At 32.7% G+C, this 72,089-nt stretch overlaps 1 protein-coding gene and 1 long non-coding RNA gene across 2 annotated transcripts; both read left to right on the top strand.

Annotated features, from left to right (window-relative positions):
- The first annotated feature begins 40,928 nt into the window (after window positions 1-40,928).
- On the top strand, window positions 40,929-48,923 carry LOC133029239 (uncharacterized). Its single transcript, XR_009683388.1, has 2 exons — window positions 40,929-41,129; window positions 48,629-48,923. It is a non-coding gene; the product is annotated as an uncharacterized LOC133029239 (long non-coding RNA).
- Window positions 48,924-67,825: 18,902 nt separating this feature from the next.
- LOC115697879 (protein kinase PINOID) lies at window positions 67,826-70,464 on the top strand. Its single transcript, XM_030625045.2, has 2 exons — window positions 67,826-68,976; window positions 69,327-70,464. The coding sequence occupies exons 1-2, from the start codon at window positions 68,339-68,341 to the stop codon at window positions 70,180-70,182; spliced, it is 1,494 nt and encodes a 497-aa protein (XP_030480905.1). The 5' UTR covers window positions 67,826-68,338; the 3' UTR covers window positions 70,183-70,464.
- The last annotated feature ends 1,625 nt before the right edge of the window (window positions 70,465-72,089 follow it).

A 72,089-nucleotide genomic window follows, 5' to 3' on the forward strand; every position in this document is an offset into this window, starting at 1 on the left:
TTTATATAAAGTCTCAATTATTCATTATTTTATTTTATTATAATTTGATGCATTTACGTATTATATACACACATTCATAAAATAATACTAGTTTTTTAATATAACTCATTACCATATTAGTAGCACAAATAATTTGAACAAATTTAAAAAAGTTTATTTTACATTATTTATTTAACTAAGAAAGTTTTATTTTTAAATTATATGATATTTGATACAATACTTTAATTTTTTAGTTTTCAAATAATTATAAAAAATTTAAAAACTTATTTTTTTAAAAAAAATGAAGTTCGGTTTGGTCGGTTACTGTGGATTAAAACGATCGACTTTTTTATATTTTTATAATGGTCGGTCAGTTTTCGGATTAGAACCATAAAAACCGAAAACCGAATTTTGGATTTTTTTTTGTGTAAAAAACCGACCAAACCAACCGTTGCCCACCCTTACCTGGGAGCTTCTTCATTAATAGACCCTTTATCAATAATAGAACCCTCATCATCTTCAATATCAGGAGCAATGCATTCATCAACGTAATGGGAGCATTACCAACTGGAATAGGATTAAGACTACTATTATCATCTCTTGAAAATGACAGCGGAATTAAAATTCCTTTAGATGACTCCCTCATTTCAAGAGATGTTGAAGGAATATTTTCAGCAACATCAAATTCAAAAAATTTAGCAGTATGAGATTCAACAATTTGCGTACCACGAGTAGGACAGTAAAAACGATAACCTTTTGAGTGCATTGGATAACCAATGAAATAACAACAATTTGTTCTCGGATCTAACTTTTTCAAATTAGGATCATAAATCTTTACTTCAGCCGGAAAACCCCATACACGAAGATGATTCAAACTAGGCTTCCTCCCAGTCCACAACTCAAAATGGGTTTTGGGAACAAATTTAATAGGAACACGATTTAAAATATAAGTTCCAATCATAAGTGCTTCAACCCATAAAAACTCTGGAAGATTTGATCTACTCATCATGCTTCTAACCATATCCATGAAAGTGCGATTTCTCCTTTCAACAATGTCATTTTGCTCAGGTGAACTAGGCATAGTGTATTGAGCAACTATACCATTTTCTTGTAAGTACTCGGCAAAAGGCCCCATGTGTTGTCCATATTTTGTATAACCACAATAGGTTGAACAATAGGAAAACATTTGTGGCCACTTTAAAAATGATAGTTATCTGATAGCATCTCAACCTACCGGTCCAATTTAACCTTTGATAATGAACTATGACAATCATATTGTTTTTAACTCAACAAAAGACATTCATAAACAATTGATAATGAAACATTGATAATCAATTTCAAATCAAAAACAATAAATCAAAAACCACAAAATATAAGACTCCCACTGATCTTCATATAAATACACTGGTCAAACTTGTTCTTTACGAAACTAAAAGATGTCACAACCTTATCAAACTTCAAGTACCACTGGCGAGATGCCTGTTTGAGACCATAAATGAATCGTTTTAACTTGCAAACTAAATTTTCTTTTCCATTCTTCTTGTAGCCTTCAAGTTGAGACATATAGACTTCTTCATTCAATTCTCCATTTAGAAAAGCAATTTTAACATCCATTTGATGCAACTCTAAATCAAAATGCGCAACTAAGGCCATAATAATTCTGAATGAATCTTTAGTGGAAACAGGTGAGAAAGTTTTAGTGTAATCAATACCTACTCTTCGAGTAAAGCCTTTAGCCACTAAACGTGCTTTAAACCTTTCAATCTATCCTTTTTTCTCCCTTTTAGTTTTTAAAATCTACTTACAACCTATTGGTTTAAAACCATCAGGTAATAAAACTAGCTCCCATTCACCATTTTTTTTTCATGGAGTCGATCTCATCATTCGTAGCTGCTAACCATTTTGAAGATTGTGGACTATTAAGTGCTTCACTAAAAGTGACATGATCCACAAAATGATCAATATCATATTCTCCTTCTCCAAGATAAATAAAATTATCATGACACTTTGTTGACTTCTTTTGTCTGTGAGATCTTCTTGGAGGAGGTACTTCTGGAATAGCTTCTATTTGTTGACCATTATTTTGAATAACATCTTCCACAACTGGAATTTCTTCAATAACAGGATCCTCATTAATAATAGGAGCTTTTTCATTAATAGGCCCTTCATCAATAATAGGACCCTCATCATCTTCGATATCGGGAGCAATGTATTCATCAACAATGAAAGCATTACCAACTGGAGTAGAATTAAGACTACTATTATCATCTCTTGAAAATGACATAGGAATTAAAATTCATTTAGATGATTTAGTGAAAATAAGTGAGAACGACTCATGGGCTACATTAATTTTAATACATATATATTATATATCAAAATAATTTTGTTTGAAAACGACTCATGGGTTGAACAACAGGAAAATATTTGTGGCCACTTTAAAAATGATAGTTCTCTGATAGCATCTCAACATTACCTTGTTGATCTTAGTGTGATTTGGAATCCTTGCCAATACCTTGTAATCAAGTCAGAAATAATGAAGATCGAGCCAACCATGTGAGGAACATCTTAACAGAGATGTAACTCATTTTTTGGTGAACCACGGAAAAAAATTTCAGATGCTTTCTTTCTTTTTCTTTATGCTTTTGTGTTTTTAGGTTTAGATCGATCTAGATCTAAATTGGTGTGCGTGTTTATGTGAAAATACTAATGGTTTGAGCTGGTTTAGCTCTGCTAAGGTTTTGAGAGGAAGAAGAAGATTAGAGATCTGATTGATCTCGAGAATCTTTGAAAGATTTTGTTGTGGCAAATTAAAATGGTATAGTTTTGATTTTGTTACCATTGGTTTTGACCGAAGTCAACTTGGGTTTAGGAACAATCTTAAATGACCTTAGTTTAAATACTGATTGAATTATTTTATTGGTGTAGGTTTTATGTTTCAAGTAATTTTTTACAGTAGTATCAGAGCTTGGTTTAGCAAGAAAGTCAACAAAGATTCAACTCAGGAAGGAAGGAGATACAACAAGATCAAGAAGTCATAGAACACACAAGAAGACTGGAAGATAATCCAGTAGAACCTGGGAACATCATGAAGAACTTGTGGATATTCCACTAACTAATTAACCAAAAAGCCTAACTCTATCTCTGTTTTAGATTCTGTAATATGAGTAACATTAAAGTTAATATATATTGATAAGTTTGATGGATCAGATGATTACATGATTTTGTGACAGTCAGTAGTCCCGTGATCCGTAAGGGGAAACACCGGGTAAGCTGTGCAATCCCACACCGCCTGGGGAAGGTCAAGTAGGATGATTCTGAGACCACACTGTGTGGGTATGGGACTACACAGTTAAAGAGAGCTTAAATGAATTGATTGGTACTACCTATATCAACAAGGTGCATCTTGTTTTTCGGTAGCCCATCTCGAAAGAACTCCACAGTTAAGCGTGCTTGGCTTGGGAGCAATTTCAAGGATGGGTGACCTCCTGGGAAGTTTGTCCAGGAAGCGTGTGAGTGAGGACAAAGCACGCTGGAAACACTCGTGTTGGTCTGTAGGGTCAGTCATCAATCCATGAAGCAGCCAGAGTGACGTACTCGTGTATAAGAGCCATTCATTCCGTGGGTGTAAGGGCCCAATGGAGGCTTGAAGCGGGGACGTTACAAATGGTATCAGAGCCTTGACCCAGCCGGAAGTGTGGTCGACGAGGACGTCGGACCCCGTAAGGGGGGGTGATTGTGACAGTCAGTAGTCCCGTGATCCGTAAGGGGAAACACCGGGTAAGCTGTGCAATCCCACACCGCCTGGGGAAGGTCAAGTAGGATGATTCTGAGACCACACTGTGTGGGTATGGGACTACACAGTTAAAGAGAGCTTAAATGAATTGATTGGTACTACCTATATCAACAAGGTGCATCTTGTTTTTCGGTAGCCCATCTCGAAAGAACTCCACAGTTAAGCGTGCTTGGCTTGGGAGCAATTTCAAGGATGGGTGACCTCCTGGGAAGTTTGTCCAGGAAGCGTGTGAGTGAGGACAAAGCACGCTGGAAACACTCGTGTTGGTCTGTAGGGTCAGTCATCAATCCATGAAGCAGCCAGAGTGACGTACTCGTGTATAAGAGCCATTCATTCCGTGGGTGTAAGGGCCCAATGGAGGCTTGAAGCGGGGACGTTACAGATTTAGAGGAGAAATATTAGATCATTACTGGCCCAACAGAAACTTCTCAGAATTTCGGAAGATCCAATAGATTGGCGAGAAGGAGCTACAAAAATCCAACAAGAAGAGTTCATAAAGATAGCTACTGGGATCATTTTATCTTCAACTATTCTGATTCAAGCATAAGGCTTATTGATAAAGAAGAAACTACAACAAAAATTTGGAAGAAATTAGATGAGTAATTTCAACAAAAGTCCTTGACTAATAAGATCTTTTAAAAGAAAAGGATCTTTGTGTTCAAGATGAGTCACTGTAAGACTCTTGAATAGAATCTGGATAAATTCTTGAGGATGCACCCTCAGGGAAGAATGATGCTCTCAGTGATGAGAACCAGACTATCATAATCTTAAATTCACTTCTTAAAATTTATAGGGAAGTGAAAACAATTATTAAATATGGTAGAACATCAATCACTTTAGAGGAAGTGATCTAAAGTCCAAAGTTTTAGTAATGAAGACTGAGAAAGGAGGGAGTTCAGATAGACAATTCAATTGAGTAGAGGCAGATCTACTCAAAAGAAACCTTGGCAAAATAGGGGAAGGAGTAACAACAGGGGATCATACAGAGGCAATAGTAACAACCACAACAATAAAGGAAGATCAAACTCAAGAGATAGGGAATCATCAGAAATAATTGTTTGTTACAATTATGAAAAACTTGATCATTTCAAAAGAGATCACAACTTCTTGAAAAGAAATAAATAATAGACCAATTACATAGGGACTATCTCATAACCCTAACTCTTATTCATCTAACAAGAAACCTGATTTTGAAAATGTAAATCTAAGTGATGGCTATGAAAGTGGATAATTCACGTTATTTTCATATCCATCTAAGTATAATTTATAAATATTACATTAAAATTTATATTTAGAATTTTTCATTCTAAATTGGAAATTTTAATTAAATAAATATATATTTAAAATAAATGGATTAAAATAAATATTAGAAGAAAATACGCCCTTCATTAAATAATGAGCTTTATTATTAGGATATTCGATCTCCATTGTTGGTTTTACATAGCTATTGTTTTAGTGAGTAATCCTCCCTAATGGAGGAACGTTCATTAGCAAGTTAGCACCGTTTAATCTCGAAAGATAAGTAATCTTGTAAGTTCTTTATATAGTTTATGACCACCCTAATGGTGGCGACTGTATAAGACTTGCAAGAATATGAAACAATGGTGGAAGCTCATAAGATAGAATAGCCTTGACTCTCGCCTAAACGGGACAACGCGGATTCACATCTTGATCGAATAAAAGGTTGCTGGAATGTTTGACATTTTAGATGAGCTGACAACTCTATTCAATGAATGGTAGCTTTGACTCTCGCCTAAACGGGACACTGATATCAGTTTGTTGAAAACCTTGGAAATTATTTAGGATTGTATGTTTTAGTATTTTCACTTGTCATTCCTACTTGCTATGTGCTTCATAATTTCTGAATTGTGTATGAATTTGTATTGAACCATGTTATTTTCTGTTATTAAATTGTAGTTTAATTTCGAATCTTCATTGTTGGTCTAACTTGATTTGTTTTTCTAATGAAATGAATCCCTAATGGATTTTCACCATTAGACTAACATAGTAGTGTTAGATCTCGAAAGATAAATATTGTATATGCAACATCTAGCTGTTCATCAATTGATGACACCTTAGACTAGTGTTTTACAATATGAAACAAGAAGATTGTATAAATAAGATTACTTTGACTCTCGCTAATCGGAGCATCGTTGGATTCTTATTTAAAACGAAATTATCCTAATTCCTCTTAGCTTATTCATTTCGAATTAGCTGAATGACTTATCATTGGATGAATGGTCTATAAATCATATAAAGTCTTATTTTCTCTTAAGAAATTAGATGACGCATATGATTATATTCCCGAAATTCTATCCCTAAATGATATAAATCCTCAATCTTAGATATCTCCTACTTGTATAGGCAAATCATAGAGTTAGATTAGTAGTGGTGGTCCAAGAGAGAATTACTAATTATACAGTTACACTTTCACAAGTGTTTCATAACCATTTTCTTTCAATGGATTTAAACTGTATGAGTTTAGTATTCTGTGACCAGAATCCACTTGCACTATTCTAAGAACTCTTTGATGTAACTTAAGTCATCAAAAGATACAACCACATATTTTATAAATCTAAGGCATTTGTATCTTGTTCATAGTGGTTTTGACAAGATCATTCTCTGCAAAGAGTTAATATGCCTATATCCACTGAAAGTAATTTCATCTCATTCGCAGATGGATGTACATTCAGGGGTGGATATGAGTTTTCGTTGTATTCTTAAAACGATCACTCTAGATTTTACCTTATGCAAAAAAAATTTGAAATGTTTGAAAAATTTCATGAATTTCTAGCAATGGTGAAGGTAAGTGGTTAAAGATCTTTCGAACTGATAGGGGTGGAGAAAAAGTTAGTAGATATGCAGTTCAAAGATCATTAATTTGATTTTGAATTATATCCAAACTTACCTTCCCAGAAATTCGAGTTGCATATTGATGATTAGTTACTAGTCGTTGCCTAAATCCTTATATGGTAATTTCAGAATGATGTAATGGTTGTATACTTAATGTAAATCATTACTAGATTCATGGATGACCTAATCGAAATCTCAAGAAAAGCTAGAACTGCTAACCCTGGTTTGCATGTTTGTTAGCTATTCTAAGTGATTAGGGGTGGAGCATCCCATAGTCATTAGATAAGAAAGTGTTTGTTTAAACAAATACTACTTTTCTAAGAAAATGACTAAGTCTGAAAATAAAGTAGCAAATAAAGGAGATATTTTTTTTCTTGATTCCAAAAGTGTTCTATCATCTTATTTTACAAGATGATCCCACTGCCTCTGTTGTCTTAACACAACTGAAGAGGTCTATACCATTTAGTTTTCTTTGACATAGTTCACGGTACCTTGTTGTAGTGGGAGAGTTTCTAGGAACTCACCTTCTTATAACTTGGAAGACACTAGTGATTAAAATCCATTGTGAGTTTAAACAAGTAATGGATTGTCAAGATAAGAAACTAAGAAGAAAGCCAAGAGAAATATGGTTTGATCCATTCACATGGAGTAACCTAAAGTTTTCTATTACAAGGACATGAAAGGAAATTTTCGTTAATAAGTCTATTCAATGGACTTAACAAAACTTCCTATTCCTAGTATTATAGGTTTGAGTTTATCTAAACCTATGGCTTGTGGTATACCTGGTAATTACTTACTCTAATGCAAGCATGAGATGCTGATGCATTTTCTTTCCAATGGAAATCTATAGAAGCTTCACAACTTCTTAGATATAGATTTTATTTATCTAAGGAAGAGTCTCAACTATTCCAGAGAAGATAAAGCCATGAAAGAATTTCTTAAATCAACAGTGAGAGGTCTCAGATATGCTTTAGTATGCCTTAGACCAGACACCTGCTGTTGAGTGGGAGTAATGAGTAAGTATCAGATTAATCCAGGAGAGGAACATTGGAAGACAATCAAGTAAATTTTAAGATTAAGAAGAGGAACTATATGTTAGTCAATAAGGGTGGTTTTGAAACTCTTAGACTACACCAGATTTCAAGACTTGCCTTTGTGCTAGAAAGTCTGCTGATGAGATGGTGATTACTTTGGGGGTGGAGTAGTGATTTTGGAGAAGTGTAAAAACCTATCTGAAATCTCTTGGTCTACCAGAAAGAGACTGAATGTTAAAAGTTGCAGGAAAGATACTTTTTCAGTCTAAGGAAAGTTCTATACATTTGTGGCAGTGTTCCAACTTGCCTTAACTACTAGGGTTACTTCCTGTATAACAAAAGAGTAGTTTCCCAAAAGTATAGAATCCAGTATCCCAAAAGAGTAGACATATAGAGAGGAATTTCACATTATCAAAGATTTTGTGATTAAGGAAGAGTAATGGTGGAGAAGAGGTTGTGTTTAATTCAACCTGTCAGATCCCATTACGAGGAGTATACTACTATTACACTTGATTGGTATATCAAGGTGTTAATGATTATTTGAAATGCACTTTTTGTTTTATATTAGTGCAAGTGGGAGTTTGTTGGGTTTTATGCCCTAAATAAAACTCATTTCATATAATCAGATTTACTTATTAATAAAGATCAGAAATAACATTTTTATGTTGCATGGTTCACATGATTTATTTCATGATTATATGTATATAATGTATGAATTCTTTTTAAGTCCAGAACATATGAGTTGGTTAAAGATTATAGTGTTGTCAGCACAGTGGAATATAATCTTTATTATATGTTCAAAAGTAGATTCCCTGATTTGTCAGAACACTGGATTTAGACTGACATGGTATAATCAGCGATAGGTATTCTTACACCTTGGAAAAGTGTTATGTCCTTTCCAGGACATTGGAAAAGTTTACCAGTATCGGATGCATGGAGTATGCATTGGAATGGACCGATATTGAACTTTGAATTAGATTTTGAAACTTACCGTAAATATCTATTCAATTCAATATCACCTGTTGATCCTAGATCACATGATCGAAATCCTGATATGGTTAGGCTCAATTTCAAGAGTATTACTCGTGTTCTTTGATTTGTTAGTTAAGCCCAGTTTTGTATCAGGGTAATACGTACATTTTGGGAACACGGTAATACAATTGAGTGGGGGAGCGCTAACATAAATAGGGAATCTATAGCTTCTATTTGGCAAATAGAAGTAAAGGATGATTTCCTTCGAGCTTAACCAAACGAAGATAAATGGTGGAGATCTCATTTCACTTAGGTGAAATATCATTTATACAGGGTTAAGTGTTTTAAGGATAAAATACATTGTAGGGTGTTACGGTAATTTAATCCCTGTACAGTGTAAATCATCTATATAGAGGATCATTGATCACATTAGGGTTATAACAATGGATAACTGATGACGTGTCTATATCGTGGAACATATAGAGCGTTTCTATATGACTGAGAGTGCAATTCCAAGTTCTAAGTGTGGATTCAATGAGGAATTAATAAGTTAGGGAATTTACTTGGTAAATTAGGTTCGACTTATTGGAAGCTCGGTTATATAGACCCATGGTCCCCATACTAGTTGAGGCCATACTGCTTGTAAGGCTCAGTTAATTGATTTTAATTAATCAATTATAATTCTAAAAGTTAGACTATGTCTACTTTATGAATTTTCACTAAGCAAGGGTAAAACAGTAAATAGAGAGTTTAAAGGGTATATTTATTAATTGGGAAACTTTGATTAGTTTTTATTAATAAATAAAATAAATGACAATATATTATTTAATAATTAATTATAGTTATTAAATAATTAGATTTGACATTTATGAAGTTGAAAGAGAGAATTGGCAATTTTGAGAAAATGGGAAACTAGAAATGATGAAATAGGAAAGTTTGAAAAGTGGAAGGATTTGTTTCCCTCAATGAATGGCCGGCCACTTAATGCTCCTATTTCTCATTTTATTTTTTATTTTTTAAATGCCAAATAATTCAACTTTAACCCTATATGGTATTCTATAAATAGAAGGTAAAGGCTTCAGTTTTGAGATAGACATTTTACAGTTTATTCTCTCAAACACTATGAAACCGCCACTCTCTCTCTTTCTTTCTTCCTTCTCTGTTTTTTGAATTCCCTTGAGTGATGAGTAGTGCCCACACACATCAAGTGGTATCTCAATCATAGTATGGAAGACTATGGAATTTCTGCATCAAAGAAGGAGAAAAGAAGATCCAGGTTCAGATCTTGGTGATGCTCTGCTACAGAAAGGAATCAAGGGCTAGAGATCTGAACGGAAGGAGTCATATTATTCTGCTGCACCCACTGTAAGGTTTTCTAACTTTATGTGTTTATTTTCATTGTTTTAGAATTCATATTAGGTTGTTAATCCAACATACTTGTTAGTAAATCTAGATCCTGGTAAAATAATTTCCAACAACAACACTGTTGAAAACCCCCAGAAGATACAAATGCAGTGTTGTGGCATAGAAGTCTTGGAACATAGTGAGAGAGGACTCAAAATCATGAGTGGACAGGAGTTACTTGGGAAGCATCACAAACTCAAGTTCAAAATAGGTACCCACATGTCCAAATCCACATTAGAATATGTTAATTCAGACTTGTAATAAGGACCTAAGAAAACCCCAACACATGAAAATAATGTTAATTTTTTGTCTATTATTGATGATTATTCTAGAAAGGTATGGTTATACTTACTAAAATATAAAAATAAGGCATTTACTAAATTTAAACACTGGAAGACTCTCATGGAAAATCTTACAAACAAAAAAGTCAAAACTTTGAGAACTAACAATGGCTTAGAATTTTACAATAACGTGTTTGACCTATTTTGTAAGAAAATAGAAATCTAAAGACATAGAACAGCAAGAAAAACACTACATATCAAAATAGTGTATGCTAACAGAATTCGGTATAAATCATGGATTTTAGGGGGAAGCAATGATGATATTTGCTTATCTTGTAAACAGATGCCCTTCAAGGGATATATAATTTAAAACACCAACGGAGAGATGGACATGTAAGCCATTGAACCTAGAAACTGTTAGGGAATTTTTTTCTAGGTTACACTAAAGGAGTGAAAAGGTTATAGAATATGGTTAAGGGAATAGGAGGTTTTAAAACTATTATTAGTAGGGATGTTATTTTTAAGAAGTTTTTTTTTTCCTTGTATTACTAACACTAGCTCTCCAGGAACAAAGAGAACTAATCCTACAAGAATCCTAGTACTAAACCTATGAACACTTAATCAGATAAAGGAAGATGAACCTGATATAAATCAGGTGAAACTAGCCCAACCATATCAAGTTCAGGTGAAGCAAGAACCAGGGGAACCAGTTTAAGTGGAACCAGATGGTGAAGAAGGACAAGGAAGTACACCAACAGAAGGATATCTCATAGAATACCACCAGGGACAGAGAAAAAATAATTCCAAAACCTAATCCTAAATACAACTTCAACATATGGAATGATGATCTAGCCTATGCCTTTTTGTGCAACTTAGAAGCTAAAAAGTTTAGGAACCCCAAAGCTATGAGGAGGCAATTACTGGTACGGATTTAGAGAAGCAAAACTAGGTTATGAATAAAGAAATGCACTCTCTTAGAAAGAACAAAACCTAGATAATGGTGCACAAGCCTAAAAGGAAGAGTATATTGCACAAGGAAGGGAGGTTCAAAGGAGATCTAGTGAATTTTAAAGCAAGGTTAGTTGCTAAAGGGTTTACACTAAAGGAAGGGATAGATTATACTAAAATTTTCTCTCCAGTGGTGAAGTACAAAATTATCAGAATAATGCTATCCTTAGCTACTAAATTTAACATGGAAGTGGACTAGATGGATGTGACAATTGCATTCTTACATGGAGAACTAGAAGAAGACATATACATGGAACAACCTAAAGGGTTTTTGATTAAAGGGCACGAGGATAGAGTTTGCAAACTGATTAAGTCTGTCTATGGACTTAAACAGTCTCATAGACAGTGGAATAAAAAGTTCGATGCTTGCATGATCAAACATGGATTTACTAGAAGTTATCATGATACTTGTTTATATTTTAAGGGTACTAAGGTTGAGGAAGTCATCTACTTACTATTGTATGTAGATGACATGCTAATAATTAACAAAGAAAGGCACAATGTAAACTTCGTAAAAGAAATAATTATTACAACAGAATTTCATATGAAGGATTTGGGAACAACTATAAAAATCCTAGACATTGATATAAAAAGGGACAGAAGTAATGGAAAATTGGTCCTAACAAATGAAGACTAAATTCATAAAATAATTAAGGAACTCTCAATGGAAGGTTCTAAGCTAGCAACTCAGCCTATCACAAGTCCGTACCCATTATCTAAGGCTCAATGCCCTAAGACACAAGCTGAGAAAGAAGAAATGAGTAAAGTACCTTACTCAAATGCAATATGATCAGTGATGTACTTAATGGTAAGTACAAGACCTAAGTTGGCCTATGCTATAAGTATCCTAAGCAAGTATATGGAAAATCCTGATAAAATATATTGGCTAGCTATGAAGTGGATGTTCAGGTATCTAATAGGTACTAGTAAGTATTGGGTTTTATGCCCTAAATAAAATTCCATTTCAATGTAATCTATTTTATTCAACATCAATAAAGAAACAGAAGTATTTTTCATTCATTTGTGTATGTTTTGGTTCACTTTATCAATTGCTTGTCTATTTGATTTATAAATTCATCTTAAACCCTTTTCACATACTTGATCATGTTTATTGTGTTGTCATCACATTGGAAAGTAAACATGACTATGTGAATAAAGTTTCCTAGATTTATCAGACACAGGGTTTTAATGATATGATAATCCACAACAAGAGTTTACTTGCATTTGGAGAAATGCTATGTTCTTTCCAGAACATTGGTTAAAGTAAAGCTCAGGTTGGATGCATGGAGTACGCATCGGAAGGGACCGATATTGAACTTTGACTTAGATTTAATTAAACTTACCGTAAAATCTATTCAAGTCAATATCACCTAGTTGATCCTAGATCAAATGTTCTTAATCCTGTTATCATTAGGCTCAATCTTGAAAGGCTATTCGTGTTCTTTGATTTGTTAGTTAAGCCTACTTTTAGGTCAGGGTGATACGTACATTTTGGGAACACGGTAGTACAATTGAGTGGGAGCGCTAACATAAACAAGGAATCTATAGCTTTTATCTGGCGAATAGTAAGCAAAGGATGATCTCCTTCGAGCTTGACCAAACGAACATAAATGGTGGAGTACTCATTTCACATAAGCTGAAATATCATTTATACGGGGTTAAGTGTTTTAAGGAAAAAATACATAGTATGGTGTAACGGTAATCTAATCCCTTTACAGTGTAGATCATTCATATAGAGGATCATTGATCAAATTAGGATTATAACAATGGATAACTAATGATGTGTCTATATGGTGGAACATATAGAGCATTCTATATACTGAGAGTGCAATTCTAAGTTCTATGCGTGGATTCAACGAAGAATTAATAAGTTAGTGAATTTTAGTGCTAAATTCTTGATCTACTTATTGGAAGCTCGGTTATATAGACCCATGGTCCCCGCACTACTTGAGATAATATTGTTTGTAAGACTCATGTAATTGGTTTTGATTAATCAATTATAATTCTCAAATTAGACTATGTCTATTTGTGAAATTTTCACTAAGTAAGGGCGAAATTGTAAAGAAAGAGTTGTTAGGGGCATATTTGTTAATTATGATACTTTGTATGGTTCAATTAATAAATATGATAAATGACAATATTATTTAATAATTATTTATAGTTATTAAATAGTTAGAATTGACATTTAAATGGTTGAATTTGAAAATTAACGTTTTTGAGAAAATCAGACACAAAAGTGTTAAAACTGAAAAATTGCAAAAAGCAAGGCCCAAACCCAATAAGCCATGGCTGGCCACTTTTGTAGGTAATTTAAACTGATATTTTCATTATTTTAATGCCAAATAATTCAAACCTAATCCTAGTGGAATGCTATAAAAAGGTAGTGAAGGCTTCAGGAAAATTACACTTCTGATTCAGAAAACCTGAGCCTCTCTCTCTACCTTGGCCGCCACCCTCTCTCTCTCTTCTTCCTTGATAATTTCGAAACCCCTTAGTGATTAGAGTAGTGCCCACACACAGCAAGCAATACCTCAATCATAGTGAGGAAGATCGTGAAGAAAGATCATCAGCAAAGGAGTTTCAGCATCAAAGATTCAGAGAAAGAGATCCAGGTTCAGATCTTGATAATACTCTGCTACAAAAAGGATACAAGGGTTAGAGATCTGAATGGAAGGAGTCATTTAATTCCGCTGCACCCAATGTAAGGTTTCCTAAACTTTATATGTGTTTATTTCATCGTTTTAGAAAGTTCATATTTAGGGTGTTAATCAACATACTTGTGAGTAGATCTAAGATCCTGGTAAAATAATTTCCAGCAGTTTGAAGGGTCTAGTGTATAAACAATAGAAGCAATGCACTGACATAGATGGCTACATTGATGCTGGATCAAGATATATAGTAGAGAATCTACATCTGTTGTGTAAGTTGGAAAGTTCAATTACAACCTATTGTTGCTTTATATCAAAAATAGAATTAAAGTATATTGCAACTACAAAAGCTTTCAAAGAAGGAATTTGGTTGAAAGGCTTGGTAGAGGAATTAAAGCTACTAAAGGAAACTCCAACCATATACTCTGATAGCTAGAGTTATGTGCACTTATGCAAGAACCCTATGTTCCATGGCAGAACTAAACACATTAAATACCACTTTATTAGAGTATGCAAGAACCATAGATGTATTCACGAGACCGTTAATTGATGAACTGAAACAGTTGTGGGAGACGGGTGTTGAAACCCGAGATGCCTACAACGGAACTGTGTTTTCAATGTGTGTGGCAGTGTTGTGGACAATAAATGATTTTCCTGCTTATGCTCTAATGTCTGGTTGGAGCACAAAAGGGTATATGGCGTGTCCCACTTGCAATGAACATACTCCTTCCATTGGCCTAAATATTAAGATTGGATATGTTGGCCACAGACGTTTTCTCGAAATGAGTGATCCGAGAAGGAGAAGCAAAAAGTACAATGGTAAGACTGAGAAGAGAGCACCACCTCCTGTATTGACGGGGGATGATATTTTAACTCAATTAGACCGAATTCCATTGACTTTGCCTGGAAAACACAAACAGTTCGGGGGTGTGAAACGGAAGCGTTCTAGTGAAGAGCTCAATTGGTCTAAAAAAAGTATTTTTTTAGCTTGAGTACTGGAAGTCAAAGTCATTACGACATAATCTTGATGTAATGCACATTGAGAAAAATGTGTGTGACAGCTTAGTAGGTACTCTTCTAAGTATCGACGGGAAGTCAAAGGATACCGACAAGGCGAGAATGGATTTGCAAGACTTGCAAATACGACGAGAGTTGTGGTTGTATGAAGACTGGAATGGGAAGTGGAAAAAGCCTCCAGCTAGTTACACACTTAGTGTTCAAGAACGGATTGAATTTGCAGACATCATAAAGTCTGTACGATTTCCGGACGGTTTTGCAGCAAACTTAGACAAAAATGTAAATTTGGATACGAGCAAGATTTCCTGGCTCAAATCACATGATTGTCATGTGTTGTTACAACGTTTACTACCGGCAGGTATCCGTAAGTTCTTGAAAAAAGAAATCCGGGACACAATCATTAAGCTCTGTGTGTATTTCAAACAATTATGCTCAAGAACACTTAATGTTTTGGATTTAGAAAAAATGCAAACAAATATTCTAACTATTTTGTGCAAGTTAGAAACAATTTTTCCACTTTCTTCAACATAATGGTTCACGTAGCTATACATCTTCCTAAAGAAGCTATACTAGGTGGACCAGTGCAGTACAGGTGGATGTATCCCATTGAGCGGTCAATGTCTGTGTACAAGCAATATGCCAGGAATCGTGCCCGTCCAGAAGGCTCTATTGCTGGATCTTTTGTGGTTGATGAGGCATTAACCTTTTGCTCAATGTACTTTCGAGAAGTCGAAACTCGATTCAACCGTCCTGACCGGAACAATGACATTGTCCAAAACATGCCAACTCGACAGTTTTCTGTATTCAAGCATGTTGGCCGACCCCTCAGTATGAGGACAGTCGACACCTTACCCATGCAAAGCAAGCGTAAGGCGGAGTGGTACATTCTGAACAATTGCACAGAGGTTGAGCCGTATATCAAGTAAGTATAAATTCCAAAAACACAAACACACAATAGTCGACTTCATCTAAAAAATTCTTAACTTACTAAGTGCATTATATTATATAGTGAGCACAAGGAGTTGCTTCAAGCAAGGGGTGTAGGCAATATTGAAAAAGTGCAAGAGACTGAGTTCCCTGAATGGTTCAAAACTCGAGTAAGTCTTGTTGCCTCTCAATACTCTTAATCTTGTTCTCAATAACTGTTCAACTTTTCTTAATTTAATATTTTTCCTGATATGTAGATTAATGAACTACGGTTGAGCAACCAGGGTGCAGTGTCAGATGAGTTGTATGCTATCGCTAACCCAGCGAATGCAGCAATTTATTTTTATCCAGGGTGCATAGTGAACGGTATTAAATTTTTGGTCAAGGAAAGGGATGATAACCGCAAAACACAAAATAGCGGTGTTATGGTCCCCGGTGAAGATGGACAAAATTTTTACGGCACACTTGAAAAAATTATGGAGTTCACTTATTTAAAAGACTGCAGTGTTCTCTTATTTTTGTGTAAGTGGTTTGACACTAACGGGAGTAGAATGGATAGTGACGGTGTTATTACTAGCATTTGCGTCAACCGACAGTGGTACCAAAATGAACCGTTCATACTTGCATCGCAAGCAAAATTGATCTACTACATTCCTGATTTGAAGAACGGTAAAGACTGGCTGATTGTAAATGAGTACATACCGCGAAATGTTTGGGACTTCCCGGACACGGATGGGGAGACACCCTTTGTACAGGAAAACAATTCAGCTGAAACCGAGTTCGTTGTTCAACTTCCACAGTTGGATGATGTTGACTATGTTTGCCATGATGTCGACCCAACTGAAGTTGCAAACATCCATCGTGTGAATTCACAGCCTCAACAATTAGATGATTTCATTGTGGATGATGACAACGAGGGTCTAAATACCGAAGAAGACAACTCCTTAGAATTAGAGAGTGACAGTGATGATAATGATGTATATGTAACTGATGATGAGGATGATGAATTGTAATTGAAATAGTGTTTTAAATAAAATAAAATTACAACCCTTTTTCTTTAATATGTTTGCAATATGTTAGTTTATTTTATTTAAAAAATATGTGTTGTATATGTAGTATGTCTACACCAGGTGGCAGCAGTTCGAAAAAGAAAGGGGTCAGAGGTAAATACAAGGGCAAGAATATTGAGGAGGAGCTCTCCAAAACACAATCTGCCAAGTTACAGATTGAGGTGCACGCAGAGACTGGCACCCCCGTCGGCAAAAACGAAAAAAAAATTCAACAATATGGCGAAATGGATGACTCGGATGTCTATCCCCATTAATAAATTCAAATGGGAAGATGTCAGTAGAGCTGACATCAATGCACTCTGGGATAGACTTGAGGTATGTCTTAATAATTTTTTTAATTTCTAAATTACTATACTCTTACTAAATTGTAATTAATGTATTAATTTGTAACTTTTTGCAGACCAAGTTTGTCCTCCCACGAGATAACCCTACATTCGTAGACTACGGTGAGTACGAGATGTCAAAGGGTTTATGTGACTGGAGGGCAGACTGCAAGAAAAAGTGGATACAAAACATTGAGGAGCTTGGACAGGAGAGGGCCGACATGTCACCTCCTGAGGGAGTAACTCAAGAGGTGTGGAGTGACTGCATCGCTTATTGGAGCACAGACAAACAAAAGGTACATTTTTTAAAATTTCTAATTTTAGTAATGTTTAATTTATATAGTCAATAATAAATAATTAATTATTAGAAAAATTATTAATTTCAGGCGAGAGCAGCGAAAAATAAAGAAAGTCGGGGTAGGATGAAATTTCTAGGAGGCTGGGGCTCCAAGCCTATTGTTTCACATGTTGTCGAGGGGGTAAGTTTATATTTAACTATCATTCATTTAAATTTTTCTAGCAAAATAACAATACTAATTTATTTTCTCTTGAAAATAGGCTAACCCCGACACAGGAGAACTGCCAACTGCGGTGGAAACTTTTCAAAAGTTTCACCATAAATGCAACAATTGGCGCAACGAGTTCGCGCAACAAGCTTACGTAAGTTTACGTTTTAATTCAATTTTTATTTATTTCTTTCAATTTATTTTGTATTAAAATTAACCATTTAACTTATTTGTTTGTTTTAGGAGCAAATGGTTGAAATAGCGGCAACTCAACCAGCGCCCACTGAAGATGAGCCCGAAGAGCCTGCAGTCGATCCTACACAGTACCCCCGAGACTTACCTCTTATGACGCAAGTACTCGGGGAACGATCTCAGCATCTTAGAGGCTTTGGCCATCTCCCCAGACTGAAGGGAGTTGGGGCCAAAAGAGCACCTGCCACGCATCCTTCAGCCCCACCGACTGTTACAATGGAACAGTACGAGGCTTTACAGAAAAAAGTGGAGGAAGCGGAGCAGACAACTCAACATACGAGGCAGCAGTATGAGACACAACAACTCTACCTCAGACGATTCCAAGATCAGTTTGAGTATCTTTCTCGAGCTGTGCCGGGTTTCAACTTGCCTCCCATGGATCTTCCACCATTGCCCACTCCTGGTGCTGGATCGTCGGTTGCTCCTGGTGCTGGATCGTCATCGCAGCCTCCTGAGACTGAGAGAAACAACGATGACGACATTACCCGCCTATAGAACTGTACTTTTTTTATTATCCGGTTCGAACATTTAACATTTTGTTTATAACTGATTTTAGTAGAACATAATATAATTAATGTTGGTTTATCTTCTAATGTAAATTATGTTGATTTTTTTTGTTAATATAATATTATAATTATTTAAAAAATTTAATTAATTAATATTAAATATAATTGATTAATTATAATTAATATTAATTAATCAATTATATTATGTTAATTGATTAATTATATTATAATATAATTAATTAAATATTAATATTAATTATATTTAATTAATTAATCAATTAAATATAATTAATTATATTATAATTGATTAATTGATTAATTATATTTAATTATATTTAATTAAATATAATTGATTAATTTTTTTAAAAATAAAAATTAATACTTTTGCCGGCGCAATAGTGCGCTGGTAAAAAGTGGCTAAAACTATTGGCGCCAACCGTCAAATTGGCGCCAATAGTTTTGCCGGCGCATGTATTGCGCCGGTAAAAGCTTATCAAAGCAGGTTCAAAGCGGATAAGGGCATTTTTTAACACCGGCGCTTATTTTTTACTGGTGTGATTTCTCGCCGATAAAAGGAAGTTTTACCAGCGCAGTTAGTCTACGCGCCGGTAAAAAGTCCTTTACCGACCAAGATTCCCAGATAAGCTTTGCCGGCGCAACAATGCGCCGGCGAAAGTGGGTTTTTATTAAAGACTAAGTGTTAGTCTAAGTTACTCGTTTTGTATCTTACTGCAAGTCTTATACTGAAGGTTGTTACTGTATGTTCAATTACCTCTTTTACTCATTTTTCTTGTTTGTAATCTGTTACTAACAGATAGGAAAGTTAGTTGCTTTTGTTTAGGTAAGTTAGTTAATACTGTTAAGTTGGACAGTTTGTTAAGTCCTGTAAGTCGGTTCTCTCTAGGCTATATATACTTGCCTTCTTTCTTTGTAATTAATTCAATCAATCAATAAAGCTCAATTCATTTTTCTTCATTCCGCAATATGGTATCAGAGCGGGAAAGGAATGCTTTCCCTTGATCCAATCTCTCTCCGTGCTTCTTCTCCGGCGACGCTACACCAAGAACTCTGTTCTGTTCTGCTCTTTCTTCTACCTTCTCAGTTTCTGTTCGAAAGTTATTACTGCTGAAGTTACTGCGAATCTTGAATGGCAACTGATGATCAAAGCTCAAATCAAGGTATCGACAATGATGGAACGCCTGCCATGGTTGGAGATACCTCCAATTCGACTTTTCAAGCTCACCTGAATCAACAAATGATTCAACAGAGAAGCCACCTTGAAGATCCTTCACATCCGTACTATTTGCACCATGGTGACAATCCTGGTAATGTGCTGGTGTCTCAACTTCTTACTGGTCAAGACAATTACATGTCTTGGAGTAGAGCCATGATCTTGGCTATTTCAGTCAAAAATAAACTTGGCTTCTTGGACGGTACCATCCCTAAACCCTCTCCTTCTGAAACTGTTATGTACAATGCTTGGTTTAGGAATAATAACATTGTAATTTCTTGGATATTAAATTCTGTGTCTAAAGAAATTTCATCTAGCATTTTATATGATGAATCCGCTGCTGCTATATGGTCTGATCTTAAGGTCCGATTTCATCAAAGAAATGGTCCTCACATATACAATTTAAGAAAAAGTTTGATGAACTTGAAACAAGAAAATCAAACTGTGAGTATGTACTATACTAAATTGAAGACCATTTGGGAACAATTGTCCAACTATAGACCAGCCTGTGTTTGCAATGGATGTACTTGTGGTGGTGTCAAGAAACTTCAAGAACACCATCACATGGAACACATAATGGCTTTTCTCATGGGACTTTCTGATTCCTTCTCCCAAGTTCGTGGAAGTATATTGATTATGGATCCCCTTCCAGAAATCAATAGGGTCTTTCACCTTGTTACTCAAGAGGAAAACCAGAAGGGAAATCTTAGCACACATTCTGAACCTAATCCTGGAGTTGCTTTTGCCTTTCAAGGAGATAAATCCAACTCAAACAGATCCGATCCTCAAGGAAATAAATCTCATCCTCCCAAGAAAAATAGGCCATTTTGCACTCATTGCAACATCCTCGGCCACACCATTGAGAGGTGTTACAAGATCCACGGGTATCCCCCTGGATACAACAAAAACAAACCAAAAGACGCTGCTGCTAATCAATTGCAGACCAACCAAGAAATCAGCAGCAAACCAGTGGAAAACCAGACCTTGCTGCTATAATTAACAGCTGTGCAATATCAACAGCTCCTCAATTTGTTGGCTGGACAGCAAGCTAATATTCCCAATCCTGAAACTAACAATGGTACAGGTAACCAAGGTATTGTGATGTCTAACATAATTGATTTTCAAGTTAATGATTCATGGATCTTAGACTCGGGGGCAACTAGACATGTTTGCTCTAATATAAAATTGTTCCAATGTGTATATAATGTCACACCTACAAGATTACTTCTTCCTAATGGGAATTTTATTTTTGTCCATCAAAGTGGATCTGTTGCTATCACAGATAAGATTACATTGCAAAATGTTCTCTTTGTGCCAGATTTCAAGTACAATATAATATCTGTAAGTTGCTTGATAAATGATAATCATGTGAAGGTTAAATTTACCATTAATGAGTTCATATTGCAGGACCTTGCCAACAAGAAGAGGATTGGCAGAGGTAATTGTGCAGATGGTTTATACATCCTGGACCAAAAAGCTGCTAGTTACCCTATTTTCAATGTAACAGCTGAAACTTGGCATGCTAGGCTGGGACATCTATCCAATAAATACTTGAAATTGTTAGAAAATAATCTCAAATGTAATACTTCTTTGTTGCATAAAGATTCACCATGTTACATTTGTCCAAAAGCTAAGCAAAAGAAACTCCCATTTCAAAATAGTGGTAAATTTGCTTGCAAAATTTTTGATCTTGTGCATTGTGATATTTGGGGTCCTTATCATGTACCTTCTCATTCCAATTTTAGATTCTTTCTCACTCTTGTGGATGACCACTCTCGATTTACTTGGATTTATCTTTTGAAACATAAGTCTGATGCTTTAAATGTTATTCCTCAATTCTTAGCTTATGTTCAAACTCAATTTGGTTGCATGATTAAAACCTTTAGATCTGACAATGCTCCCGAGCTAAGTTTTAAAGATCTTTTCTTAAAAAATGGAATTTTACATGATTTTACTTGTGTTGAGACTCCTGAACAGAACGCCATTGCTGAAAGGAAACACCAACACTTACTCAATGTTGCCCGAGCCTTATATTTTCAGGCTCATATGCCCATAAAATTTTGGGGAGAATGCATCTTGACAGCTGCCTTTTTGATCAATCGCACTCCATCTCCAAATTTGCAAAACAGAACTCCCTATGAATTATTGTTCAAAAGACAACCTGATTATCAACATTTAAAAGTATTTGGTTGTCTGGTTTTTGCCTCTACACTTACTGCTCATAGGACCAAATTTGATCCTAGAGCAAGAACTTGTGTCTTTCTTGGATATCCTCAAGGAGTGAAAGGTTATAGACTTTATGACATTAATAATCACCAAGTTTTCATCTCAAGAAATGTTGTATTTCATGAGCACATATTCCCTTTTCTTAAATTAAATATTGATGAAACTAATGTTGATCCTTTCACTACCACGGTTGTCCCCTCTAATAATGTTTCAAAAACTATTGTTGAGGATTACCAACACATTGCTACTGATATACCTGAGTCTAGTTCATATGCAGAAAAGGAAAACAATACGCCTACTGGTGCAGATAGTACACCAGCAGACACTGCAGAAACACAAAGAAACGCCTGTGACAATCGCAATGATACAGTAGTGAATGTCCCTCGCAGAAGCACAAGAACCACTCGACCTCCTTCCTACCTTAGAGACTTTGAATGCCATTCTGCAATACAGGATAATTCATCTACTCCTCATGCTTTAAATAAATACCTTTCTTATGCTAGACTAACCGAATCATATAAAGCTTTTATACTTGCAGTCACATCTTTGAAGGAGCCACAAACATATAAACAAGCAATTCATTTTAAACAATGGCTTGATGCTATGGATGCTGAGCTCACTGCCCTCAGAAACAACAAGACTTGGAGTGTTGTACCTTTCCCACCAAATAGAAGAGTTATTGGTTGTCGTTGGGTTTACAAGATTAAACTCAATAGTGATGGTTCCGTTGAAAGATTCAAGGCTAGACTTGTTGCTCAAGGGTATACGCAACAAGAAGGCCTTAATTTCTTTGATACTTTTTCACCTGTGGCCAAAATGGTCACCTTTAAACTCCTCCTTGCTATATCCACTATTAAACAATGGCATACTTTACAAATTGACATAAACAATGCGTTTTTGAATGGAGACCTCAACGAAGAGGTTTATATGGCCTTACCACCTGGTCTAACCGTATCTAATGATGTCCCTACAGGTACTAATCTCGTTTGTAAACTTCACAAATCCATCTATGGATTACGACAATCGTCTCGACAATGGTACAAGAAACTCACATCAGCTCTTTTACAAGAAGGTTTCACACAATCAAAGGCTGACTATACTCTCTTCACAAGAGGCAAAGATGACAAATTCATTGCTCTACTTGTTTATGTGGATGACATTGTCATCACAGGCCCCAACATTGAAGCCTTACATCAACTTCAAAACACTTTACACCAGCAGTTTAAACTCAAGGCTCTCGGTCAGCTGAAGTATTTCCTTGGCTTCGAAATTGCTCGTGCTTCTCATGGTCTTTTCATCTCTCAACGGCAGTATACTTTACAACTCCTTGAAGACAATGGATACATTGGTTGCAAACCTGCCAAGGCCCCCATGGATCCAAGAACTCGACTTGATGACCAACAAGGAGAACTTTTGACAAACCCTTCAACCTATAGGCAATTAATTGGGAAATTACTCTACCTCACACTTTCAAGACCCGACATTACCTATGCCGTCAACACATTGAGTCAATTCATGGCCAATCCTAGAACTCCTCATATGCAAGCCGTTTCTCATCTCCTTAGGTACCTTAAAGGGAGTCCTGGACAAGGGCTGCTATACCCCAGAAATTCCTCCCTTCATTTAAGAGGATTTTCAGATTCGGATTGGGCATCTTGTCCAATTACACGAAGGTCTACAACTGGATTTTGTGTGTTCATAGGAGATTGCTTAATCTCTTGGAAAACTAAGAAGCAACCGACTATTTCTAAAAGCTCTGCTGAAGCAGAATATAGAGCTCTCGCTGCCACGACAAGTGAACTTACATGGCTTCAATACTTACTGCAAGATTTCCAAATTCAACAAGATACTCCTGCCTTTATTTATTGTGACAACCAATCAGCTATACATATCGCCAACAACCCCACTTTCCACGAACGCACCAAACACATCGAGTTAGATTGTCACTTCATTCGAGACAAAATCAACAATGCAACTATCCGTCTAATTCCTGTCTCCAACAACTTGCAATTGGCTGATGCTTTCACCAAACCACTACCTTCCACAACCGTCGCAACACACATCAACAAGATGTCTGTATATAATCTATACAGTCCATCTTGAGGGGGGGATATTAAAGACTAAGTGTTAGTCTAAGTTACTCGTTTTGTATCTTACTGCAAGTCTTATACTGAAGGTTGTTACTGTATGTTCAATTACCTCTTTTACTCATTTTTCTTGTTTGTAATCTGTTACTAACAGATAGGAAAGTTAGTTGCTTTTGTTTAGGTAAGTTAGTTAATACTGTTAAGTTGGACAGTTTGTTAAGTCCTGTAAGTCGGTTCTCTCTAGGCTATATATACTTGCCTTCTTTCTTTGTAATTAATTCAATCAATCAATAAAGCTCAATTCATTTTTCTTCATTCCGCAATAGTTTTCTTGTAGTGATCATTGACAAAGTACCTACAGATGAGAATCTAGAAAACATGGGAAAAAGTGATTACTCTTAGTAAGTTTAAGCATTGCTTAAACTTACTAAGAATTGATACTAGCTAGCTATAATAGTATCGAGCTAATACCCTTATATGGAATCTCAAGAAGATTAATAGTCCAAGTGAGGATTTAGGTGAAAATTGTTTAGTAAATATCCACTTAAACTATTAATCTAGGCTTAAGTATTACAACGAAAAGGGCTCTGGCCCATTTGTCTACAATATAAGTATTACATCAACCTAATTAGTTACAAGTAATTGGGAAAAGAAAATAACAGAATAAAGTTAAATAACTCATAACTATCACAACAAGAAAAAAAGACCTACAATGCCTATTTATACATGATTTCTCCAAGCTCTTGGTTTAAGCTGCAGATTACTCCAAGGAAACTCTTAGATATAGAGAGAGAAACAGATAGAGAGTTAGAAAGAGAGGAATATTGTAATACAAGAAAGAAAGTGATCAAAGGGAGACAGAGAGAAAATCATAAGAATTACCTTGTCAATCTTAGTGTGACTTGGACTCTTTGCCAATACTTTGTAATCAAGTCAGAACTAGTGGAGATCAAGGCAACCATCTGAGGAATAGCTCAATGGGGACGTAACTCATTTTTGCGTGAATCTAAGAAAATTTTTTTTGGTGCTTTCTTTCTTTTTCTTTGTACTTTTGTGTTTCTAGGTTTAGATCGATCTAGATCTAAACTTTTGTGTGTTTCTATGTAGAAACCGTAAGGGTTCGAGCTGGTTTAGCTCTGCTAGGGTTTCGAGAGGAAGAAGAAAATTAGAGATCTGATTGATCTCAAGAATCTTCGAAAGGTTTTGTTGTGGGAAATCAAAATGGTGTAGTTTTGATTTTGCTACCCTTAGTTTTAACTGAAGTCAATTGGGTTTGGGAAAGGTCTTAAAGGACCTTGGTTTGAATATTGAATTAAATTATTTTGTGTTGGCGAAGATTTTAGGTTTTACGTAATTTCGTACAAGTCTCAAAATAATTAGATGATTAACTGTCTACATTATCACTAAAAATAGACAGACACTTTAAAAATTAACTTGAAGAAAATTCATGTCCAAAAAAGAAATATCAAAGAAATAGTATATTTGCAGACCTTTCTTGTAGAGAAGAGATTTTTTGAAGAAAAAAAAATTAGGGAAGAATAGCCCAAATAAGAACATACATATTTATAAATATTCATGGGTTTAATTCAAGCCTAGCTAATGCAAAGATCATCACTCATCCTGTAGAAAATTAGCTATACATTTTCTAACCATATTACAAAAATGACACACCAAAAATATTAGGCATAATTAGTGTAAAGAATCATGAAATTTCGTATTTTTGTAAAAAAAAATTATAAATTGTAAAAATATTTAAAATTTCGTACAACCATATTCTTTTTAATTTTTTTGGCTGGTTAAATATAGTAATCCTTTTATAAGTGAATTTCATGAATTATTAATTTAGTTTGACTTATATTTCAATTTGCTTCTATATAACTATGTATTTATGAAGAAGTATCAAATTTCTTGTGTTAACTATTTTTATTTTTATGATATATACCCGTCCAAAAAAGGTACTATTTATAGATATTGACATTAAAATTATACAAATGGATTTGTTTAATTTACAAAAGAAATCCCTCTGAAAAAAAAAACTATTTATAAACAGCTTTTGAAGATTTGTTATTTTGTTATAATATAATTTTTTTCTTATCAGCCTGGTGAATAATTGACAAGATTTGAAGTCACAGCTCATATCTTCTTTTTGTTCATAAATATCAGGAGAAAAGACTACTCAGAAATAATTAATAACAATTAATCTATACTTTATTAACATAATTAATTATTAATTAACTTTATAGTACAAACAATATGAGTGGATCCCCATGAAATCAATTAAAGCAAAGTATATTAGTGATTCAAATTTGGCATATGCACATGTGACACATTTTTTGACTGAAGATGATCTAATTGTAATCTCAGTGCCATCTTATAAATTATTAATTAATTAATATTAAACCATATAATATTAAGGTTTGAGTAGACTACTAAATTCTAATTAATGTTTTCCTTAACCAATAAAAATATATATATTTATATATATATATATATGCATGCCTTGGTAGAACCAAGAATAGTAAGATCCCATATGAGAAAATGCCAAATACAGAAAGAAGTAAAGAACAAGTAGTATATATAGTGATTTAAAATCATAATTTTTGACTATTATGTATATATATGATCTCTAAAGTGAGGACCCTAAACAATTTGCAAATTGCTGATTATGATTTACAATCACCTTATCACAAACTTCTATGGTTACTTGGGATTTTGAGCCTTAATATATAATACTTTTTCTTTAAAAAAAATCGATTATATATGTGTAACTATACAAATATATCCCACCAAAAGATTATCTTGTCTACTCCAAGGGTGCTACCATGTCCAAATCTCTCAATATCAAATATTAAATCTCATATTTGTCTTCCTTAAGACATGAATTAGAATATGACCAATTTCATTATTTTTCCCCTCAAATCAAATTTGAACCACATTCTTTTTGGTTTGTATGGACTGTGATGACTTTGTACCTATATATATATATATAGCTATAGCTAGCTAGAGATTCCCATTATAATGTTGTTTCAATTGGAAATCTACTAAGGAAACAGTAGTACTAAAAGCTGGAAATTTCTATATGTTTTTATCTTTTTTCTCTTGTTTTTTTCTTTCCTCTGTATAGTTCCCTAACTTTCTTCCTTTCCTCTCATAATTTGGCCTCACATACAAACGAAGACTCTTAAAAATATTGCTTTGCTTTCACTTTAAATTATTTGAACAAATTAAAATGTGTATTCAATACTCAAACGTATAACAATTCCCACTTGGGGTGCACTTTTTGTTGGCCTTTTCCACAACATTAATTTTTTTTTCTTCTTCTTTTTTTTTTATAAAACTAATTTATGGGTCCCTTTTAATTCTTTCCTCAATTTCATCTCTATCTTTCTTCCACCCACTCCAATGTTATACATAAATATATATATAAATATTTTCTTTTCTTAAAACTGATTTTTTTAATAACTCATTTTAGGGTTAGGGTATACATACATACCCTATAACTATAATATCTTACTATCAAAATAATAATTCATTTTAATGAGTTTAATTAATTATTATTTTTTTAATTTAATTTTTAAGAGAGTTGTTGTTTTCAAAATTGGTTTGGGACCCCATATTGCTTCACACACAAAAAAAAAAAAAAAAATACAAAAATACAAAAATACAAAAGAAAATTGAGACCCCATTTAGTTAGAGTTTTCAATCAATTTCAGGTCCAAACTGTTGGAGTCCACTCTCATGTTCCCAATTGTAATGACATGTCATGCATGCTGTGTTTTGTTTAGTTCTATCTGGGCCATGCATGTGTTGATATTTAGTATCAATCTAATCTGTCCCCTTCATGTTCTTTTATAACCTCTTCATCACTCTTCACTCTTTATATTATTTATTTATTCATTAATTATTCAATACAGCACTTTAATGATCAGCATGTATAAACACATCTATATTAATTATATAAATATATATAAATTTATGTTCCTATCATATCAATTCTGTTTTGATAATTCAATGCAAGTCATGAACAAGGTATATGTTCTTTTATGTTTTCCTTTTATTATATATAATAAAGAACGAATGAGTGAAAAAATAGGGTTTGTGAAAATATTTTTTTACTTGTGTAGTAATAATTCTGAAAGATTCTTTGTATCAATAGTAAACTTTAGTGTTGGTTAAAAGAAATAGTAAATTTTAGTGCATGCATGTTCCGATAGTAAATTTTAGTGTTTGTTCAAAAATAAATAAATAAATAGTAAATTTTAGTGCATGCATGGTCCAATTTCTTTGACTCGTTGTAAAATTCTATATGAGTTTTTTTTTTTTTTTTTTTTTTTTTCAAACATGTGTAATTTTTCCATAAAAAAGTGCATTGGGGTCTTGAGCCATTTTGAACATGTATGCAATTTTGAGCACCATAGGGTTCCCTTAGCAATTAAATATTAAAAATGAAAGGTATAATATTACTTCTCCTCTTATAATACTAGCCTAAGTGATCCCCCTCATGGAGTATGGAGTGTTTGATGTAAGAATTTCACTAGCTAGTTGAAATTAAGGGGTTAAGATTAAGGGAATCTCAAATTTAATTGAGCGTTTCAGAAGTTTAAATTAATAATTTCATTAATTGAAATATTATGGTGAAGAATATGATTGTGAAAAACTATAATTGTGTTTGGTATAAATTATATTGTTAATTGAATTATATTATATACAAGAAATGTCACTTTTACGAACTGTGCTGGTAAAAGTAACTTTTACCAGTGTATTTTGCAATCTGCGTTGGTAAAAAGGTCAAAGTTTTACCAGCATATATTTACAGTGGCTAAAATCTTACCAACGCATTTTTGTCGGTACTTTTCATTTTGTGCTGGCAAAAGCTATAATACCAACGTTGATTTGCCAACACATCATAAGTAAATTCTATTTTATCAGCGCAATACCAAACTTTTGCCAGCACAAAAATGTGTTGGCAAAAGTAACATTTATTGTAGTATTTAGTTAAACATAAGAAATAAATTATTGTGAAAAGTTATATAAAATCATTAATATATTAAATCCAACTTATTATATAAGATTGAAAGTAATGTTTGGAACTAACTTTTTTATTTTTAATTAGCATGTAAACAAAATCTCATATTATGAGAATGTGAAAGATTAAGTTCTTACGATTCCCTTCATAAGATTTAGTACTTATTCCAAAGAGCACCTATATTAATGTTTGAGAATAATAACCCAAAAATAAACATTGGGGTCACTTAATTAATATATATGAGAAATATTAAAAGGCACAACACCATTAATATGTCATATCAATATTGTTGTAATTAAGTATCAAGTCTTATGTAATTTAATACAACGAATTTTATAGAGTTGCTAATCAATCGCAACACCAGCTCTAAGTGGTGCTAGGTACCACTAGGAGAAATGCTAAAAGATACCACTATTGTCTAGTACCCTCATCGGTGTCATATCGTTATTAGTGTAATTAAGTATTGAATCTCATGTAGCTTAAGAAAAGAGTTTTTGAAAAATATAACTAATTAATGGTAAAACGTCATCTATAAAAAATATTAGACATGAGCACCCAAACTGTACCCAATAATAATGCTCTTACCAACTAGTGCATGTATAATAGCAATGCTCTTATCATATTCACTAAAATTATACCAAATATAAGTTTGTTTTACATTCCCATTCCAAGAACCTAAACCTCATATCAAACACTCCATCAAACTCTTATTTTTCTTTGTATTTAATTTTTTATATATATAATTAAAATTAAAAGGAAACTTTTTTTTTGAAACCAAATTAAAAGGCAATTTTAACATTTAAATATCCATTTTAATAAAATAGTATCATAAATTATTCTCTTAATTAATAGTGGTAGCTTCATTAGTTAGTTTAGAAACATTTTGATGATAACATTTCTTAGTTATGTTCATTTTTTTTTTTATTAATATATATTAACATTATTCGAATTATGATTCTCAATTATTATATGTAAAAGTTTTGTTGAAATAAGGATATATATATATACATATATGTATGTATATATAACATCTATATACCCAAATGTTTACCTAAGTTACAAATCAAAGAATAGTTCTAACAGAAGTATATACATGATGTAACATATATTTATAGTTTTCACTTTTACATTTAAGAAAAACAAAGTAGTGTACTTAATATTCTAATATTATACACACAAGCTTATAGGATAGATCTTATTATTTACCAAAAACAGAAAAGAAGAAGGAAAAAAAAGGACCATTGTGAAAGAGAGAGAGAGAGAGAGAGAGAGAGAGAGAGAGAGAGAGAGAGAGAGCTAATAAAAAATAATTATATATAAGTAGCATTGGAATTAATAATAATAATGGAGATTGGAGAGTTAATCAAGTCGTTGGAAGTCATTTTCAAGCTCAATAATAATTCTAAAGTTTATGAATTTTTAGGGCAAAAACAAAATGAAGAAAATGGACCAAAATCCAAATTGTACGATCGATTTGTGTTGAAACCTTATTTGAACACTATTAATCACTAGTGTTTAAATAGTATCGAATAAATGAATAGAAGAAAAAAAGTTATGGCTCTGCATGGCCTCTGGGATGTGGGCCTTTGATCATAATCGACCAAAATAGACTACTAGGGATCTATTAATGTACACATATATATGTATATATAGGCTGTTATTATATATATCTATATATATTGCTGTTGTTTGAATGTGCATGTAATGAATCAATTCTGATGCCTCAATTATGCATGTCCAAAGTTACTTTTTGGGTACATGTTATATGATATTACAAATCTTAACAGATTAACTTGTTAAGTTAGCCCTAACTTCCATTTGAAAAAAATTATCCTTATTAAATTCACAATGTAAATCTTTAAGTTGAATATATAGTTAGTCGAGATATACTTTAGTCGACTGCATGCATGTCTTAACTTGCTCCTTAAAGCTAGTGTACATCTTTCGGCACAACTTTGAGGAAAAAATAGTATCGAAAAATATTAAATAAAAAAGGACATCTTGAACATTCACATAAAATGTCATATTAAAAGGGAAATTTGATTTTATATGCATTTCGCTAAAAGTAATAGGAAAATTTAAAGATTTATGCATATTGTAGTTTAAAATTAATAAGCAAAACTTAACTTACTTAATATTGGTGGAATAGGTTAAAAGCAAAACTTAACTTACTTAATATTGGTGGAATAGGTTAATTTTTATGTATATCCCAATATACCCCTCATTTCAAAATTTTATAATATCTCTCCATTTCCCTCTTGTTCTTTCTCTCTCTTTCCCTCTCACTGGTTCTCAATGAAAAATCTATTGAACCCCACTAAAGGATCTAAGACTGAGACCATCGCAATCATCTGACCGACTCCACACCAATCTAACCGATCGAGAGGGCTCCATTTCAATTCGACCGAGACCTCTCCCATCCCTTCCTCAACCGTAAACGGAGAGACCACCACCACTAACGCAAACCACGAACACAGACCACAAACGGAGAGAACATGAACGAAGACGTTCTCTGTAATTGTTTAGTTTTCTTCATTATTTTGTTGGTCTGATAGTGTTCGATATAGTCCCAATATAGGTTCGATAGGAGGTTCTAAATTTTAAGTTTTTCAGGTTAATGAAGAAAGTCTGATAGTGGTCCGATGTAGGTTCGATGGTGGTCCGATGCATAGTAACTGATTGGTGAACATATTTCGTGTCTGATGGGATGTCCGATACTATCCGGATGGGGTCTGATGGGGTATTTAAAATTGTACAAATACGGAAAAAAAAGAGACCCCATTTAAAGAAAGAAAGAAAGAAAGAAATATAAAAATCTCTTCTTTAAACTGTACCTCTCCTTAATTAAGACAAAGAAAAACCAAAAACTAATCGAAAATTACGTCAAAACTCTAATGTGAGAAAATAGATCATCAAAGTTGAGCATCGATTAGTTAAGAGATTAAAACTATGATATAAAACATAAACAAACTTATATATATAAATATGCATACACAACAATATATATTTAAACGAACATAATAATATATATTACATGTATTCGAACAAGAAAGAGAAAAGAAAAGCACACGTTTATATACATAATAAATATGTATATATACCCATCGGACTCCATTTGAATAGTATCGGACCCTCCATCGGACACGAAATATGTCCACCTATGTATCAGACCACCATCGAACTTATACCGGACTACTATCAGATTTTCTCCATCAAACTCAAAAACTTAAATTTTAGAACCTCCTATCGAACCTATGTCACACCTATATCAAAGACTATCGGACCGACTCAAAAAAACAAAAAACAAAAAAACAAAAAATTACAAAGAACGTCTTCGTTCATGTTCTTTCCATTCGTGGCCAATGTTTGTGGTCTATGTTCGTGGTAGTGGTCTCTCCATTCGCGGTTGAGGAAGGAAATTATCATGGGCTCGGACGGATTGAAATGGAGTCGAGAGGGTTGTTCCAATTGGTTTTTTAGCAGGTCGAGTGGTCTTGGATGGTGGCAACGGTGGTCTTAGATGGTGGCAGTGGTCATGGTGGTTCAGTTCTGTTGAAGAGAGCGAGCGAGAATGGAGAGAGAGAGAGAGACAGGAGAGAGTTGAAAAATAGGAGGGGTAATCTTGAGTTTAATGAAAAATTGACCTAATCTAACAATATTAGTACACTAGTGACTAGGGAATAAATTTTGAACTAATAAATATATATAAAGTCAAATTTCCCAAATAATATATTAAATCTGTGTTGAGCGCCATATGTATTTTAGGCTAACTTTATGATTTTTTTCTCAAAATACCTCTTGTATAAGTTAACATTATTTTCTCTTCCCTTTCCTTTTCCTCTCTTTTCTCACTTCACAATCTCACTCATTTTCTCTCTTTTTTCTAACTAAATCACACTAATATTTTACTATAAGTGAAGATTTAAGCTGCTCCAATCATAGATCGAAGGTGGATTGGAGGTGGTACGCTTTTTTTTTGAGCAACCACGGAAAGTATTATTTTAAGCAATGGGTTAGTAACTTTATTTGTTTTTGTTTGTTATTGGTTGTTATATTTATTTTACAATGTTATTTAGATTTTCGATTTGTGGGTTGTCAGTATTTTTTGTTGATTTTTTTTGTGTGAATTGTTTTTCTTTGAAAATTTTGCGTTTTTCTAATTTTTAAATTTTTTTGATAAGCTTGATGGTTTCTGATATTGGTACGATAGTGGTCCAATGAGTTTTCAGTTTAGAGATTAGGGGTGATGTCTTGATGGGGGTCCGATAGGGGGACGATAAAAGCCCAATATTTTTTGGGTGTGTAATGTCAAGATAAATGACATGATCTTGTGGTGGACGATAGGAGCCTGATAGTTAGCGTTGTCTATTAAACACGATTTAGGCAGATAGTTTTCTGATGGTGGTACGATAGTCGTGTCTTAAAAATCAAAACCATTCCCCATCCACTTTTCAATGATGATTATAAACCATCTTTTAAAGAAATAGGGTCTGAGATCACAGGCAACTCCGAGTTTGTTTGGAATGCGAAGGAGTTACAGGTCATTGTGCTCTCTAAATTTTATCGAGTACTTCAAAAAATTGCACTGTCAAACTGGCGGGCAAATTCACACATCTCTACAATCAACTATAATACAACTAGGTTTCTCTTTGCATTGGGTACTAGTGTCAGTATTGATCTTCCACCACTCATGTATGATCAGATAGTGAGTTCTGCCACTGCCAAAGGGGTCAAACACACACTGCCTTATCCAAGCTTGATTAATCGTGTGGTAAAAAGAGGTTTTCCTACTGTTTATGAGCATGATAAGATTTTGCATGTTTCCACTCTTAGGAAATCTTTCACTCTTGTGCATGGTAAGGCTCTGCCATTATTAGTTATGGATGTTCTACTACTGGTGAGGCCCTGACATCTAATGTCCCTTCTTCCTTGACTGTTCTTTCAGCTCTTCTGGAAGGGTTTAGTCCTGCATCTTAGCCAAGTCAATTGTTCTCAAAGGTGAATGAGTTTGTTGACACTTATGCTCATGACCAACTCAGGCAGCGTCAGTTTGAAAAGCAGTTATTGATGTATTGTCTGCTATGACTGAAGTTTTAAATCTTTTGAAGCCTGTCCTAATGCTCCTACCCATGATGACTTCTCCAGTTCCTCAAATGATGTTGGTGCCTTTTTTGTGCATCCCGTAGTGATTTCTCCATTGAATATGGGTACAGTTCCATTTGTTACTGCTGGCCATGCTTCTTTCATCCCTGAGTCTAATGTTCAGCATTCTTCTATAGGTGTTGATCACGGTCCTTCAGGTAGTGCTATTGTCCAAGAGAAGCCAGTTTCTACTGATATCCAGGGGAGAACATTGTTCTCAATCTCCAAGGAGAGTAAGATATTGCTCATGGTCAAAATGAATCCACTGCTGCTGATGTCCAAGGGAGCAAGTTCTTGTATGAGATCATAATGATTCAACAACAGTTGTTGATATTGTGTCTCTCTTTCTGTATTTTGTGCATGGTCATTGATCATAATTTGCCAATGGATAGATTGTAAGTGCAAGGTTTTCTGTATGGCAAATTATGTGGTTGTTCATCTGTTATAAGGTTTTAGCTTTTTCCCTGGTTATTTCATGGTCCTTTGAATTGACCATCTAAGTTGGTCTTAGCTGCATTTGCTTAGTCTCTTTTATTTTATTGTTTGCCATGTGAGCTTTTTAACTTTGATATCTTTTATTCAAGTGTGAGTCGGTGCCAGCTGGCTTGAGTTGCTGAAGTTAGTTAGCTGAGCCGGTTCTTCTACAACTTAGTATATAATGTGCTCATGTTGCTTTTTCCTATCTCTCATCTTTGGTAGAAGCGTCTTTGATTCTTGCTCTGCTAGGGCAAACTATTTCTTTCGTATTTTTTTGTTAAATGCAGATGCTAATTCATTGAATCTTCAAGAGGTTGAAGAAGGAGTTCGAATCTATAATGTCTGAGGAGAGTTCGGTCTGAACTGCTGAAGGAATTTCAGCTTTGTGGAAGCAAGGAGAGCTTGTCTTCTTGGATCTAAGTGTGGTTAGATCTGTTGTCTTGATTGTGCTCAAGAATTAGATAACATCGTGTAAAGTCATTTCAAATTATGTAGTTTGATTTGTAAAATCAGAACTGGTATATGTAATTAAATTGATTTTATAGTGGATGTTACTTTACCCAGTTTTTGGAGAACCAAGCACTACTCAGTTGGAATGTGTTTCTAATGCAGAGGAAGCTTGTAAATCTAGTGTTCATTGATTTAGTTTTCTAGTCTTAATTTTTCAAAATATTCATTTAAGTTCAATTACTTAGTTTTCATAGATATTAAAACTTTCAGAGTCAGACACATCAATTATACACAATAATATGTAATTGATGTGAATCACACAGTTAAAAGTATTGTGGTTTTTATTTAAAAATATAAATAGTTAACATTTAATACACATGTGTGTAATAGTATATATGTACATAACAGTACTCCTATATTATATATATATTTACATAATTATTTTTAATTTGTTGGTTCTGTGTAAATTTGGTATAGTAAAAAGGTTGTTGAGTTGAAAATTTTGGACATTTTGACAGATATTTATCAAGCATGTTTATATCCATTGATTTCTATGATATTTTAGAGGTTTTTCTTTCTATTTATTGAGGATATTTTCTTATTCATTTTATTCTAATGAAAAAAAAATCCATTTATGAAAGCCTCATATTCCCATTGATCTAGATCTGGTTTTTCCCTATCTAAAATCTAGATACATGTGGCTTTTATATTTTTATATAAAAATATAAATATATACAATTTTATTTAAATAGATTTTCCATATTTGAAGACTCCAAAATCTTACTCATAGAAAATCAACCAACTTTTGTGGTAAATTTTCCTTTCAAAAAAAAAAAAAAAAAAAAAAAACTTTTGTAGTAAATTTAATAACTACTACATTTGTTGATCGAATAATATATAAGCCAATTCTATTTGTTTATGACTAGCTAAGAAGTTGGAAAATTTATCTCAAAATTCATTAATTATAAAAGAAAAATAGTACATTAACTTTATATATTTTATTTTTCATATTCTTTAACATTCCCTTTTAAGAAGATAATTATTATTTTGCTCATTATCTTGGATAACTTAATGACAAGAGATTCTTTTTTGGTTTTTAATTTATCACGAGTGACTCTTTTGACTTTACTTTTTTTTATCAATTTTTTGATTTTTAGTGGTTCGTTTTGGCTCACTATCCCTGAAACACAAGTAGTGGCTCTTTTAACTCTACTTTTTGAATCAATTTTTTAGATTTTTGGTGTCTTTTTTTGGCTCACTATTACTGAATCACAAATGACTATTTATTTACTTTTTGCTCTAAATTTTAGATTAATTTTTGGATTTGGTAAATCTTTTTTTGGCTTTACTTTTTTTTTTATCAGTTTTTGTTTCTTTTCGATCGGATTGTTAAAGGTTTTTGTTTATTATGTACAACAATAAAAAATATATAAGTAGTTTATAAATTAATGTTATAGGTAAATATACTATTAAAATAATAATAAAATAAAATAGTATATTTATGGTGATATAAATTTTGTATCATAATAAATATTGTGCCAAATTTGTAGTATCTTTTAGTAGGGGTGTACATAAATTGATTCAATCCAATGAGAACCGACCGATCCAATTACAACCGACCGTCAAATATTGGATATCCAATTGTGATTGGATCAAATTGGATGTTATTTTCAAATATCCACTTGGATCGGATCGGATGGTGGATGGAGTGTCTAAAATCCAATACATCCAACATCCAATCGAACTAATTAGTATTTTCATTTAGTTTGGATGAGTAATTAAATTTTATATTGTTATACGTCAAATCTACATGCATATATGAAAATTAATAGTAATTTTTTTTTCTTGGATTGGATGGATCCAGTCCAATCCAATACATACTGGACCTAAAATATTGGATGGATCTGATCCGATCAAAAAAATACTAGGTCTAAAATATTAGATAAACCCAAATTAAACCAATTAATGTATATGAAATACATCCAATAGATAGAACCGATCCAATCCAACATCAAATGGATGTTGGATCGATTGGATGACTGAAATTAATTGGATCGGATCGGATGGTAAAATCTAACATCTAATATATGATTGGATCAGATCTGGATAGGCCTAAAAATATTGGATGTGATCCAATGAACACCCTTATGACTTTTGGCATTCCATTAGAAGGTATATTTTTTGTTGAGTGAGTTATGATTTCATTTTGTATCACATATTTGAATCTTTTGGTGTGATAAAAAATGTGATGTAAATTTGGTACATAGCAAATTTTATACTATATTTAGTACAAATACACAATATTGATGCAAAATTTACATTACCACAAATGTATTATTATGTTATTTACTTTTATGACATTTATTTTGTATTATTTTATTAATATATATAATTATAAAATTATGAATTAATTATTTATATTCTTTTTTATTGTGTTATATAATAAAATTAATGATAAAACTATTATTTTATATTTTTAATAAAAATATTAATTAAATATTAAATTTTATATTATGTTTTATAAATGTACATTAGAATATAATACTAAAAATTGATACAAATATATCACAAAATTATTTATTGTGTTGGATCATTTCCAATAAATAGTGTATATTTTAAGTTAAAATTAACCTAAAATATACCATAAAGCTATATTTGACCTATTTTTTTTTATTTGTACTCCAATGTGCACGTTCTAAATTAGCTATAAAAGTCAATATTACCATTAATGCTCATTCAAAAGGTACAAAATAATTAATTTTATTTATATTATTTTAATAACTTCTAAATATATCTTATTTAAAGTCAATAAATAGTATTAATAATTAGGAAAGATGTAATTAAAAAAATATAGTATTTATTGTGGGCTAAAATTTAGCCCATGCTATTTTTATGCTAAATTTGGTACAATTTTTAGCTTGGACTAAATTTAGCACACATTTTACATTGCTATTAGATTTGAATTTTAATTAAATATTTTAAAAAATAACAATACATCACATTTATAGTTCTTCATTGGAAATGGTCTTAAGTATAACACAATTTTTATATGATGGTAAAATGGTAACAAAATGTATAAAATATTAAAAAAAAATGATGTTATATACACTACAAAAAATCTTACTTTTAGTCACAACAAAACTTGTGACTAAAAGTAAAAAAATTGTGACTAATTATAAATCATGATTCTTATGTTGTGACTAAAACGTGGCTAAAATTATTAATCATAAAAATTACAATTTGTTGTAACTAAATGTATTTTTAGTCACAATACTTGTTGTGACTAAAACTAAATTAGTGACAACTTGTAACTAAATACTATGTTTTAGTCATAAGTAAGATTTTGTTGTGACTAAAAATTATCACTTTAAGTGGCAGTTTTTTATAGTGATAATAATTATTCTATACTAGTCTTTTCGAAACTTTCTAATCAATGTTAAGGTTTTTATCTTAGATCGATCAGATCATATGTTTTTAGATGTACAGAACTGAAAAAAAAAAGAAAATAGTCAATCAAACGATGCTAAAAGAACATAAATAATGGCTGCATGCATGTGTATTCACATACATATAAGTGATGATTAATAATAATAATAAAAATAATAATAATAATAATAATAACACATTTAAATTACACATTTTTTACACACAATTTGGTTCCTATTTAAACTATTTATTGCTAAAATTAAATGTATTTTTAAAAAATAATAATAAATAAATACAAGAATGCATTCTGTTAAATATTATGGGCTAGTATTGTCTTGAATTTTTATTGGAGGATTAGTATTATTTAATATAATATTATATTTGGTATTGACTTGTATTAATAGCTTGTATAAAATTATATTATCTTTACCAAAAACTTAAACTCGACCCCGGCCTATATCCGGGTCTGGGTTTGGAATCAGGTTTTGAGGTCGTGTCCGAGACCGGAGCCGAGTCTTAGTCCGAGTCTGAGGTTCGGGGTTCGGGGCATGGTCCGAATTCGAGTCTGAGGTTGGGGTCTCCAACCTCGTACCTTTTGTAAATATTATAATATAAGTTAATGCGAATCAGTTGTTATGTATTAAATAATATGATTCACATTATATTAGAATTTATAGTCGTAATAATTAATACAATACAATGTTTTATCTAAATATAATGTTAATTGTTATTCAATACAATACGGCCCTTATACTTTTTATATACTTTGATTAAGGTGTAATGTAAGTTAGGCTTAGTTTAATGTATTTTAGTTTCTAAAGTACTATAAATCAACTCAATCCTAATCCAATAATTGTCCAAATTACAAAATGCATACCCGGATACCCCACAAGACAAAATCTACTCCTATTAAATATGTACAATTTAAGAGAAATATTAAAAGACATCACTAGTATCCTCCTATATGTGTTAATATCATTATTGGTTTAACTAAGTATCGAGTTCCATATAATTTAATATAATAACTTTTAGGGAGTATCGCTAGCCAATCGCAAAACGATATGTCTAGATATATTAAGCACTAGTGCCTAATAACAATAGCAATACTCATAATTTAAATATGTCATTGACCTTATTTTATTAAATTAATTATTAGCACACATACCATATTTCTGAATTTTGAAAAGGATACTTCCTTTTATTAATTGCACCTGCCAAAAGTTCTTCACAAATTTTCAAATTCAATAATGATTTTCTTGGAACATTTATTGTACATTAAGTCAGCTTTGGAGTTCTTAAAGTTTTCTTTTTGAATTTTGTTAGGGGAGGAAATATCGGCACCAATACAAACAAAAACCTACAGAGTTAGGTCACTCTAAGAAATCAAAACACACAAAATGGATAATGTTGTTAAATATGAAGTCACTTATAAGAAGTGAGTTACTCTTATAGTTCTTGTGGGTATTTAATCCACACCTATTTTATCAGTGTAAAAAAAAAATAGAGCACAGCAATATAAAAGGAATTGGAGCATATATTTTTCAAATATATTTGTTCAATTAAATATTTTATTTTTATTTTGAATATTAAATAAAATAGAGCATTTTATTTTATTTTTTATCAAAATAAAATTAGCTTTATTTTCAAATTTTACACTAGACAGTCTCTAATTTGGAACAACTCTCGCTGCGTACAAACTATTGAACCTGCACCCCATTTTGTAGACCCCGACTCTTGGCCCAGACCTCCGATGCTGGCCCTAGGTCCAAACCTCAACGTTGGCCCCCAACCCAAACTCGACCCTCAGACCTAAACCCCAGTGTAATAACCGCGTAGTTAAATCATGAAAGTTAGCAGATAATTAAGGGTTTAATTATTAATTCATGATTATGTGCTTCTTAGTAAAAATTAGTGCTTATTGTCAGAAATAGGCCTTAGGAAAATATTTTTTCAATTATAGAGATATATTTGAATGCTAGGTGATTATATGTGTTATATGTGAATTTTCATGGATTGCATATTTTATGTCTGGTAATAGTGGAATGCGATGTTTGGCCTATATAATCACATAGATATATATGGTATAGTATGTTAGAATCAACGAGGTAATATTTTAGATATTTGGAATGTTGGGAATATTGGATGTCATGGTTTGGACCATTTTACCCTAAAATATTTGAGTTAATTTTTCGATAAACAAGGGTAAAATTGTTAATTAACCTAAATTATTTTATATGGTTTTAGTGAGATTTTAGTTGGTTTGATTTAAGCTTATTGTTGATAAATATAAGATGAAAAAGATAATTATGCTTTAATTATCTAATTATCTTAAGTTTAAAAAAATTAAAGATAAACACTTCACCAACCTTCTCTCTCTTTGTTCGGTCACCACCAAGAACCAAAGAAACCAAAATCTTTCCTCTCAATTTTAGACAAGAAAACCATGGATTTCAATTAAGATTTTGGTAGATTAAGTGTGGGATAGCTCAAGGTAAGCTTCTCCCCCTTTTCTTTGAAATTGTCAAGTTTTCTTGAATTAGGTTTCTCTACATTTCTGTATTTTGGGTGTTGTGCGAGTTGGTTGTGGTTAAGTTTGTTTTCTAGAGTTATTTTAATATTGTTGGAATAGTTTTTAGCTGGTTTTAGTGTTTGTTGTTGAGCAATTGAAATCATATCCCTAATTTCACATCCATTGTTAACTCTAATTAACCATTCTTCTTCCTCCTATGTGATGACAGATTATAAATTAACCTAAACTTTTTTAGATCATAAAGGTCCTAAATTGCATACCAACTACTGCATCTCTAAGATAGAACAACATACAATTCGCATTAAGCAATAATCTAAAAGTCACATAAGCTATGTAAATAATTTCGTTTCACATCAAACCCTAAGTTTATTTATTTAGAGCATTCTCAATACTCACTTTTTAGATTTTGTGTTGAGATTATAGATCATGCATAAGGTGCACAATCAAATACATCTAATAAACACAAATATGAATAAATCACAATAACAGGGAAAGAAAGAACAATCATATAGCACTAATCCATGAAATAATTTTAGCCAATATCCATCAAATTTCTAAATAGGGAGTTTAGCTCATAATCAAATCCATAATTAAATCAAACACAAATAAAAACATAGAATCAAGAGAAGAGAAGGAAACTGGATGGAGGATTGTCATGAGTTACCCATGCTCGCTCCAAGAGCCTTCTTCTTGTGTTTCTAGGGTTCCATTTTGTCCATCTCTCTATAATTCACGACCCCGTTGTAACGTCCCCGCTTCAAGCCTCCATTGGGCCCTTTACACCCACGTAATATTGACTCTTATACACGATTACGTCACCCTGGCTGCATCCTGGATTGACGACTGGCCCTACAGACCAACACGAGTGTTTACAGCGTGCTTTGTCCTCACTCGTATGAAGACTCAACACCCTGAGTGTTGGTAAGTTAAATTTCGAGGACGAAATTTCTTTTAAGGAGGGTAGAATGTAATATCCAGTTTAAAATAGTATTTATTTTTTTTTGTTTGGATATTAATTGTACGAGGATAATTATCTCATTTATTTGTGTTGTTAGTGAGTTGATATTATTGCTTAGAGTAGTTGTACCAATTTTCTAAAGAAAGTTAAAGTTGTATTAACTACGAAAGTAAAATATTATGATATTTTCATAAGTAGGTAATCTTTTAATTAAAGCTCGATATGAAAGTCCATTAGATTTTTATAATATATCTATTAGATTTAATTAATTGTATAAGTGGTATTAAATAATATTATTATTTGATTAATGTTAGAAAAATCGTAAGTTTAGAGAAATTCGCAGGTTTAGAAAATGTTTTACTAAAATGACCATATCTGGAGTTTTATAACTCCGATTGAGGTGATTCCAATGGCGTTGGAAAGATAATTCAAAGATCTATAAATTTTGTAGAAATAGATATATCATAATTCGTAATTTTTATAGGTCAAAACTAACCCCTAAAGTTACGAGATTGAGAGCTTACAATTTAAACTTAAAAGTAAGATATTTGTTTATTTAATAATATATCATATTATTATTTCTATTATGTTAATATTATTATTATTCATAAAAATAAATCTAATAAGAGTCAGAATAGTTTCATTAACCCTAAAATTATATCGTTTTATTCTTCCCACCTATCTGAGCACGACTAACCCTAAAAAAATTTCAAATCATCTTTCCATTACATCCTTAGCCAAATATATACCACTCTTCACTCTCATCTTTGATCACCATCATCTTATGTCTATCGATCCAAGAAACTTGATGTATTTGAGGTAAGAAACTCTACATTTACTTATTTATTGATCACAATAGGAGAATATTCGTAGGTCTCCTTAATTTTCTTATTTTTCAGAATGAAACATGTCTCGTCATATCTCTTTAAATACTCATCCGATTCTCGCAATTTTGGTGCCTATAGAAAGCTTATTTAATTTTCCATAATTCTTATGAAGAAAGGTTTTACTGAATCGAAATTTATCTATGTCAAAAATTAGTATTTCTACGCTGTTTGTTGTAAATCGTTTTTATTATATTTTCTATATAAGTTGTCTCAGTAAAATTTAAATATCTCTCTGAATAATGATCTGATTCTAGCGATCTTGGTACCGTTGAAAAGATAATTCAATTTTCTAAATGTTTTGTGAAGAAACCATTCACTAATAATTGATTATTCTAAGTCAAAATTATCGTTTTATTGCTGTAGTTTGAAATCCATTTGTTTCAGGATTTCTAGAAAACTGTTTCGGTATAATATCTATATCTCTTACGTTATAACTTTGATTTTAACGATTTTAGTGTCATTAGAAAGGGAATTCGATTTTCTAAAACTTTTATGAAGAGAGTATTCTCTGATTTAGAATATTTCAGTATCAAAACTTTGGATTTCCGATGTCCACTGTGATTCGTTACTCCATATTCCTTCTCAAAAATAGTTTCAGTAAAACTATCATAACTCCCTCAGTTTTAATCCATTTTTAGTGATCTTTATATCATTGGAAAGATAATTGAATTTCCTATAATTTTTATGAAGGAAACTTTCACTGAATTCGTGTAGTTATTGGTCAAAAATAGTATTCTTTCTGCTGTACTGTAAGAGTGTGAATTTTAATGTTAGGGCCTTGACCCATGTGTTATTATAGGTAGTAGTGACGAGATAACAAGTTTAAGCAGCGGGATTTGAGGTAAGGAAATTAGATAGTTTTGTTTGTGTTTATTTGGATAAATTTAAATTCTTTATGTATTGGAATATAGTTTATGCTTTGTTATTATGAATATGTAGTGGTACTGAGAATGTGTGGTATGGACACAATATGAGTTTATGAATTGATATATTGATTAGGGTTGTTTTGACTTGTATATGTTGTATGTTGCATTCATATATTGTGTGTTGTATGCTGCAAGTTGTATGCTAACGTCTCAGGTAAAGTGAGGGACCATGGTGGGGTATGATACGGGGTAAGGTCATTGAATGTAGAGATACCCTACCCTGTATTTTTCTGAGTCGTGTATGAGATTATTATGGTGGGGTATGATACGGGATAAGGCCGTTCAATGTAGAGATACCCTACCCTACATTTGTCTGATTTGTGTATGACATTATTATGGTAAGGTATGATACAGCAACAATGCTGTTGAATATAGAGATACCTTATTCCATAGCAATGGTAGGGCTAAATGTGCCCAGGTTATTGTAGGGCCAGTTAAGCACAGGTTGTGTATGGAGTGGCTATGACACGCCACATTATGGTAAAGACATGATATGATTGAAATAATCATTATATGTTATGGCTATGATTGTGCTATGAGTATAATGTCAGGGTTGCGATCCCTACATATATGTAATGGTTTCGTTTAGTACAAATATATGGTATATGATATAGCTTTCCATATCTTGAGTTATTTAAGTTACAATTATGAGCTAAGGTATATAATATTGTTAAGACTGGATACGTTAATATTATAAAGAATCGTATTATTGTGAATTTTAAGATATGTTTAGTGTATTGAATGCTATTGTATGTTAAGCATTTCCTTACTGGGCTTTTAGCTCACCCCCTTACTTTCCCCCTACATGCAATAGACAGGGAACATTGAATGTAAGTTTGATGAGTTGGGTTAGTTCTAGTATGTATACTGCGAGGGGCTATGGACGAGCAAACGGTTTAGAACGTTGGTGGAGCCTTGGTTTTGTTTTTTTTTTATATATAGTAAAGTAATCTAAGCTCAGTGGAATGTTACAAATTTATTTTTTTTTTTGCACTCAACTACTTATTTTGTTTTTAATATGAATGATCATTCACTTTTTTGCATATTTATTATAAAACCCACTGTGTATTTCCAAACAGCTTTGAACCTTTTTAATTAATGCATCAAAATTAGTATTTTGTAAAATAAGGCAAAATATTGGGGCGTTACAGTTGGTATCAGAGCCGATCGTTCCTTAGCCTGAAGGATACTCACAGTATACATACAGAAGACTAAAAAGATCCCCTCACTATAACGTAAGTGTTAGTTTTAATATGCTTAGTATTGCTATTAATAGTTTTATATGTGATACATAGATTTTTGTTAAAATATGTTTCCTAGAATTAGAGCCTCATCTGTAGTGGGTGCTTAGAGAAATTAAGAGTATATTACCTCTTATGATTGATTACACTTTTTACGAAGAAGATTAATATGTTTTATATTTCTTTATTGCCTTGAATTGAACTAGGAAGGACAGTGTTCCTTTCTTGAAATTATATTATAAATTCATAAGATTTTGTTTGATAAATAGAATATTACTAGTTAAGCTTGACAACATTAAGTTTAGATATGTTCATGGAATCTTCTCTCCCTATAATTGAACTCTTTTGTTTCCATTAAATCAACCTTTCTTGTAAGAGCTCACACATGCAACTAGAAGATCAGTTAGAATCAATGTGAAAGGAACGACCAGTAGAGGTGGGGGCTAAGGATGTGTGTTCCGCTGACCCATAAATGGTTGATGTTCCAGATCGAACCCAATAGTAGTTAAGGCTAACGATCTAATAGAGGCATTGGAAGGAATGTGAGCATGACTAAGACGATTTGTTGAAGAGTTTTCACAGGCTCAGCGCAATAGATCACCAACAGTAGTAGTGGAACTTGAAGCACATAATGAAATGTACCAATAGCCAACTAAGTATCGATGCATAGAATTACACCTGTCTACAAATAGTTAAAGATGAAGTCTCTACACCTAGTTATGAAAGGAAGCCCAACCTATAGGGAGTAGGGAATGATTTAAGATAGTGGATGCTATACTAGACTAGATAGGGTATTTTATGAAACTCACTTATTAAGAAAGATGAAAGAATAGATCTATAAGGAGAAAGTACTATCTTGATGGATATTCTATGGATACACACCCCTAAGTTAGATGGTAAGAAGTATGAATATTGTATATGAAGACTTTAGAGAAAAGTCTATTATACAAATTAGTCCAAAGAGGACTATGCCATCACGTAGAAAGGAGAGTAGCGTACTGAACATAATCTAGAATAAGAAGTTAGAAAGAGACCTGCTATAATTTTTTTAAAGTAATGACTTATGAAGGTATCTTGAACACCAAGAGATAAGTAGACCATCAACAAATATTACCGAAGGAAAATTGTAAGCTTCAAACTCAAGGTCAGCTACTTTGTGAGGAGACAATAAAGTAAAATGCGCATGGTTTCGATAAAGACAATTTCAAAGGAGGAAGAAAAAGAAGATTTAGACACGGCTAAAAATTTGGGTACAACATGAATGAGAGGCAACACAGAGGACAACTATGCAGAACAATTCAAACTGGACAACTTAGAGATCATAGATACAGCTTTGTAAAGGATGAAAAAAAATAAACTATAGAAAGTAGAACATAAATTCAAGACTTGAGGAAGAGGGGAAATCAATATTCAAGGGTGACATCCCTAGATTCTAAATACCCATCGATACAACAACGGTGTAGATCACAACTCAAGGAGAAGAGGTTAGAAAAGCCTCACTCAAAGGCAAGAGACAAGTGAGACACAACTAGGACTAAAGTGATACATCTAGAAGAATTTCATGGAACGACAAGGACCCAATGGAGGCTTGGAGCGGGGACGTTACAAATGAAAACTTCCAAGGAGGTCACCCATCCTAAAATTGCTCCAGGTCAAGCACGCTTAACTGTGGAGTTCTTCCGTGATGGGCTACCGAAAAACAAGATGCACCTTGTTGATATAGGTAGTACCAATCAATCCATTTAAGCTCTCTTCAACTGTGTAGTCCCATACCTACACAGTCTCAGAATCATCCCACTTGACCTTCCCCAGGCGGTGTGGGATTGCACAGCTTACCCGGTATTTCCCCTAACGGATCACGGGACTACTGACTATCACAATCACCCCCCTTACGGGGTCCGACGTCCTCGTCGACCACACTTCCGGCTGGGTCAAGGCTCTTATACCATTTGTAACGTCCCCGCTTCAAGCCTCCATTGGGCCCTTACACCCACGGAATATTGACTCTTATACACGAGTACGTCACCCTGGCTGCATCCTGGATTGACGACTGGCCCTACAGACCAACACGAGTGTTTACAGCGTGCTTTGTCCTCACTCACACGCTTCCTAGGAAAACTTCCCAGGAGGTCACCCATCCTAAAATTGCTCCAGGTCAAGCACGCTTAACTGTGGAGTTCTTCCGTTATGGGTTACCGAAAAACAAGATGCACCTTGTTGATATAGGTAGTACCAATCAATCCATTTAAGCTGTCTTCAACTGTGTAGTCCCATACCTACACAGTCTCAGAATCATCCCACTTGACCTTCCCAAGGCGGTGTGGGATTGCACAGCTTACCCGGTATTTCCCCTAACGGATCACGGGACAACTGACTGTCACACCTGTTTCATTAAATATAGTTTTTTAGCCAAAAAATGAGAAAAGACGAAGTTCTCCTTGACTTGTACAAAGTCAGCGCCCTGGCAGCCAATAGCCTCACCGCGACACCTGTAGAAAAGTGAAAAAACGAGATTTCTGTAGTCCCTCACAGCGGCCATCAGTCGTGCTCGCCGTGACCACGAATATTAGTCGCGGCCAAAATGTGACTACTTTGACCACTCTCAGTAAAATAGGGTAAATGGCGGCAAAACCGCCAAAACTTTCATTTTAGTTTCACTTAACCCCCAAAATCCAAATTTGGGCGGTAAAACCCCCAATACTCGCATTATGTTAGCAATTTAACATTTCCGTCCATTTTAGGTGTTAAGTGTCATGTTGGACTATACACAGTGTACACGTGGCACAATTTTATTGGTCCACGTCAAAAATTATTTAAAAAAAATAAAAAAAATCAATTATTTTAAAATAAAAATAAAAAAAATTCTTTAAAATTAAAAAATTTAAAATTAAAAAAACAATTTTAAAAAAATAAAAATTAAAAAAGTACCCGAATTCCCTAACCTAAACCTAACGCCCTCCTCCTCCTCCTCCTCCTCCTCCTCCTCCTCCTCCTCCTCCTTCTTCTTCTTCTTCTTCTTCTTCTTCTTCTTCTTCTTCTTCTTCTTCTTCTTCTTCTCTGCTAAAAAAAACCCTGACCTAAACCTAACACACATCTCTCTCCCTCTGTTCATTATCGCACAGCCACAGGTCCAAACTTTTTATCTATGTTCTCTCTCGTTTCTTTCTTTGCCATCTGAAGACTCAAGCATCTTTACCACCAATTTTTTCGTGCAGCAGCTTCCCATGTTCTTCCCCCATCGACGAACGACGACCTAAGTCCAAGCCACCATTTCTTATTTTTTTTGCCTTTTTTTTGTTCTTAATAGCACTCAAACCGATATCTCTCTCTCTCTCTCTCTCTCTCTCTCTCTCTCTCTCTCTCTCTCTCTCTCTCTCTCTCTCTCTCTCTCTCTCTCTCTCTCTCTCTCCCTCTCGGTCTTACCGATTCTCTTCCATTTTATTTGCAGGTCGACGAAGATAGTGGTTGTTTGTGGTTCCCATGGCGGTTTGGGGTTTCAAGAGGTTTGTGGCTGTTTGGGGTTGACGACAATTACATTTTCAAGGCGATTTGTGGTCGACAATGCTTCTTGTACTCTTGGTTGCCATTGAAGAGGCTGAAAATATTTGGCGGACCCACATTGTAGCGACTGCCCCCCCTGAAAAAAAAAATCGAGAAAAAAATGTATATGTATTTTAATTAGCTACAACATATATTTGTATTAAAAGATGATATTTATAGACATAATAGTAACCTTGGTGTAATGGTTAAGGTAGTTGGTAAATAGGTTAGAGGGTAAAGGTTCAAACCCCACTAACTACACTTTATATTTTCTTTTTAAATTTATTTACGCCCCCCCGCCCCTCACTTTAAATTCTGGGTCCGCCACTATCCACGATAAGTGGACATATACAAATCCACACATGTGAGTCCCAACTTCAATGCACAACCAAAAAGTATAGAACAAGAGAATGAAACTCTATTCACGGCAAACCTTACTTGCCAACCAACTTGAGCAAGAGATTTAACTCTACTCAAGGGAGAGTTTGAGAAAGCGATACAATTCTACTCAACGCTCAAAACTTAAGCAAGAGATTACAAAACTTCGTTAAAGTTTCAAATTCAAGAAAGAAATATAACTTTACTCTAAATTGGAAAAAGAAAACTTATGCAAAAAGTTTTAAACCTTACAAAAGTCCAAAAATCGAGCAAGAGACATAACTCTACTCGACTACCACATGAGATATGAGATATAACTTAGCTCACATTCTAAGGTAAATTCACGTGCTTTAAGAACTCTACACAAATAAGTCCAAGGACATGGGTCATGTCCATGCACACCTATTCAAAATAATTAAGGACATTGGGCGTGCCCATGCACACATCTCTAGAATAGATGTAACATTCATACACTCTACAAAGAAGTATTTTTTGTGCAAGCCTTGGGAAAAGTACAAAAGCATTACTTGAAGGCTTACAAGCAAATACTTTTGGAGGCAAATGTTATACCCAATTTTCACAAAAAAATAAAATAAAATAGATACTCTTTGCACAAGGGCCCACATGCCAAGAGTACCTTGAAGACACTCAAGTCAACCCTACAATTTTGACCAAAACTTATAAATGCAAATAAGTTAAGACATCCTACTTGAGAGCCTCATGGCACATCTAGGAGACTCAAAAATATTAACCAACCATTTGGTGTCGGGAATCACACCCTTAAGTGTGCCCAAACTAGGGTTTATGGGCCTGCGCGAGCGTTTTCACCCTAGAGACCTCAATTCGACAAGGAAATCAACAAGGACTTAACTCATTTGGGCATATAAAAGGTTTAGAATTGAACATAAAGTCAAAATTACACAAGAACCCCATGCAATAGGGCATATGCGACCATTGTCACATGAAGATGGCAATGCTCTCTAGTTTTTGGAGAACACTACCACAAGGAGATAACAGTGCTCTCCCTTCTCTAAGTACCAAAGGGAACTTGTCAAAATGTGTTCCCTCAACACTAAGGAGTGCAACACAAGTGAAAGAAACTATTTCTCACCAATGGACAAGCCTAGCCGACCACTGCCATCTTTGTGGTACAAATTGTGGCAGTGGTTGGCCACAAGGAATGGGGATGAGATTATTTACCAAATTACTTTTTCATCAATAACATATTAAAACTAAGTGATAAAAACTACCAAGTGGTATAGAAACCACTTGGTCGACCACTACCACACTTGTGACACAAATGATGGCAGTGGTTGGCCACCACATAAAAGTGAGAGTTTCTTTGGAAAAATTCTATTTCCAACATCCATGTATCAAATACAAGTGAGAAAAGTCACTCAAGGGTCCATAACCCTCTTATGCGACTACTACCACTTTTTTATTTGGCAAAAATGGTGGCAGTGCTCTCTTAATAAATTGGCCAACAACCAATGTGAACAAAGTGGTTTTCTAACATCCATATGTTTGAAATAAGCAAGAAACACCATCCAAGGCTTTCCATAAGCCATGGCTGACCACTGCCACTGTTTGGCCCCGACTAGTGGCAATGGTCTCCCGTTAGGGGTTTGATATTCAAAATGAGGTTTTGGGGTCCCAGGACATCCAAAATATGACTCGCCATCAAAAAATAAGTCAAAATACAGCTCGAGGGGTCCAAAACACATGCATGACTGAGAGCTGCTATTTGGTCGTGTTAGTGCTCGCAACTAGAGCAAAACAACACAAACTGCCCTTCAGTAAAACGGACATAACTCTCTCAATTTGTATACAAATGACATGCTTCAACTTGCATTAGAAATATATTTTCAAGGCGGATCTAAGTGTGTCTCATAGTTATAACTCAATTCTGAAATTATCGAGTTTAAAATTTGGTAACAAGGCAGACTGGTACACTTTACTCGAGAATTGAGTAGTGTAATTAAGTGTGTGATGTTGGAGAATAATGCTACAACCCATGTGTTGTTTGTTGGAAATTATTTTACCATGATCTTAGATCTACTCACAAGTATGTTGATTAACACCCTAAATATGAACTTCTAAAACGATTATGAAATAAACACATATAAAGTTTAGGAAACCTTACATTGGGTGCAGCGGAATAATATGACTCATTCCGTTCAGATATCTAGCCCTTGATTCCTTTCTGTAGCAGAGCATTATCAATATCTGAACCTGGATCTCTTTCTCTCATTCTTTAGTGCTGAAACTCCTTCTTACTGAAAGTCTTTCTTCACGATCTTCCTCACTATGATTGAGGTATCACTTGCTGTGTGTGGGCACTACTCTAACACTAAGTGTTTCAAAATCTCAAGGAAGAAGAGAGAGAAGAAGTGGCGGCTAGGTATAGAGAGAGAAGGCTCAGGTTTTTCTCTGAAGGAAAAAGTAGAAAGTTAAGTGTAAATTTCCTGAAGCCTTCACTATCTATTTATAGCATTCCACTAGGGTTAGCTTTGAATTATTTGGCATTAAAATAATGAAAATATCAGTTTGAAAAACCATCCCAAGTGGCCGGCCATGTTGTGTAATGGGCCTTACTTGGATTTTGCAGTTTTCACAAATTTTATTTCTATTTTCTTAAAAATGCTAATTTTTAAATTCAACCATTTAAATGCCAATTCTAACTATTTAATAACTATAAATAATTATTAAATAATATTATCATTTATCATATTTATTAATTGAACCATACAAAGTATCATAATTATCAAATATGCCCCTAAAACTCTTTCTTTACAATTTCGCCCTTACTTAGTGAAAAAATTCACAAATAGACATAGTCTAATTTGAGAATTATAATTGATTAATCAAAACCAATTATATGAGTCTTACAAGCAATATTATCTCAACTAGTGGGGGGACCATGGGTCTATATAACCGAGCTTCCAATAAGCAGATCAAGAATTTATAACCTAAATTCACTGACTTATTAATTCTTCGTTGAATCCACGCATAGAACTTAGAATTGCACTCTCAGTATGTAGAATGCTCTATATGTTCCACCATATAGACACATCATTAGTTATCCATTGTTATAATCCTAATTTGATCAATGATCCTCTATATGAATGATCTACACTGTAAAGGGATTAGATTACCGTTACACCCTACAATGTATTTTATCCTTAAAATACTTAACCCCGTATAAATAATATTTCAGCTTATGTGAAATGAGTACTCCACCATTTATTTTTGTTTGGTCAAGCTCGAAGGAGATCATCCTTTACTTACTATTCGCCAGATAGAAGCTATAGATTCCATGTTTATGTTAGCGCTCCCACTCAATTGCACTACCGTGTCCCAAAATGCACGTATCACCCTGACCTAAAAGTAGGCTTAACTAACAAATCAAAGAACATGAATAGCCTCTTAAGATTGAGCCGAATCATAACAGGATTAAGATCATTTGATCTAGGATCAACTAGGCGATATTGACTTGAATAGATTTTACGGTAAGTTTAATAAATCTAAGTCAAAGTTCAATATCGGTCCCTTCCGATGCATACTCCATGCATCCAACTTGAGCTTTACTTTAACCAATGCTCTAGAAAGAACATAGCATTTCTCCAAATGCAAGTAAACTCTGTTGTAGATTATCATATCAGTAAAATCCTATGTCTGATAAATCTAGGAAACTTTATTCACATAGTCATGTTTACTTTCCAATATGTTGACAACACAATAAACAGGATCAAGTATGTGAAAAGGGTTTCAGATGAATTCATACATTATGTACATATAATCATGTGAACCATGCAACATTAAATGTTATTTCTGATCTATATTAATAAGTAAATCTGATTATATTGAAATGAGTTTTATTTAGGGCATAAAACCCAACAAACTCCCACTTGCACTAATATAAAACAAAAAGTGCATTTCAAATAATCTCAACACCTTGATATACAAATTAAGTGTAGTAGTAGTAAACTCCTCGTAATAGGATCTGAAAAAGGTTGAATTAAACACAACCTTTTTTCCACCATTACTCTTCCTTAATCACAAAATCATTGATAATGTGAAATTCCTCTCTATATGTCTACTCTTTTTGGGATACTTGATTCTATACCTTTGGCAACTACTTTTGGTTAATGAGGAAATAATACTAGTAGTTTAGGCAATTTGGAATGGTGCCAAAAATGTATAGAAATTTTCTTAGACTGAATAAGTACCTTTCCGGCAACTTTAACATTCAGTCCCTTTCTAGTAGACCTAGAGACTTCAGATAGGTTTTTACACTTCTCCAAAATCACTATTCCACCCCCAGAGTAATCACCATCTTATCAGAAAGATTTTCTAGCACAAAGGCAAATTTCGAAATTTGATGTGGTGTAGTCTAAGAGTTTTAAATACACCCTTATTGACTAACATATAGTTCCTCTTCTTAATCTCAAGATTTACTTGATTGTTTTCCAATATTCTTCTTCTGGATTAATCTGATACCTACTCATTACTCCCACTCAACAGCAGGTGTCTAGTTTAAGGCATACTAAAGCATATCTGAGACCTCTCACTGTTGATATAAGAAATTCTTTCATGGCTTTATCTTTTCTGGAATAGTTGAGACTTTTCCTTAGATAAATAAAATCTATGCCTAGAAGTCGAGAAGCTTCTATAGATTGCCATTAGAAAGAAAATGCTTCAGCATCTTACTAAAGTAATTTTCTTGCATTAGAGTAAGTAATTACCAGGCATACCACAAGCCATAGGTTTAGATAAACTCAAACCTATAATACTAGGAACAAGAAGTTTTGTTAAGTCCATTGAATAGATTTATACACGAAACTTCCTTTTATGTCCTTGTAATAGAAAACTTTAGGTTATTCCATGTGAATGGATTAAACCATAGTTCTATTGGCTTTTCTTCTTAGTTTCTTATCTTGACAATCCATTACTTGTTTAAACTCACAATGGATTTTAATCACTAGTGTCTTCCAAGTCATAAGAAGGTGAGTTCCTAGAAACTCTCCCACTACGACAAGGTACCGTGAATTATGTCTAAGAAAACTAAATGGTATTGATCTCTTCAGTTGTGACAAGACAACAGAGGCAGTGGGATCATCATATTTCAAATAAGATGATAGAACACTTTTGGAATCAAGAAAAAATGTCTCCTTTATTTTGAGACTTAGTCATTATCTTAGAAAAGTAGTATTTGTTTAAACAAACACTTTCTTATCTATTGACTATGGGATGATCCACCCCTAATCACTTAGAATAGCTAAGAAACCATGGTTAACAGTTCTAGCTTTTCTTAAGATTTTGATTAGGTCATCCATGAATCTAGTAATGATTTACTTTAAGTATACAACCATTGCATCATTCTGAAATTGTATTACCATAGGACTTAGGCAACGACTAGTAACTAATCATCAATATGCAAATCGAAATTTCTGGGGAGGTAAGTTTGGATATAATTCAAAAATCAAATTTAATGATCTTTGAACTGCATATCTATTAACTATTTCTCCACCCCTATCAGTTCGCAAGATCTTTAACCACTTACCTTGATGGTTTTCCATCATTGCTAGAAATTAATGAAATTTTTCAAACATTTCAAATTTCTTTGCATAAGGTATAATCTAGAGTTATCGTTTTAAGAATACAACGAAAAACTCATATCCACCCCTGAATGTACATCCATCTGGAATGAGATGAACTACTTTCAGTGGATATAGGCATATTAACTCTTTGCAGAGATTGATCTTGTCAAAACCACTATGAACAAGATACAAATGCCATAGATAAATAAAAATGTGGTTGTGTCGTTTTGATGACTTAGGTTTAGTTACATCAAAGAGTTCTTAGAATAGTGCAAGTGGATCCTGGTCACAGAATACTAAACTCATATTCCATACAGTTTGAATCCATTGATAGAAGATGAATATTAAACACTTGTGAAAGTGTAACTGTATTGTATCCTGGAATTAGAAATATAAGAAAATTTCTGTTTGGAATCTAAAATTAAAGTCAAAGACTTAAATTTATACCAAATATAATGATTAATTCTATCTTGGACCACCACTACTAATTTAGACTCTAAGTCAGATTTGCCCATACAAGTAGGAGATATCTAAGATTGAGGATTTATATCATTGTGGAATAGAATTTCGGGATTATAATCATATGTGTCATTTAATTTCTGAAGAGAGAAATTAGAATGACATGAAATGATATATAGACCATTCATCCAATGATATGTTATTGAGCTAATTCGAAATGAATAAGCGAATAGGAATTAGGATAATTCCGTTGTTTAAATAAGAATCCAACGATGCTTCAAAGACAAAGTAATCTTATTTATACAATCTTCTTGTTTCATATTGTAAAAATACTAGTCTAAGGTGTCATCAATTGATGAACAACTAGATGTTGCATATACAATATTTATCTTTCGAGATCTAACACTATTATGTATGTCTAATGGTGAAAATCCATTAGGGATTTATCTCATTAGATAAACAAACCAAGTTAGACCAACAATGAAGATTCGAAATTAAACTACAACTTAATAACAGAAAATAACATGGTTCAATATAAATTCATACACAATTCAGAAACTATTAAACATATAGCAAGTAGGAATGACAAGTGAAAATACTAAAACATACAATCCTAAATAATTTCCAAGGTCTTCAACAAACTGATACAGTGTCCCGGTAGGCGAGAGTCAAAGTATCATTCATTGAATAGAGTTGTCAGCTCATCTAAAATGCAAACCATTCTAGCAACCTTTAATTCGATCAAAATAAGAATCCAACGTTGTCCTGGTAGGCGAGAGTCAAGGTTATTCTCATTTTATGAGCTTCCACCATTGTTTCATGTTTTATAAGTTTATCTCTAAGTAATCACTGTAGGGGAGAGTCTAATAGAGATGAAAACTTACAAAACACTTATCAAATGAGATCTTACGGTGTTAAATGCGTTCAACGAATAACCATCCATAAGGGGGACGAAGTCTAGCGTCTCGAGGTTATATTGAAAACATTTAACTGTTGTAAGACCAACAATGGAGATCGAATATCTTAATAATAAAGCTCATTCTTTTAAATGTATTTTCATTATTATTTAAAATAAAATATATTCATTAAATATTGAATTTAGAATGAAAATTCTAAATTAGAATTTAATTTAATATTTATAAAATTATACTTAGATGGTGATTGAAATAAGTTGAATTATTTCCATCTCAGTAGTAATTTTGATATATAAATATTAAGAAAATTATTTAAGTTGTATTAATTTAAATTAATTTGCAACTCAAAATAAATTTTCATGAGAATATATTTATTGTATTTTGAAAAAGAAAGTATAAAAACTTTATATTTTCAAAATACTTAAATAATAATTACTTAGAAAAATACTTCAAGCAAAAATATCACCTATCTAGATTTTCTTTTGACTAATTAATTCAATTTCTAATAATATACTTTAATTCATTTATTTTAAATTAATCAATAAATGAAAAAAATCATTGATTTAAGTTGGTCCAAGAATTATTTAAAATAAATAATTAATTTACAACTTAATCTATTTTTCAAGATAAATTCAAAATCATCTTGCATTATGAAATGCAAATTCGAAAATTGATTAATAAAATAAAGAAAAAAAAAATATATTTTAAAAATTATTTAAATTTAGTTGAAAAAATAAATTTCAACTAAAAATAATTTTCTATTTAATTAAGTGTCATGAAAAAGAAATATTTAAGTATCATGATGAAAATCAACTTAGATATTTAATTTTCAATTTAATTAAATGTATTAAATTCAAGAAATAAATAATTAAGTGTAGAGAAGGCTTAATTATTAATCTCTAGTTTAATACTAGGAAAAAATATACTTAAAATAAATTGTACCAAAATTAATTATTTAAATAATTAATTTCACAATGTATAATATTTTCCTATTTAATATTAGAAATAATAAGTAGTCTAGAAATAACTATCTAGAAAATATCTTATTTGACTAAGTATCTTTTCCTCAAAATATGAAAAAATATCTAATTTAAGTTGTATTAGAAAAAATCTAGAACTTAAATATTTTTCAAATTTAAATTTAATTAAATATCAAAAATTAAGTTGTAACCACTTAATTTGAAAATATTCCATTTTAAGTTAATATTTGAAAAAATATCAACTTAAAAAATATCTAAAGAATCTTAATAACCAATGCCTAAAATTCCTCAACTTAATTTTGAAATTTTAAATCCAAAAGATATTCAGATTTAAGCTGATTAGTTATAGATAACTAAATATCAACTTAAATAGGAATATTTAATGAAAAAATTAAATTAAGCTTCAGAAAGAATCTAGATGGTTATAATTCTATATTTAATTAAATACAAGAAAATACATATAGTTTAGCTTAGAATAAAAAATTCTTTAAACTATGGTTTTCTTAAATTAATTTAAAAAAAAATGAAATTAATTATGTTGCTAATCAATTTTATTAGGTTAAACTAATTTAATTAACCTAGTACAGTTATTCAAATCAGGCAAATGGGCCTTCACAATTGGGGTAGTTCATGTGAGGGGGTGTTGGGTTCAGTATGTCGTACCCACTACTATGCCTCCCAACTCTCACACAAGGCCCAGAAGAGAGGAATTTAACCTTAAAATGAACAACTGTTATTAATTGAATAGGCCCAAAACTAAATGGGCCTAAATAAAATCTATCAAGAACTATGATATTTTATATAGCAACAACAACTTATATGCATCTATAATTAAAATTAAACACATAGGCTCACACAGGCACACAATTTGGATGGATCCTATCATGTTGCTAGTTCATACACAGATGAAAGAAGATTGTAAATATACCTGTTACAAATTATTTACTTGACCAAGGGAGCCATGAGTTAAAATCAGATCATTGGATCTGTCAACAAGTTAACCATGGCTATTTGCAATCAAGCAATAATAGGTTTTAAAATCTTACAAACAAGCTAAAACACATACTCTTGCAACAAGGTTAGCTGGATAGTTGGATGTAGGATTTATTTAATTTTAAATAAATAATTTTGAAAAATTAATTAAATAAAAAAAATTTATTTACGAAAAAATAATAAAATAAAATAAATTTAAATATTTTTGAAATTAATAAAATAATATTAAAATTAAACCTACAATTTTGAAAAATTAGGTTTCAACCAACCTAAATATCATTTCAAAATTTGCTAACTACTTTTAAAAATTTAATGTTATTTTATAAATAAAAATTTAAAAAAAGATAAATAAATATCTTTTTAAGATTTTATGATTTAATTTAAATAAATAAAATAACAAAATTTAAAAGTTAGCAAAATATCTTACATCTATTTAAAATTACATGATTATAGTTATCTTATTTTAAATTTAAAAAAGGTCAAATTATTTTTAAAAAAAATATTTAATTTAAAAATTTAAAATCTGACCTTAAATTTAAAAAAATAAGATAAAATATAATCAAATTTAAAGATAAGATAGATAATTAAGCAAAAAAGATAGATATTTAATATTTTCAAATTCAAATTACACTAATATCATGAATTAAATTAAAAAAAATATTAATTAATTTAATTATGATAATTAGAATTGAAATAGGAATAGTAAATGTCTAAATACAAAACTACACAAAAAATCGGAAGTTAAATCCATGAAAAAGCATGAAAAATCGAAGAAAAACGAAAAAATTGCGAGCTGTACCCAATTCGTTATGTATGGATGATGAGATTCCATTGATATAGAGCCAATTCCAATAGACTTATTGGAGGGTTCCATTGGCGTGCATCCAGTAGGAATTGAACCTACGAATTCGCCAATTATGAGTTGGACGCTTTAACCATTCAACCATGGATGCTTAGCGGGGATCCTCGTACATGGTGAATAACCAAATTCCAATTGAAATGAAATCTTTAGGGTAAATTAATGCAATTTAGGAGGACTTAATCTTAATGAAAGGACATCAATTCAAATCCTGGATTTTCGAATTGAGAGAGATATTGAGAGAGATCAAGAATTCTCACTATTTCTTAGATTCATGGACCCAATTGAATTTAGTGATATCTTTCATTCACATCTTTTTCCATCAAGAACGTTTTATAAAACTCTTGGACTCCCGAATTACTGTCCTCGCGCGCTCTAAGGGTTGCATGGGCGAGGAAACACGGCGCAGGGAAGGAATTGCATGATTTCCGCGCGCGTGTCCCTGTTGCTCAATCCCGATATTTTTCTAAACTTCAAAAAATTATAACTAATTCAAATTAAATCGAAATTGAGTTCTGTAAAAAAGTAACTTGCTTAATTTTTTCCATACTATCCAATAAAAATAATTCTAGAAACAGATATTCAATTATTTTTCACGAAAATTCACAAACATCAGTCAATCATCATATAACACTCAATACAACATGATACCATCCAAAACATCAAACAATCGTTTTAAGTCCAAATTTCTTGCAAGCAAATCAATTACCATGGCTCTGAGGCCAGTTGTTGGAAATTATTTTACCAGGATCTTAGATCTACTCACAAGTATGTTGATTAACACCCTAAATATGAACTTCTAAAATGATTATGAAATAAACACATATAAAGTTTAGGAAACCTTACATTGGGTGCAGCGGAATAATATGACTCCTTCCGTTCAGATATCTAGCCCTTGATTCCTTTCTGTAGCAGAGCATTATCAATATCTGAACCTGGATCTCTTTCTCTCCTTCTTTAGTGCTGAAACTCCTTCTTACTGAAAGTCTTTCTTCACGATCTTCCTCACTATGATTGAGGTATCACTTGCTGTGTGTGGGCACTACTCTAACACTAAGTGTTTCGAAATCTCAAGGAAGAAGAGAGAGAAGAAGTGGCGGCTAGGTATAGAGAGAGAAGGCTCAGGTTTTTCTCTGAAGGAAAAAGTAGAAAGTTAAGTGTAAATTTCCTGAAGCCTTCACTATTGATAGCATTCCACTAGGGTTAGGTTTGAATTATTTGGCATTAAAATAATGAAAATATCAGTTTGAAAAACCATCCCAAGTGGTCGGCCATGTTGTGTAATGGGCCTTACTTGGATTTTGCAGTTTTCACAAATTTTATTTCTATTTTCTCAAAAACGCCAATTTTTAAATTCAACCATTTAAATGCCAATTCTAACTATTTAATAACTATAAATAATTATTAAATAATATTGTCATTTATCATATTTATTAATTGAACTATACAAAGTATCATAATTAACAAATATGCCCTTAAAACTCTTTCTTTACAATTTCGCCCTTACTTAGTGAAAAAATTCACAAATAGACATAATCTAATTTGAGAATTATAATTGATTAATCAAAAGCAATTATATGAGTCTTACAAGCAATATTATCTCAACTAGTGGGGGGACCATGGGTCTATATAACTGAGCTTCCAATAAGAAGATCAAGAATTTATAACCTAAATTCACTGACTTATCAATTCTTCGTTGAATCCACGCATAGAACTTAGAATTGCACTCTCAGTATATAGAATGCTCTATATGTTCCACCATATAGACACATCATTAGTTATTTATTGTTATAATTCTAATTTGATCAATGATCCTCTATATGAATGATCTACACTGTAAAGGGATTAGATTACCGTTACACCCTACAATGTATTTTATCCTTAAAACACTTAACCCCGTATAAATGATATTTCAGCTTATGTGAAATGAGTACTCCACCATTTATTTTCGTTTGGTCAAGCTCGAAGGAGATCATCCTTTACTTACTATTCGCCAGATAGAAGCTATAGATCATCCTTAACTAACAAATCAAAGAACACGAATAACCTCTTAAGATTGAGCCTAATCATAACAGGATTAAGATCATTTGATCTAGGATCAACTAGGCGATATTGACTTGAATAGATTTTACGGTAAGTTTAATAAATCTAAGTCAAAGTTCAATATCGGTCCCTTCCGATGCATACTCCATGCATCCAACCTGAGCTTTACTTTAACCAATGCTCTGGAAAGAACATAGCATTTCTCCAAATGCAAGTAAACTCTGTTGTAGATTATCATATCAGTAAAACCCTATGTCTGATAAATCTAGGAAACTTTATTCACCTAGTCATGTTTACTTTCCAATATGTTGACAACACAATAAACAGGATCAAGTATGTGAAAAGGGTTTCAGATGAATTCATACATTATGTACATATAATCATGAAATAAATCATGTGAACCATGCAACATTAAATGTTATTTCTGATCTATATTAATAAGTAAATCTGATTATATTAAACTGAGTTTTATTTAGGGCATAAAATCCAACATTGTTATGTGCGAGCAATGACACCCCAAAATATATATTTTCACTACTTCTCACCAATATCATGAATTCCAAGCCGAGAGGTGACATTCCTTTGCCACTCCATTTTAAATTGGTGCATCTCTAGCCGAAAATAATCATTTCCCAATATTTGTGGAATTTTTGGCCTAGAAATAAGGAGATTTTTGTTGATATTTATTTATTTATAATTGTTTATTCGTTATTATGAATAAGATACGAGATTTGTTAATGTGATACTCCGACATGTGGGGGATCATGAACAAATACTAAGGCCTATATAAAGAGAGTGATAGGCTAGGATAGGGGGATCGCTTGCTTGCTCATTGGACGACTGCTGAGAACATTACTTCCCTTCATCTTTTTTCCTAAGTCGTCCATACTTTGTTGACACTAAGCCTGCCATTAACATACACAGTTTCTAAGAATAAGGACCATTCTTTTTTCTTACTTTTATTAGTTTATTATTTCCAAGAACCTTACAACCACCATATTTATCAGATTTGTGAATATTAAGTCTCCCATGAGTCTTGTGTTCATAAATCTTGATACAGATTTCACCTAGAAATCTATTGTTGTATTATTGTCTACACACTTTTGAGAACATATCTCTAGTGTATTGAGTCTAATTAATAAAAGTAAAAGTAAATGTAGCCCCATTACTATCGCGATATAGGGGTGAGCTACTATAAATCCACGGTGTCTATTTTATTTATTGCAGTTTTATTAAGTCAAATTAATTCATCGTAATCCTCTTTATTTTTACGATCTTCTTTGATTAGTTGACGAAAAACCATGTCAACATATATATAGATTAAATTTATTAAAAAAAATTCTTTTTCAAATTATAAATTTATACATTAATTATTTTACTTTTTATAATATTAATTACATTTCAAAAACAATATACAAATTTTCATAAGTATATATAAACTAAAAAAATCATAAAATAAATTGAAGATTAAAAAATAAATATCATCCCAAAATTTGCACAATTATTGTGCAATACTGCGAGAAACGCATATTAATTTCGTAGTTTTTAATATGAGTCAATTTTAATATATTTTTAAATGGAATTTAACATACTTTTAAGAACTCTATAATATTTTTTTTTTTAGATATGAGCTAATGTATACTAATTCAACAAACACATATTTGGCACTACTAGGTTATTAGAGCATCTCTAACCATGGGTGTTTAGAGAGAGTGTTTGTTGATGTGGCAGAATATTTGAAAGAAGCTAACCATAAGAGATGTTGGGATTTCAAGTCAAAGAGTAACATTTATGCCATACTCCTTTTTCTAATATAAAATCAAAACAAATAATATATTCAATAATAACCAGCGAAATCATAGTAGCAAATTTAAAGGTTTACTAGAGGAGTACTTTAAAAAGTTACCAAAAATAATACGAAAGAATGATAAAATAAAATATTATATTTTTAAATAGTATAGAAATTTTTTGTAACATTAAAGTGTGTCACAATTGGAGATGCTCTTAGGCCAACGCCAATGGGCATGCAAAACATCAATTACGGTGTGATATTACACCAAAACCAATTCCAACCGAACCACAATTGTATAACTATTTTTGGGTTTGTCTACATTGTCCCACCATATTTAGGTGAGCATTGTAGACAGCACTAAATTGTTTTTTTTTTAATAATTATATAATATTTAAAAAAAACTAAATAATTATAAATAAATATTAATCAAAATATTTATAAATGTATTTGTTTGTATTTTTATATTTTTAAGTGTGCTAAAAAATAATTTAGGGATGTTCGCGGGGCGGGTATTGCGGTCTTTGACCATTTTTTTTAAACCAATCCACACATGCGGTTTTTTTAATTTCCCAAACTACACCCGCACCGCGAAACTAAAAAACTGCGAAAATGCACCGCAAATAATGTAATGTTTATTGTAAATTAAAAAAATTTAATATTTACTAATATAATTTATTGGATTTAACAAATATTTAGTATTAAAATATTCTTATTATATTAATAAAATAATAGAATGATGAAGAATATAATATTTGGTGTAATTTTTTAGTATTGTGGTTGGAATTGAAAAAAAAAAATTAGTGTTAAAATAGTAGTTATTTAGTGTTAATTTTGGATTTCTCCATTAGAGATGCCCTTAGGTACTAATAGTGTCTAACATTACAAAGTAATATCATTTATAGTAGTAATATTCTATAATAATTATTAATTAAATTATAAAAAAAAATCGATATTAATTGTACCAATAAATAACATCTAAAGTTTTATTTTTTAAAAAAATAAATAAAATAACATCTTAAGTAGTTGACACATTTTCAGAAAAAAAAAAAAAAGTTGAGACACTAACTATAGTACGTCTTTTACTATCTCTCTTACAAATAAGAATATTGCTAAAAGGTGTCCTAATTCCTTTGTAATATTTTTATTAGTTTTATTAAGCATTAAATCACATATCATTCAAAAAAAATAATTTTAAAAAATTTTACTAACTAATTATAAGGCACCAACTGTAAAAAAAATACTACTAATTCATTAGTGGTCAATAATAAAACTCTACAAATAATTACAACTATAAGTTAGTGATAACAACAAACAAACAAAAAAAAAAAAAAAAAAAAAAAAAACATTGCAATCCTATCCTATCCCAAAGGACAAAAAAGAAGTAATTACTAGTGCAAAAATTTAATGACTTTACCTAATTTTACCAAGTCGAACTGTCGAAGTACCAAAATGGTCAGCATCTATATAAATTAAAATTTTAAATGTTTTACCAAAATTAATTTTTTTTTTATTGAAAAATTAAAAAACTAATTAATAATTAAAAGCTTCTTTCAAAAAAAATAATTAATAATTAAAAGCAGAGAAAGAAAAACTGGAGAGTAATTATTCAATCATTTATCCCATTACGTCATTACAGATCCGTTTACTACTTTTCCCGCCGTTCCAAAAACATTAGTAACGTTACGTTAAAAGTCAACAAGTGTAACAATGGTAGGGGTACCCGGCATTGACCGTTACTGCTCAGTCAACATGAAATTTCAAAATATAATCATGAAGGGTAATTTCGTCATTTAACTTTATAATTACTTGTTTTATCGAAGCAAATTGTGGATTAAAAAAGCTTACACCATTCTGAACCATCAACCTAACCCGCACGCGCAATATATTTTCCGAACACAGTAAGTAATCTCCGCCACGTGCCAATTATCCAAACGACGACGTTTCCAACACGTGTCTTCACCATATCCTCTTGAATACCCAAGACTAAAGAACGCACGTGCCACCTGCTATTTCTAACTTTCTCTTCTAAATACGGCTCACGTGCCCACCGTGGTAAAAACAATAATAATCAACAGCATTTTTTTTTCTTTTTTAAAAAGGACATTTTTTCTTTCTGAGATATGATTTTTTTTTTTATTTTTTTAATGAAAACGATATGATCTTCTAGAGTGTTGATTTTTTTTTTTTTTTTGAACTAAAATGATTTATTCAATTATAAACTTTCAGCAACAATAATAGTCATGAGTTCAGTAGGAGCATCATGCTCGCTAAAGATACGATCTGGGTGGTAACAAGACGCTCTTGCAACACAATGAGCCGCCCTATTAGCAGACCGTTTAACAAAATGTAAAGACACATGATTCATACAAGACATTAAATTACGACAATCTTGTATCAAGAAACCAAATTGTGAAGGCATTTGGATAGAGCCCAAGACCGCCTGAACTACGACAAGCGCATCCGTCTCAATCGCCACCTCCATCCATCCTTTGCGCTTAATCCAACTCAAAGCCTCTTTCACCCCGATAACTTCAGCAATCTCTGGTCTCACCGCTCCCAGCCGACTGCTTGAAATTGCTTCAATTAAGTTTCCATCAGCCCCACGAGCCACACAACCGAAGCCATACTTGTTATCCTCCACAAAAATAGCCCCATCAACGTTCACTTTGATGGTATTTAACCCTGGTTTCTTCCACAGATCCTGACCCGTGTGAGAGCTAGGCACCAGCAACGGCCCAGACTTCTCAACTCGCGCTGCATTCCACTGGTGCAGAATGGATCGGGCAGAGGTAACAACAGCAGCTGCACTTCGATTTTTATTCTTCCAGAAGACGTCATTTCGAGTATTCCAAATGTTCCAACTCAACATTGCAGCTTCAACCGAAATCTCAGCTGGTTTAGTGTCAAGAATGGTGAAAAACCAGCTGCTATAATCGGTGTTAAAGCCTTGAACAGCACTCAAACTCGAAAGATTCCAGCAAGAATAAGAGAAAGAACACTCCAAAAGCACATGTGAAATGGTCTCAAAAAAATTATTACAGAATGGACAAAAGAGATCCACATTTACATGCTTTGTGGTCAGTTGCACTTTGGTCGGCAAACACCCCGTAATTGCACGCCATAAGAAATGCAGAACTTTGGGAGGAACTTCCAATTTCCAAAGTTTTTTCCAGCTCGAAGTAACAACCAAATCAGTCCAATTTCCTTGTGTTGACTGAAGGAATCGGTAGGCACTCTTTACTGAAAAAAAACCAGATGACTCCAAGTTCCAAGACCATCGATCAAGCGGACTGTGATCACTAAGCTGAATAGAGAGAATTAGATTTTTATCTCGCTCACCAAACAAATCATTGATTACCTCAACATCCCAAGAATGGTTATCCACACACAATAGAGAGACAACATTTTGATTAATAAGAGCAGGATGAACCGTTTCAACATACGGGTTAATGGAATCAGGTAACCAAGGATCATTCAAAATACTAACTCCACAGCCAGACCCAATCGACTTCCGAGCCCCATGCCTTACCACAGATTGAGCTTCAAATATACTCCGCCAGATAAAACTAGGATTAGAGCCTAAAGTAGCTGATAAGAAATTACCATTAGGATAATACCTAGCTTTATACATCCTTCCAACCAGGGAGTTCTCTTTTGTCAACAAGCGCCAACCCTGTTTAGCCTAGAGTGTTGATTTTTAATATTTCGAACTATGAAAATAACTGAAATTTATTATTTTTTTTTAAAAAAAAAACCAAAACTTATTATTATTATTATTATTATTTCGTTTACCTTTTTATTGCAAATATTTTATTAATATCGTTATTTTTTAAAATGTTATTTTAATGTAATACTAGGCGTATAGGCACAATGATAATAATAATACATATCGAAATTCTTAAAAAAAAGAATAATTATCTTTTTTACTCCCTGTACTTATGACACTATACTATTATGCCCCTTAATCTATTCAGCTTGTTATAAATAGTCCTTGTATAATTTTATATGCATACATTTAGTCCTTCTGTTTATTTTGTTTAAAAATACCATTTGTATTGATGATGTGGTATTATAACAAAGGATAGAGTAGTAATTTCATCTCTTTTTAGAGGGAAAATTGACTATGAGGTGGCATAATAACTGACAATGAAAGATGATTAAAAAATGATTTCATAACCTTTTAAAAAAATTTAATAAAAATAATTTTATTAAAATAATTCCAATCGTTTTTTAGCAGTTCAAATTAGAAAAAGGTGTAAAATTAGGATTCTACAGTATTTGAAGAGATGGATATCACTAGAAAGAACATAGGATTTTTGGAAAATTAAGGTAATGATATTCTATTTTTTGGGAAGTTATTTTTCATTTTTTTTTCCTGTGATTGTAATTTTTATGACTTGTAATTTATTTTCCTAATGGTATATAATTTTTCAACTACTATCTATGTATAATGCTACATTATTAATTTAACAGTCAACTTTAGTCAATTTTAACAGAATTAAATAGAAGGATTATACTATTCCAACTGATATATTTTAGGGGGTATTTTTAACTATACTTATAAATTAAGGGGCATCATAGTATAGTGTCATAAGTACAGGGACTAAAAAAGCTAATTATTCTAAAAAAAAAATACACATAGAAATTTTGTTTGTGTGTGTAAATAAACAATGACAAATTTTTGAGATTCTGTATTTATATTTTAAAATTAATATTTTTAAATTTAACTTCGACTAATTTTTTATGAGACGATTAATTTATTTTATTTATAATTGTGACTTAATGCTATATCAACCATGTATTTTGAAATAAATAAAGAAAATATATTTGGGGAGAAAAAAATTCAAAAAATAAAGTTGAAAGGACTAAATTATAAATTCTACGAAATCATAGTACCAAGTAAAAGTCAAATTTCCAATTAAAAAAAAAATAAAAGTCATATTATTAACCTAGAAAGTAATGAGTAAGAACTTTTCATTTTTTCCCTCCAACTCACCCTATTAGTTTTTAACCGTGGTTAAAAAAGGACACATATTATTACCTCATTGTACTACGTACTATAAATACCCCTCAACTACCTCTCTACCTTTTCCAATCTCTCTTTCTCTCTCCTCTGCTCTCTCTAAAAACTTCATTGAAACCCAAATTAAAGTCTCCTCTTCTCTTAGTTCAAAAAAAAAAAAAAAAAAAAAAAGTCTCCTCTTCTCTCCAACTGAATATCTCTTCGGAAACCCTAATTTTCTTTTTCATTTTCAGGTCAGAAAAACCCTGAAAAAGCTGCACCATTACATTCACAGCTTATGCTTTAATGGCAGTTTAGCTATAAAACCACTACAACTCGCAGAAAAAGCTTTTTATGCAACTCTTTCCAGCTAATTAGTTTCTCCCTTCATTTTTCTGGTATCAGATTCTGTTGTAAATCGAATTCAACCCACATTTTTTTTTAAGGAACAGTTCAAATACAAAATCCGATTCTCTTTGCTTTTTCATCGCTTTTGACTGCGTGTTTATAATATTATATATAGATATATATATACACTGGAAGAGGTAGGAGGAGTAGTACTGGAGAGGTTTCAGGTTTTTGGGGGTTCTTCTCTAAGATGTTAGAGCTTGGTTTAGGCCGTGACTCAGACGGTGATCAGCTTAGTTTGGAGACTGCCAATTCAAGCCAAAGCTCAATGAGCAGCGAGAGCTGTAGTAGTTTCAGTAGACATTCCTTCGACGCCGCCGCCGCCGCCGCCGCAACAGTGGCGCCAATCGAGCTTTCCACATCACAATCGCAAGAAGAGAACACCAACCGCAGTATCTCACTAAAGCCACACAGATCGTCGGACTTTGCCTACTCCGCCATCCGTTCCGCTACGTTCGGACGAGAGTCTGGTCTCACGTTTCACGATTTCAATATCCTCAAAAAAATTGGGGCTGGCGACATCGGCACTGTATACCTATGCAGACTGAGTAATCATAATAATAATGACGAAGTTAATTCCAATCTTTCTTGTTATTATGCCATGAAAGTTGTGGATAAAGAGATTTTAGCTGTGAAGAAGAAGGTTCACAGAGCAGAAATGGAGAAAAAAATCTTGAAAATGCTCGACCATCCGTTTCTTCCAACTCTTTACGCAGAGTTTGAAGCTTCACATTTCTCTTGCATAGTAATGGAGTATTGTTCCGGCGGTGATTTGCATTCTCTTCGACACAAACAACCTCACAAACGCTTCTCGCTCAACTCTGCAAGGTATATTTACTACAAAACTCCAAAAATTTCTGTCAAAGTTTTCTTTTGGTTCAGAGTTTTACTTTTTAACAAAAGAGAAAAACTCGATTACGACGAATGCGATCGAACTGTTCTTTTCATTGTCTGCTTTACTTCTGCAAAGTAAGAATATTCTGTGGGTTTCTTTTTTTTTCTCGAGAAAATTTCTGGAATTTTCTCTTTGTTTTTTACCTAGAAACAAACAACAAAAGATCATCACATTCACAGTCAGTTTTTTTAAATTAAATTCATGCATGATTTAGATCGATCGAGACATAACTCGCTCAATTCAACTCAGTCTAACTCGGTCTTCTTGTTAATTACTATGACAGATTCTACGCAGCTGAAGTTTTGGTAGCGTTAGAGTATCTTCACATGCTGGGAATTATATACAGAGATTTAAAACCAGAAAACGTATTGGTCAGATCGGACGGTCACATTATGCTTTCTGACTTTGACCTATCTCTATGCTCAGATGCAATCCCAGCCGTTGAATCACCTGACTCATCTCCACCCTACGTTCCCTCACCATCAACAACTCCATCCTACTCCCGCTCACACACGAGCACAACCTCCACGTCATCATCACTCTCACCATTTGCTTGCTTCCCCAACCGTCTCTTCCGTTCGCGCCGAGTCCAAACACTCACGGCGGCTAACCGGCTCTTCGTAGCCGAGCCGGTAACTGCCAGGTCATGCTCCTTCGTTGGTACACACGAGTACGTTTCACCCGAGGTGGCTTCCGGTAGGTCCCACGGCAACGCCGTGGACTGGTGGGCCTACGGTGTCTTCATCTACGAAATGATCTACGGCCGTACACCATTCGCGGCTCAATCCAACGAACTCACGCTCTTAAACATTGTCAAGACGCCACTCGCTTTCCCAACTCCGATGCCTTCTTCCCCGCTTGAGCTTCACGCGCGGGATTTGATTTCCGGGTTGCTTGACAAGGACCCGACCCGGCGTCTTGGAGCGAAACGCGGAGCGGCTGAAGTTAAGAAGCACCCGTTCTTTAAGGGTCTTAATTTGGCGTTGATTAGGTCATCGCCGCCGCCGGAGCTAGTGCCGGGACTTAGGAGGCAGAAAACGACGCCGTTTGATTGTAATAGTAATAATAATAGTAATATTAACCGTAACAGTAATGGAATTTGTAGTAAACATTCATCTACTGCGTTTGATTACTTCTGAGATGTGAACGGCGGGATTCGCGCCACGTGTCCAGTCAGCCCTGCCAGATTTTGTCACTGGCAAAATGACAGGTGTGTATATTCGAGCTGTCTCTGGGGTTTTGATATTTTGACTTATATTTACGTAAATATATCTCGGAATGTGAGAAATGAGTTAAGAAAAAGAAGAGAAAAAAAATATTAGCTTTGTTAATGTTTTCTTTTTAATTTAGAGTTTCTGTCGTTGTAATGGGATTTTGGATAATTTTAGATGAAAAATATTTGTGGGTATATTCCCCATTAATTCCCAAGTGTTAAATTATTTTAATTTGGATTTTTGTGTGATAAGATAAAATTGTAGGCAAACAGTATTGAACCTTGGAAAAACAGTGTAACCTTTTTGGAATGGGGGATCGTATTCTGCGTTTTTTCAACTATCTTCCATATCCAAATTCATTGGTCGGTCTCTCCTTGAGAAAAACACCAATATCAATTCCTTCTTTCTTCCATCATCTTCTTTTCTTTTTGGCTGAATTTTCACGCAATCTTAATTTGATTCTCTTCAGCAAATTTCAATAATAATAATAATAATTGTTATAAGATAATTAAATATACTATATTATGAATATGTAGGCCATTACTAATAGTTTCGATTCAATTATTTGTGAGCATACTCAACACTTAACAATTTTAAGCCTAATAAGCTTAGAGAGTGTAGGGTATGTTGTAGCCTTTGGGGTCTATTTTTGAACATGGGCTTGTTATGTGTATGAATAGTCTTTTGTACATATTTAAAAACTAATTACACATTTACTGTTTTTAAGTATTTGGCCTTTTTTATTATTTTGGTTAGTACGAGATTATTATTATTATAGTTAATTGAAAAAGGGTTAATGAACTTTTTAGAGTATATACATATACATATATGTATACATTAATTTGCCACGTAAAAGGGTTTGTAGATATAGTAGTAATCTTTTAACAATATTTTTTCATTTGATATGGTATACAAAATACTTTACGTGTATCATAATCATAGATCTGGTGTATGAGGACTAAGGTTCATCGAAGTTTCTATTCATATACTAAAAAGAAGTAATATTTTAAGTAATTTGGTCGGCTTTTCAAGTAGTGGAAACTTTATTATTTTATATATATATTTTATGTGCATACATATATTAATTTATATAAATTAATTATAGAAGTATATATATATTTATATATAGTCTGTGCAATGTTTTCAGAATCAGCATCTTTGTGGCTTTAAGGTTGGATCAATGAATTTGTTGTCATGTACATTAGGTCTTCAAGTATTTCTAGCCTTCATTATTATTATTATTTGTTTTTACTTATTGAGATCTCTTTTCTTTATCACCAGCAGCAACATCTTTTCAATATAATAAATAAAATTTTAAAATTTAATTAAATTAAATTATCAAAATACTTTTATATATCCAACTAATTATCTTATATCTTAACTTTTTTCTTTTAATTGTAGTGAAAAATTAATTATGTCACATTAAATTCTTAAGACTATAAATAATAATTTAGAATATTTAGGGCGTAACTCTTTTATTGTTACACATATGATCTTAATTAAGAGAAAGTGACACCAAAAGTATATTATTTTACGATTTTATTACAATCGTATCTTTTTTTGGTCATCAACTGTCAACTCAAAGACGTGTGGCAATATATTATTATATTATGTATTAAATTAGCTAAAGAAATATGTTGTCACGTGTTTCTGAGCTGGTGACTGTAACAAAATCGTAAGATAAAATAATTTCGTTGTCTTTTTTTTATTAGGGTCGTATGTGTAATTTTACCGCCAATATCCCTAATAATTTTAACCTTTTAACACTTAGAATACTCTAGTTTAAAAAATACTAATAACATATAAAAATTATATATGTATTGTACGTAATG

The sequence above is a fragment of the Cannabis sativa genome, chromosome 7, assembly GCF_029168945.1.
Source record: "Cannabis sativa cultivar Pink pepper isolate KNU-18-1 chromosome 7, ASM2916894v1, whole genome shotgun sequence".
Classification (NCBI taxonomy): Eukaryota; Viridiplantae; Streptophyta; class Magnoliopsida; order Rosales; family Cannabaceae; genus Cannabis; species Cannabis sativa.

Bases quoted from the DNA above. Each gene is read 5' to 3' on its own strand.
- LOC115697879 (XM_030625045.2), top strand. From the start codon at position 68,339: ATGTTAGAGCTTGGTTTAGGCCGTGACTCAGACGGTGATCAGCTTAGT. The intron at 68,977-69,326 runs GTATATTTACTA...TTACTATGACAG, and splicing joins TTCTCGCTCAACTCTGCAAG to ATTCTACGCAGCTGAAGTTT.